A 57,128-nucleotide genomic window follows, 5' to 3' on the forward strand; every position below is an offset into this window, starting at 1 on the left:
GAAATACTATTTTTCATGGGCGGAGGAGCAAAAAGAAACAGGTGGCTTATGCACAAAATCAATATTGGTTTTCTTGTCTGGTTAATTGAAAAATTCCAATTCCAACATTCCGAAAAGCCCTAATCCATAAAAACTCCGCAATACTATTTTTCAAATCGATCCACACACCTACAATTCTGCATTTTTTTTACATCCAAACTGACCACAACTCAAAGTACCATTTTTCAAGTAGCGTGTTCCATTCCAATCGTTCCACACACCTACAATTCCGCATTTTTTCATCTTAACTGACACAACATAGTGTGGCGAGATCCACAGCTATTCGCGTTCGTTTTTTGGTCTTAGTATGCCCGGTGGAGACGATAAGAAAAAGGTATCTGCTTCCCCCTTGAGCAAAACCAAGTCCACGCTCTCGGCCGCTGGCAAACCAAAAGCTCCAAGAGCCCACCAAGCATCGTGGTGAAGCCATCTACGCCAAAAAACTCCAAGTTCATTAAATCCAAACGCCAAACCCGCTACTTCCAGTTCAAGGTGGTCTCGATCCGTACAAAAAATGACTTCAACTGCTTACGAGTTAGCGTTAAATAAGTTCATTGCGGTCTCAGATCGTCTAAGCGATCTCGAAAGCAGAACCAACACTCCTGGGAACGAAACTCCAAGCGTTTCCATGCTCCAAATCCGTCGGGAGCAAGTCCGAGTGTTATGGGACAAGGTGGAGAAAGAGTTCGACGTATGCTCAGAGTGCATTACGGCAGCAGGCGAGGATGCAGCGTCCACATTGCCCATTCTCAAGTCAAAGTATAACTACTGTTATACAGTGTATGAGAGATACGCCGCTCAGCTCACAGATATAATCCAACAGGGCACAGCTCCGCCAGCTCAAGCTCAAGCCCCTGCCCAGAACTATATCTCCTCTGGGTGTCGGCTGCCTCCCTGCGACACAGAGGTTTTCTCAGGCGATTACCTACGCTGGCCCACTTTCCGGGACCTTTTACAGCGATATATATAAATAATCCAAGGCTCACGCCTGTGGAAAAGCTGTTCCACTTAAACGCTAAAACGAGCGGTGACGCGCATGCCATAATCGCAAATTCCCCTCTCACCAACGATGGCTTTCGCTCAGCTTGGGATAACCTAACTGAGCGGTTCGACAAAGAAGCGATTGCTAGTAAATAGCCAGCTTAAAATCCTCTTTAACCTCCAGTCGATTTCGCAAGAATCTGGTGCAGCTCTAAACGGAACTGCAAACTACGATTAAAGGCTGTCTGAACGCCTTGGAACTGTCCGGAATCCTGATTACGTATGGGACTGCATTCTTGTCTATATGTGTTCGTCAAAGCTCCCCAAGCTTAGACTTCCTTATGGGAGCAATCCTTGCACGATAAAGCCGCAATTCCAAAATGGGTTGACCTGAACACCTTTCTCACTGAGCGCCATCGAACCCTCAGGGGCCTAGATGACGTGCGACTTCTGGGTCAAGTCATTCGCAGTCCAATGCAACGAACGCTAGCGGGTCTTTAAGCAGAATAATTCTTATGAGACTAAGATAGTTCCGAAACCGAGACGTTGCGATCTGTGCTCAAGGGAAAGCCACCCTATACGCACTTGTCCAAGTTTCCTCCAAATGACAGTAATGAGCGGGCCGCCTATATCCGAATCAAGCAATTGTGCTTGAACTGCTTTGCCCGAGGGCACCAGCTTCGGGACTGCACAAGCACCCACAGCTGATTCACCTTCCGCAGTCGCCACCATACGGTGCTGCACCGAAGCAACCCTTTTGCCAGCCCTCCAAGTCGGCCTGATGTTCCCAGGTCACTACCAGCAACTTCGACAGAAGGCTCAGCCGCTTCCGATGACCAGTCGGGAGTGCAAGTCTGTTTTGCGTCAGGTGCAAGATCGGTTCTGCTGGGGACAGCCATCATAAATATTTGCCATCTGGGTTCAAATTTCCAAGCTCGTGCCCTAATCGACTCAGGATCCGAAGCAACATTTGTGACAGAGCGTCTGTTCAATCTTTCAAATTACCCTTCCAAGTCGTCCAAGCCCAAGTCTCAGGCTTAAATCAGACAGTGTCCGCTCAGTCCAAGAAGCTCTGTCATTTTACAATCAGATCTTCAAGTAGGCCCGCGCTGCAGTTGGAGACGTCAGCCTATGTCCTTCCTCAACTGCCAGGGAATCTGCCTTCCTACCCAATTACGCAAGACTTTCTTCGAAATCTTCCCGATTTACCATTGGCGGATCCGAAGTTTTACGACAGCGCACAGATAGATGTTCTGATAGGAGCCGACATTCTGCCTTCGGTTCTCCTAAATGGGGCAAAAACAAACATCTGTGGCTCCCTCCTTGGACAAGAAACAATTTTCGGGTGGGTGCTCACTGGGCCAGTATCCGCTTCCACCCAGAGTCAGATTGCCACCTTCTCTACGCAAATTTCCCAAGCGTACGACAATGGCTTAGATAAAATCCTCACCAAATTCTGGGAGGTGGAGGATCTACCAATAAAGTTGGTAAAGGAATCCGATTCCGTCTGCGAAGAGAATTTTCTCCGAACGACCACGAGAGATGCGAACGGCAGATACGTCGTAACTCTACCTTTTCGCGACCCGGTAAATCCAGGGTCAGGGTTAGGGTACTCCACGTCTTTTGCGTTATCTCAATTTTTGAGAAACGAGCAACGCTTAAAAAGAGACATTCTACTAAAGATACGATACGACTCAGTGATTCAAGAATATCTGGATCTGAACCATATGAGAGAGGTCTTTCCTACCCACATCATGCCGTACTTAAGCCTGAGATCACTACTACAAAGCTGCGCGGATGGGGCCAGTTTAAATGATTTCCTTCATGCTGGCCCAGTCTTACAGTCCGACCATACCATTCAAATCCTAAAGTGGCGGTATTTTCAATACGTGTTAAGCGCCGATATTGAAAAGATGTATCGGCAGATCTGGGTAGATCCGAAGCACACGCCTTTCCAGCGGATATTGTTCCGTAATCCTGATGGGGACATCCGCGAGTTCGAGTTGAAAACGGTCACCTTTGGAGTCAATTGCGCTCGGTACCTGGCCATTCGCTTGCTTCAACAACTGGCAACTGACGTACAACACAGCCATCCTAAAGCGAGTGATGTCATTCGTCATTTTATGTATGTAGATGATGTCCTAGCTGGCGCCGACTCTAAAGAAGACGCTCGGCTCTCGATTCAAGAGCTACAAAATGCCCTCAACTCCGCTGGGTTTCCATTGAGAAAATGGACGTCCAATCATAAGGATATTTTGGCTCACATTCCGAGTGACCATCTCCTGCGCTCCGATTTTCTGGAAATCGATGCCGAAAGCACGGCAAAAAACGCTCGGTGTCCGTTGGAAAGCCACATCTGATGAATATTTCTTTGTTCCGCCCGAATTATCCGATGAATAGTCCCTTACAAAACGCCAGGTTCTGTCACAAGTTGCCAAATTGTTTGACCCTGCAGGGTGGCTCGCGCCCTTCGTAGTGCGTGCGAAAATCTTCATGCAGGAGATTTGGCTGCAGGACCTGGGGTGGGACGACGAACTTCCAAGTGATCTGTGTCTGAGATGGCAGAGCTTTCTACAAAGCTATTCTGCCTTAAATCAAATCCGCATTCCAAGGTGGGTCTCCTTCCGACCAGAATTCAGAGTCGAGCATCACGGTTTTTGTGACGCGTCTCAAACGGCATACGGTGCTGCGATCTATGTACGAGTGGAAGTGGGGTATACGACTATGGTGCACCTTCTCACTGCAAAGACGCGAGTTGCGCCGGTAAAAACGGTATCGCTTCCCCAGATTAGAGCTTTGCGGGGCCTTGTTACTTGCTGAAATGGCAGCAAGTGTTCTTCCGAGTATGCCAATACTCACATCCGAACTCTTCTGCTGGACAGACTCCACCATTGTGCTCGCATGGTTAAAAAAGCCAGCTTGCCAGTGGACTACTTTTGTTGCCAATAGGGTGACCAAGATTACCCAGTCTACAAAGGCCGAGAAGTGGTCGCATGTTCAATCCGAACACAATCCCGCAGACCTGGCCAGTAGAGGGGTAGCACTTCCGGAATTGGTCGACAATCCTCTTTGGTGGCATGGTCCCGCATGGTTGCAAAAGCCACGCAGCCAATGGCCAAGTCAGGGCGACAATTCCCCAGCGACCGAGCTAGAGAAACGTCCCCTTAAGTCCCACGTCGCAACTATTCCGTCTGAAGATTTCCTTGACCGTTTTTCCAAGTTCGACAAAGCACTGCGGGTTCTCGCTTATGTCAATCGTTTCATCTAGCGATGCAAAAAACAAGCAACACCCTCTGATAAGCACCTGCTAGCTGCGGAAATTTCCGCCGCCGAACGACTACTTATTCTGAATACTCAGCGCAGAGACTTCTCCCATGATTATCACAGCTTAAGTGAAAAGCGCTCTGTGCCCTCTTCAAGTTCTATCCTGAGCATGAACCCGTTCATAGATCAACATGGTCTGATAAGAGCGTGCGGTCGCGTGACGGCCTCCGACAGCCTTCAATATGATGAACGGCATCCAGTTATCCTTCCATATAGCTGCCCACTTTCTCGCCTACTTGTCCAGTTCACTCATCGCATAACCCTCCATGGCGGCAACCAGTTGATGGTACGCCTCATTCGGTCAAGATACTGGATACCAAAACTAATAAACTTAGTAAATGCAATAGTAAACTCCTGCAAGGTATGCGTGATCCACAAGAAAAGGCTACAAAAACAGCTGATGGGCACTTTGCCGAAAAACCGTGCGTCGTTCTCCCGACCATTTACGTACACGGGAATGGACTTCGCCGGCCCATTCGAAATTAAAAATTATACCGGAAGAGCGTGTCTCATAACAAAAGGATATGTGTTAGTGTTCGTTTGTTTTTCCACCAAGGCCATCCACTTAAAGCCTACCTCTGATCTCACGACCGAGAAGTTTCTCGCCGCTTTCGCACGCTTCGTTTCCCGGAGAGGGTGTCCTCGACAAGTCCAGTCTGACAACGGAAAAAACCTTCGTTGGCGCTGCCGCCTTGCTTTCTCGCGACTTCCTTAAGGCTGTAAAAGAGTCTGTGACAGATGCCTATGGTCATCAGCAGCTCACCTGGCAATTTATACCTCCGGGAGCCCCTCACATGGGAGGCCTATGCGAAGCTGGTGTTAAAAGCTTTAAAGCACTCTTCTATAAGTCCACAGCCACTCGAAAATATACTTTCGAAGAGCTTTCGAAGCTTCTGGCAAAAATTGAAGCTTGCCTAAATTCCAGACCACTCTCCCCTATGTCCAAAGACCATACCGAACTATTGGCCCAAAGTCAAAGGGGACAACAGGTTTATGATCAACCGCTGGCAGCATCTAAAGGCTCTCCATCAGCAGTTTCGTATGCGATGGAAGGAAGAATACCTTAAAGAACTCCACAAGCGCAATAAGTGGCAGGCCCCTGCGAAGAATCTTCACGTCGACGAGATGGTTGTCATAAAGGACGAGAATTTGCCTTCCAACGAGTGGCGGCTCTGCAGAATTGACTCTGTCTTCCCAGGAGCCGATGGCAATGTCCCTGTAGTAGACATCCGCACGGCACGCGGGGTTGCCAAACGTCCAATAACCAAAGTCGTACTTCTGCCTGTGGAGCCTTCAAAACTTCCACAATAAATTGGCCCACACTTTTTAGTCCTAAGTTGTTATCCACAATTATTAATATGATTTCCCTTTATTCACCTTCAATCATCCATGATCTATATCAGAAAGATGGCTCCTCGAACACGCACCGAAGAACCCCTGGACGGCAGACGTACTCGAGGTATTAAATCCTACCGTTGCCGAGTCTGCAAGGGAGTCCATTCTCTACGGAAGTGTAGCAGGTTTCTGAAGCTGAGTGCTGAGAAGCGGCTTCGTGCAGTCTTGGTAAACAAGTATTGCTCGAACTGTCTTGCCCACGACCACTCGAAAGCTGACTGTCGTAGTGGTGCCACACGCTGCTGCATATGCATGAGCGGTCTAATTCTGGGCAGCGTTCGCGCTACACCAGCTCCGTCGCTTTCATCGCTGCTACAACGTCACAGCGTCAACGTCCTTCCGACTGCTTCGGTGATGGTGAAGACCGGAAGCAAGACTTTCGAGACGGCAGCTTTAATCGACCCTTGCACACCAGTGAGCTGCATCGTCGCTTCTCGGGCCGCCGCATTTCGGTTGCCAACGACCAGTGTTGGTGACGACAAGGTGTGCAACGCGACGATACAGTCCAAATGCGGGACGACCAAGATGGAGGTTGTGTTCAAAGTCGAGCCCAAGGTGGGCATTCGCACACCGACTCGGAAACTCAAAGACGCCGTCCGTACCAAATTTAAGGGCATACAGCTCGCGGATGAGCGGTTCTATCTTCCCGCCACAATTTCTGTCATTCTTGGGGCGGTCGTGTACCCCAAGGTGATCCAGTCGGGGTTCCTGATAGTCGACGAAGGACTGCCGGTCGCCGGTTTTTGGGTGGATCATTTCCGGCGCCTGCCACCAACCTTAGAAGCCATCTTCTTTTGCAACGCTAGCGATTGCAAGGGGGTCGGAATGTTCAGGCCATGAAGGAGCACCCGGTATTCCCGGCTTTCCGCTCTCCCCATCTGCTCTCCGCTTTCACGCAGCTTCCCTTTTCCCCACCACGAAGTCTCCATGAAGTCTCCACTGCGCTCTGAAGAGCATTAGAATAAGTTAGAATAGTCAGTTCGATTTACATAGCGAATAAAAGTGGTTGCGCCCACACCCCTACCATCGAAACACCTACGACTCGTCATTTCAACTACAGGACCTGTGCACCTTTCAGGACCCTCCATAGGACTCGGCCACCCGTTCAACCACAAACAAGAAGTTATATAAATAAGAAAAGCAAATATAACAAAATAACAAAGTGTTCCTTGAGAGAGAGAGAATATCAAGTGACTGTCTATATCAAAACTTAAAAAATAATAACAAAATACAAAAATATTTTAGTTCTACTTACTTCCTCAACTATAACCTAAATAAAACTAGGGGAAACTACAAGTAATATTACACATCATAAATTTAAGATCACTTATAGAAAATTCAGGCGCTTTAGAACAAATTATTACCAAAAACTATCGACATAAGTCGAAAAATACTGCTAATCGCACTATCTAAAGATCCGATATAGCGCATGTGTTTGCAAGAGCAGACTATGAGGAACGCCGACGACAGCGGAAGCAAAATACTGCTAATCTCACTAGGAGAACATTTACGTTTTACACAACGTTTAGTACTAAAAAGGCAGGTACCTCACGAAGAGAAATATTTGCTTCTCCAACTAAATTTTGCAAATCTTGAAGAACTCTCTATAATTACATATCAACAAAAACATCATACTCCTCTATGTTGGCCTTAATTATTTCAAAGTTATTTCTGAAAGTTCTTTCAGTATCGTTTGAAATAAGGTCCCTTTCATTACTCTTCCAAGAGAAGAAATGCATTACATGCTTTCTAAAATAACAGATGGGGAACAGATTTAGTTAAAGCGAACCCTAATAAGAATTAAAGCATGCTTACGTCTTTTCACATTGCCAGTCCCACCTAGAAGTGGGTAACTTTATTCAGCAATGGTATAAAAGGTCGCAACTGTATCAGCATATAAGGGTTAATTAGATAAGGGTCGTTTATTGATATTACCTAAATATGCACAGGATCACGTATGCCTTTTTTGTCAATTTGTAAATGAATGTCATGTAAATGAATTATTAAATTTTTTTTGGTGGAACAACGAAAAGACGGTAAAAAATAAGAGTCCATTAAACACTGCCACCATCTACCAAAACGTCTCCCTCTTCCTAGTGCTCAAACTAATTAAATTCAACCAAAACTTATAAAAATAAATGGAAAATTGAGTGCATGTGTCTATTATTTTGGCCATGGCCGCCTTTTGCCTGTCCTCTCCGCTGGCCACTACAGTTGAGATTTCGGCTGGGCTCTTCCGTTGCACTTCCATTCGAAGCGAAGGCGGATGTACTGCGAAGACCTCTGGTGCTTTATGCTCGTTATTTTGTAGGAGAGCCGCGAGATGCAACCGTCCCACACCATCCGAATGGGCTTCACAAACAGTTTGGCGGCGGTTATAAAATCAAGATACTCCTGACACAAATCACTCAAAGTTTTCTTGAGTCGTATCTCACAAACAGACTTTTCACTGTAAGATGCAAACCCTTTACCACTGACGAACACAACACCTTAGCTGGAGTACCGATCTTGCACATCGGACATTCCTACAAGCCATTAAACGGTGATATCAATTGCCTGGCGCTGAAAATCTCCAAATATAGCAGCCGAACATATAAATACCTTAATAATACACCGATTCCACTAGGTGACGAAGTAATCTTTCTGATATACACCTAGAAAAGCGACTTACTTGGAAAAGCCGTATAGAAGCAAGGAAGACCTCCCTAAAACTGATGGCTAGCAGTTTTAATTGGCTTATTAACTATTATTTAAACAGTTTTAGAATGTTTAAGAATAACATTTAATTTAATATATAATTAATATATATATAATAATATATAATTAGGGTATTTCCATTTAAAGCGCATAGACTTGAAATTATTAATATACAAGTTATCAAAATAATTTGGGATCTAGTTGAACTAGTCAAATGTTTCTAAGAAAGACTTTCTTTCTCTCTTTCTCTTCCTCTCATCCGTCAGGATAGTTTCTTGTTAAAATTAGAAATTCCGTTATCCTATCTCTGCTTATACAGAGACTATTTTTTAGGTAAAGCAAAAGTACATGTGTTTTTGGTGGCCGAAATCTGGGATACAGAACCATACACACTGAACATTTCGGTTAAACCCATGGCATGACTGAATTTTTTTTCAACCCCATAAATTAGAGGCCGAATGCATTAGTTGTAGCTACTAATGACTATATAAATAAGCGCAATTGTCAGCGTCAGTTTGGTAATTCACCCGAATGTCTGTATTTGTTTTATGATATGTAGCATTTTTATGGTGAATCGTTTATCACAGAGTTGTTATCTTTTGTAATTCACTGGTATGTCTGTATTTGTTTTTATGATAAGTAGCATTTCTGTGGTGAATAGTTATCATAGTGTTGTTATCTTAACGACACTCGCCTCTTCGAAGTTCAGAGAGAGATTATTCTTGGCATAGTGCGACATGAGTGCTGTTTTTGATAAGAAAAAAATTGCGTTCGTAATTTTAATTGTTTGTTAAGAATATTAAAATCGTTGTTATACTTTTATAGTTGTCCGGAAGACGGCTTGCCAAAGAGCATCCGAAATATATCGACAGAATAACCGAAAATTAAAATTGTGTTATTTTTTCCACATCTTGAGCTCGAGCCGGCTATCAATCAACATAATTTGGAAAGGTCGCCAAAACTAACTACATTAAAGAACGGAAGGCACGCCGATAGCATTACACTCCAAAATGGGAAATGCTGAGCTTAAACGTAGCTATGTATGCAAAACCAACGATAAACAATTTTGATCTGACATTAACTAAATTAACTAAGCTAAAACCAAACATTAAATTTCTTATTAAATGTAGGAAGAGAAAAATTAATACTTAATTTCATAAAGACAGAACTAGGAGTAACAAATTAATTGCAGCGATAAAGACATACATTCTTATATAAACAAATTACTGGACAGACACACACATTACTACCATAAGAAAATATTAAGCTTGCTGATTCAAAATAAACACCATCAAAAAGAGAGAGGAGAGCGAGAAAAACATTGCCAAAAAACTAACAACAACAACCAAGATGAGACAAATAAAGAAACTGAGAGATTGCAGATGGAACGGAACAAAACTCTAACCGACAACAAAAATTACTGATTGGTTTGTGAACAAAACGGACACCGAGATCCCGCCAGCAATTCAATCACTTTTGGCGAAGAGTCCAAAGTTCGCTCTCCCAATAGAGAAGAAGAAATTCTCTCTCTTAAAATACATTACGGACGGAGAGGAAATTTTCAAAACTATTAAAGAGAAACCAGAAGAGGCGACAAACAAGGAGATTTATTAAAGAAAATGACGATATTTAAATGAAGGACATATTAAAGGATGTAAACACATACAGGACATTAAGGCAAGACCCACCTCTAGTCTACAAGCAATAAATTACGAAATAGTGGACAAACTGTCAAACATGGAACTTATCTCAAGGTTCGAATGAAATAAGTTGACAACCACCATAGCATTACCAAAGACAATATATGAACTACCCAAAATTCATAAAGAAGAAACCCCTCTACGACCAATCTGCTCCTCCATCAGATTACCATCCTATGCACTATGCAAATACATAATTGACATATTAAAAAACATAACAATAGACTCCAAATATAACATCAAAATTAAGAAGAACTCAAGGACAAAATCAACAACACATATTGGCAACAATGAAAGATTAATTTCATTTGACGTAATTTCATTATTTCTGAGTATACCGACAGATCTAGACCTGGATACATTTTAAAAAAAAATGGACAATAATACAAGAACACACTAAAATACCGCAAACAATATTTATGGACATAACAAAATTTTGTATTAAGAAAACAGATATTTCAAATTTAGAAACAATTTTTACATACAATTAAAAGGAATGTCTATGGGTTCGCCAGCCTCACCATTTATTGCAGATATTGTAATGGACAACACGTTGGAAAAACTAAGACGACCCCCAAGATTACTGACAAAATACGGAGATGACCTTGTCAGCAGCGTATATCGCGTGTCTTGGCAGCAGCTAAAACCGCTCCGTTCAACTAGCAACTTATACCGCTAACCGCCGAATCCCTGACTAAAACACAATAGTATTTCGTTTGGAACTGAATTTTATTTGGCGCTCATCGCGTCTTTTATACCATTTTCTATTTATGTACTAGTTACAGTGTTCTTATGTATAACCATTTCTAGGGGTTAATTCTAGGAGTTTATATGTATACTCTATTTCGGGGACAAGTGTATGTAAGTACGTCCAACATAAGTTATTATTGTTATAATTATAACTATTAGAGTCTAATGCCCACTAGCAGTATGGATATTAATTCCGCTTAACTTAATATTTTCTGCTTTTTGTTCTTCTAGTTGTTATTCAATGTTTATTCTATCATATTTATTATTTATAATGCCATTGGTTCTTAATATTAAAAGCTACTGCAATCAGTGGTGCTACCGGCTCCGTTATATTGTCTTCTATGATTATTTCGTGCGCAGCTGTTAAAAGGTGTTGTCCATTGCGGGCTGAACATCCGGGTCATTGAAAACCTTATACAGCCAAGAATTTGAAGTAGACAATTTTACCCATATGTTTTCGGCACGACTCTCCTGGAATTCACATGTTGGGTTCTGACTTTGCTTTAGGGCCGATAACTCACAGGAATTGTCAGTTTCTGATTTCCAGACCCAGTCTCCTCGGCAAAGAAAATGTTGATTACTTTAACGAGAGCAGGCGTTTAATTGTGTATTTGTTTTCAAAGCGTAAGAGTCTTTGTTAAAGTTGTATATCAATAGTCAGCCTTTAACTGAGGAACGATTGTTTTACCATAACTTCCGAATGGTATTGGTATCATTCTATACACCGTTGATGCTTCCTGATTGAACAACGGTATTTCTGCGTGTATGACGAGTTTCTCATCCATAATTATCGCTTGGGCTGTCATTAAATTGTATATTTCTCTTATTTCTGTTCCAGTTGCTGATCCAGGTAGCTGCAGGTTCGGTGCTAGTTTTTCCTTAATTAGTGCATTTTCCGTGATTGAGATCAATTAATAAATTTGTAATTGATCCTTGCGTTTTATCACAACTTTCCAGCAATTGTGTAATTTAAAACAGCATCGTTTGATATGCTAGTGCCATTCGATTGACATATTAGTTTTCGTGTACTTCCATGATCATTATTTCGTCTTCCATCGCTTTAAACTGTTCGTTCATTTCCTCTGATTTTTTTGTTATTATATTTAACATCGAATCTATTAAGAATGTTTGTTTCATACACATATGTTGCAGATTTTGTTGATTATCGAAAATGTTTTGTATATTTGCTTCAATTATATTTCTGTCTGTAGCATCCATGGTTCCAAATAATATATGGTGTGTAGTTCCAATAAACTCAACGGGTGCTCTTTTCTGCCTTTTTGCTTTAAATATCATAGCTTTGCTGAGTGCCATGACAAGAGCACTGCCTTGTAGATTGTTTTCAGCAAATATTAATGCAATATTAATATTAATACACCACGCACTTGCATCCGCGCTCGCACTATCAGGGTCGAATTTCGGCAATGATATGGAATTCGGCTTAACTTCCGTTGATGACACTCGCGGTGTGTTCATTGATTTCACAAGTTCCAACAAGGCACGATTTTGAGCTTCTAATGCAGCTATAACACTTTCATTGTCCTGTGGCAAGGCCGATACCATTTCTGATAACGGAGAAGTAGTATTTTCATGATCTGCCATTTCGATTGCGCAGTAAGTCCCGATCGCGCCAAGAGCCAAATTCAAACTGACTACCCTTCAAATACCAGAGCTCATCTTCTTGCAACTTCTTGCTCTCCGGTTCTCTCTCTTTCTTGGGCGACCGGGCCTCACTCGACGACTACGCCACTCTATAAGAGATCTGGCAATGCCGTCGCGCTACGAGTAGAGCAGGAATTCCTAGAATCCATGTTTTACCAGGAACCAATGTCTTTCCAGGAACCAGCTGCTTATACCAAATCTGAGCGCCAAATAACTTTAGCGTTCATCGAATTCAAATACTTCTGAGAACTGCGACAAATATAATAATAATAAATCAAGCATCAAAATAATAAACGGAACTTCCGGGCCCCCAAACTTGGGGGCTCAGCCGGAATATTTGGAACTGTTATAAACCTTAGTCACTAAACATAGTTGAGTGTTAAAAAAACCTAAGTCACTAAACTTAGTCGTGTGTTAAAAAAGTGGACAAAACTCTGTGAATTGTCGTGAATTTTGTGCTGCGCAAAAAAGAAAGACAACAAATTTGCAAAGCAGGGCAGCGTTTTCGCAACATTCGTGAAGTTGTGAAATTCGTTTTTGGCGCAACGAAGGAAGGAGGCAAGACACCGACATTGAAGGCGATTGAACAGCGAGTACCATTCTGGAGGCAGCGTAAAGACTTTGTGGTGAACGTCAACAAGCAAGAGGCAGGATCGTTGGCGGTTGTCATCTGGACAAAGTGGAAGGCGTGGAACAGATACGGAGGAGATGTGGTGACGGGAAGACCATTCTGGAGCAGTATTAATGACGCCGAGAATATTTTTGAAGCAGTATAAGTGATCCCGCCAACATTCTGGGCTAGTATCAGTGATGCAGCTAATATTCTGAAGCAGTATTGGTGACGACGAGAAAATTTGGATCAGTATTGGTGACACAGCGAAAAGACATTTCTGGAGAGGCAGCGGTACAAATTCAAAGCTGTATTGCTGGGCTGGCGAAAGAAAACGATTGAAGAAATATTGGTGAGTGACAGAAAAAACATCGATAGGCGAGACAAGTTTTTTTGCAACTTGAATGACAGAAGGCGCTATGCCAGAAAAGAGAAGTGGAGAACAGCACAGACCAATTTCGATTTGGAGACCTCTTGTTGGTCTTATTGGAGAGTAGGAAATAATTCGAAATTTAACAGATTGCGTGCCTGCAGTCGGACTGTTGTGTCAACAGCTAAAGAACATAGTGTTAAAGTAAAGTTAAGTAAAGTAAAGTTCACAGTTTGAAAGTCCAGTATATAACTTTATTTTGCCGTGTAGGCGGACTTTGATAAACATTTTTGTATTGTATAAGTACTATATTTTATATCCTTATATTTTATAATTATATTTAAGTAAAAATGAACAGGCAAGAGATTTTGGCACTGCTCGTGGCAGAATTGCGCGCTGCCACGTTGCTTTAAAACTGAGAGACAAGTTTGCGTAGAAACGGACGGACAGACGGACATGGCTAGAACGACTCTGCTAGTGATGATCAAGAATATATATACTTTATAGGGTCGGAAATGTCTCCTTCACTGCGTTGCAAATTTCCGACTGAAATTATAATACCTGCAAGGGTATAATGAGCGCAATCGTCAGCGTCAGTTTTGTAATTTATCCATATGTCTGTATTTGATTTTATGATATGTAGCATATTTCTGTGGTGAATCGTTTATCAGTGTTGTTATCTTATCAATACTCGCCTCTTCAAAGATCGGAGAGATTATCCTTGGTACAGTGGGACATGAGTGTTGTTTTTGCGTGTTCGTAAATTGTAATTGTTTGTTAAGAATATTAAAATCGTTGTTATACTATTATAGTTGACCGGAAGAGAGTTTTCCGAAGAGCATCCGAAATATATCGACAGAATAACCGAAAACTAAAATGGTGTTATTTTTTCAACATCTTGCCCCCGAGCCGGCTATCAATCAACATAATTTGAAAAAGGTCGCCAAACTAACTACATTAAACAACGGAAGACACGCCGGTAGCATTACACTCTAACATGGGGTATGCTGAACTTAAACGTAGCTACTATAATGCAAGACCAACGATTAACAATTTTAATCTGACATCAACTAAATTAATTAAGCTAAAACCAAACATTAAATTTCTTTTTTAAATTAAGGAAGAGAAAAATAAATATCCAATTTCATAAGAGACAGCACTAGGAGTAACAAATTAATTGCAGGCGATAAAGACATACATTCTTTCATAAACAAATTACTGGACAGACACTCACATTACTACCATTCGAAAATATTAAGCTTGCTGATCAAACATAAACACCATTAACAAAAAAGACTAATCAAAAGAGAGAGGAGAGCGAGAAAAACATTGCCAAAGAAATAACAACAACAACCAAGATGAGACAAATAAAGAAACTGAGAGATTGCAGATGGGACAGAACAAAACTCTAACCGACAACAAAAAACAGCTGATTGGTTTGTGAACAAAACGGACACCGAGCTCCCGCCAGCAATTCAATCACTTTTGGCGAAGGGTCCAAAGTTCGCTCTCCCAATAGAGAAGAAGAAATTCTCTCTCTTAAAATACATTACGGACGGAGAGGAAATTTTCAAAACAATTAAAGAGAAACCAGAAGAGGCGAAAACCAAATTTCTTTGCTCACCAAAGACTACAAAACATCAAATCAAGAAATTGCATTTGATCATGCAATACTAGACACAGAGTATTACAAACAAGGAGATTTATTAAAGAAAATTACGATATTTAATGAAGGACATATTAAAGGATATAAACACATACAGGACATTAAGGCAAGACCCACGTCTAGAGTACAAACAATAAATTACGAAATAGTGGACAAACTGTCAAATATGAAACTTATCTCAAGGATCGAAGAAAGAAATAAGTTGACAACCACCATAGCATTACCAACGACAATATATGAACTACCCAAAATTCATAAAGAAGAAACCCCTCTACGACCAATCTGCTCCTCCATCAGATTACCATCCTATGCACTATGCAAATACATAATTGACATATTAAAAAACATAACAATAGACTCCAGAAATAACATCAAAAATTCAGAAGAATTCAAGGACAAAATCAACAACACATATATTGGTAACGATGAATGATTAATTTCATTTGACGAAATTTCATTATTTCCGAGTATACCGACAGATCTAGCCCTGGATACATTTAAAAAAAAAGGACAATAATACAAGAACACACTAAAATACCGCAAACAATATTTATGGACATAACAAAATTTTGTATTTAAGAAAACAGATATTTCAAATTTAGAAACAATTTTTACATACAATTAAAAGGAATGTCTATGGGTTCGCCAGCCTCACCATTTATTGCAGATATTGTAATGGACAACACGTTGGAAAAACTAAGACGACCCCCAAGATTACTGACAAAATACGGAGATGACCTTGTCAGCAGCGTATATCGCGTGTCTTGGCAGCAGCTAAAACCGCTCCGTTCAACTAGCAACTTATACCGCTAACCGCCGAATCCCTGACTAAAACACAATAGTATTTCGTTTGGAACTGAATTTTATTTGGCGCTCATCGCGTCTTTTATACCCTTTTCTATTTATGTACTAGTTACAGTGTTCTTATGTATAACAATTTCTAGGGGTTAATTCTAGGAGTTTATATGTATACTCTATTTCGGGGACAAGTGTATGTAAGTACGTCCAACATAAGTTATTATTGTTATAATTATAACTATTAGAGTCTAATGCCCACTAGCAGTATGGATATTAATTCCGCTTAACTTAATATTTTCTGCTTTTGTTCTTCTAGTTGTTATTCAATGTTTATTCTATCATATTTATTATTTATAATGCCATTGGTTTCTTAATATTAAAAGCTACTGCAATCAGTGGTGCTACCGGCTCCGTGATATTGTCTTCTATGATTATTTCGTGCGCAGCTGTTAAAAGGTGTTGTCCATTGCGGGCTGAACATCCGGGTCATTGAAAACCTTATACAGCCAAGAATTTGAAGTAGACAATTTTACCCATATGTTTTCGGCACGACTCTCCTGGAATTCACATGTTGGGTTCTGACTTTGCTTTAGGGCCGATAACTCACAGGAATTGTCAGTTTCTGATTTCCAGACCCAGTCTCCTCGGCAAAGAAAATGTTGATTACTTTAACGAGAGCAGGCGTTTAATTGTGTATTTGTTTTCAAAGCGTAAGAGTCTTTGTTAAAGTTGTATATCAATAGTCAGCCTTTAACTGAGGAACGATTGTTTTACCATAACTTCCGAATGGTATTGGTATCATTCTATACACCGTTGATGCTTCCTGATTGAACAACGGTATTTCTGCGTGTATGACGAGTTTCTCATCCATAATTATCGCTTGGGCTGTCATTAAATTGTATATTTCTCTTATTTCTGTTCCAGTTGCTGATCCAGGTAGCTGCAGGTTCGGTGCTAGTTTTTCCTTAATTAGTGCATTTTCCGTGATTGAGATCAATTAATAAATTTGTAATTGATCCTTGCGTTTTATCACAACTTTCCAGCAATTGTGTAATTTAAAACAGCATCGTTTGATATGCTAGTGCCATTCGATTGACATATTAGTTTTCGTGTACTTCCATGATCATTATTTCGTCTTCCATCGCTTTAAACTGTTCGTTCATTTCCTCTGATTTTTTTGTTATTATATTTAACATCGAATCTATTAAGAATGTTTGTTTCATACACATATGTTGCAGATCTTGTTGATTATCGAAAATGTTTTGTATATTTGCTTCAATTATATTTCTGTCTGTAGCATCCATGGTTCCAAATAATATATGGTGTGTAGTTCCAATAACTCAACGGGTGCTCTTTTCTGCCTTTTTGCTTTAAATATCATAGCTTTGCTGAGTGCCATGACAAGAGCACTGCCTTGTAGATTGTTTTCAGCAAATATTAATGCAATATTAATATTAATACACCACGCACTTGCATCCGCGCTCGCACTATCAGGGTCGAATTTCGGCAATGATATGGAATTCGGCTTAACTTCCGTTGATGACACTCGCGGTGTGTTCATTGATTTCACAAGTTCCAACAAGGCACGATTTTGAGCTTCTAATGCAGCTATAACACTTTCATTGTCCTGTGGCAAGGCCGATACCATTTCTGATAACGGAGAAGTAGTATTTTCATGATCTGCCATTTCGATTGCGCAGTAAGTCCCGATCGCGCCAAGAGCCAAATTCAAACTGACTACCCTTCAAATACCAGAGCTCATCTTCTTGCAACTTCTTGCTCTCCGGTTCTCTCTCTTTCTTGGGCGACCGGGCCTCACTCGACGACTACGCCACTCTATAAGAGATCTGGCAATGCCGTCGCGCTACGAGTAGAGCAGGAATTCCTAGAATCCATGTTTTACCAGGAACCAATGTCTTTCCAGGAACCAGCTGCTTATACCAAATCTGAGCGCCAAATAACTTTAGCGTTCATCGAATTCAAATACTTCTGAGAACTGCGACAAATATAATAATAATAAATCAAGCATCAAAATAATAAACGGAACTTCCGGGCCCCAAACTTGGGGGCTCAGCCGGAATATTTGGAACTGTTATAAACCTTAGTCACTAAACATAGTTGAGTGTTAAAAAAACCTAAGTCACTAAACTTAGTCGTGTGTTAAAAAAGTGGACAAAACTCTGTGAATTGTCGTGAATTTTGTGCTGCGCAAAAAAGAAAGACAACAAATTTGCAAAGCAGGGCAGCGTTTTCGCAACATTCGTGAAGTTGTGAAATTCGTTTTTTGGCGCAACGAAGGAAGGAGGCAAGACACCGACATTGAAGGCGATTGAACAGCGAGTACCATTCTGGAGGCAGCGTAAAGACTTTGTGGTGAACGTCAACAAGCAAGAGGCAGGATCGTTGGCGGTTGTCATCTGGACAAAGTGGAAGGCGTGGAACAGATACGGAGGAGATGTGGTGACGGGAAGACCATTCTGGAGCAGTATTAATGACGCCGAGAATATTTTTGAAGCAGTATAAGTGATCCCGCCAACATTCTGGGCTAGTATCAGTGATGCAGCTAATATTCTGAAGCAGTATTGGTGACGACGAGAAAATTTGGATCAGTATTGGTGACACAGCGAAAAGACATTTCTGGAGAGGCAGCGGTACAAATTCAAAGCTGTATTGCTGGGCTGGCGAAAGAAAACGATTGAAGAAATATTGGTGAGTGACAGAAAAAACATCGATAGGCGAGACAAGTTTTTTTGCAACTTGAATGACAGAAGGCGCTATGCCAGAAAAGAGAAGTGGAGAACAGCACAGACCAATTTCGATTTGGAGACCTCTTGTTGGTCTTATTGGAGAGTAGGAAATAATTCGAAATTTAACAGATTGCGTGCCTGCAGTCGGACTGTTGTGTCAACAGCTAAAGAACATAGTGTTAAAGTAAAGTTATGTAAAGTAAAGTTCACAGTTTGAAAGTCCAGTATATAACTTTATTTTGCCGTGTAGGCGGACTTTGATAAACATTTTTGTATTGTATAAGTACTATATTTTATATCCTTATATTTTATAATTATATTTAAGTAAAAATGAACAGGCAAGAGATTTTGGCACTGCTCGTGGCAGAATTGCGCGCTGCCACGTTGCTTTAAAACTGAGAGACAAGTTTGCGTAGAAACGGACGGACAGACGGACATGGCTAGAACGACTCTGCTAGTGATGATCAAGAATATATATACTTTATAGGGTCGGAAATGTCTCCTTCACTGCGTTGCAAATTTCCGACTGAAATTATAATACCTGCAAGGGTATAATGAGCGCAATCGTCAGCGTCAGTTTTGTAATTTATCCATATGTCTGTATTTGATTTTATGATATGTAGCATATTTCTGTGGTGAATCGTTTATCAGTGTTGTTATCTTATCAATACTCGCCTCTTCAAAGATCGGAGAGATTATCCTTGGTACAGTGGGACATGAGTGTTGTTTTTGCGTGTTCGTAAATTGTAATTGTTTGTTAAGAATATTAAAATCGTTGTTATACTATTATAGTTGACCGGAAGAGAGTTTTCCGAAGAGCATCCGAAATATATCGACAGAATAACCGAAAACTAAAATGGTGTTATTTTTTCAACATCTTGCCCCCGAGCCGGCTATCAATCAACATAATTTGAAAAAGGTCGCCAAAACTAACTACATTAAACAACGGAAGACACGCCGGTAGCATTACACTCTAACATGGGGTATGCTGAACTTAAACGTAGCTACTATAATGCAAGACCAACGATTAACAATTTTAATCTGACATCAACTAAATTAATTAAGCTAAAACCAAACATTAAATTTCTTTTTTAAATTAAGGAAGAGAAAAATAAATATCCAATTTCATAAGAGACAGCACTAGGAGTAACAAATTAATTGCAGGCGATAAAGACATACATTCTTTCATAAACAAATTACTGGACAGACACTCACATTACTACCATTCGAAAATATTAAGCTTGCTGATCAAACATAAACACCATTAACAAAAAAGACTAATCAAAAAGAGAGAGGAGAGCGAGAAAAACATTGCCAAAGAAATAACAACAACAACCAAGATGAGACAAATAAAGAAACTGAGAGATTGCAGATGGGACAGAACAAAACTCTAACCGACAACAAAAAACAGCTGATTGGTTTGTGAACAAAACGGACACCGAGCTCCCGCCAGCAATTCAATCACTTTTGGCGAAGGGTCCAAAGTTCGCTCTCCCAATAGAGAAGAAGAAATTCTCTCTCTTAAAATACATTACGGACGGAGAGGAAATTTTCAAAACAATTAAAGAGAAACCAGAAGAGGCGAAAACCAAATTTTCTTTGCTCACCAAAGACTACAAAACATCAAATCAAGAAATTGCATTTGATCATGCAATACTAGACACAGAGTATTACAAACAAGGAGATTTATTAAAGAAAATGACGATATTTAAATGAAGGACATATTAAAGGATATAAACACATACAGGACATTAAGGCAAGACCCACGTCTAGAGTACAAACAATAAATTACGAAATAGTGGACAAACTGTCAAATATGAAACTTATCTCAAGGATCGAAGAAAGAAATAAGTTGACAACCACCATAGCATTACCAACGACAATATATGAACTACCCAAAATTCATAAAGAAGAAACCCCTCTACGACCAATCTGCTCCTCCATCAGATTACCATCCTATGCACTATGCAAATACATAATTGACATATTAAAAAACATAACAATAGACTCCAGAAATAACATCAAAAATTCAGAAGAATTCAAGGACAAAATCAACAACACATATATTGGTAACGATGAATGATTAATTTCATTTGACGAAATTTCATTATTTCCGAGTATACCGACAGATCTAGCCCTGGATACATTTAAAAAAAAAAGGACAATAATACAAGAACACACTAAATACCGCAAACAATATTTATGGAGAGAGGAGAGCTAGAAGAACATTGCCAAAAAAACTAACAACAACAACCAAGATGAGACAAATAAGGAAACTAGAGAGAAACTAGATTGAAACTAGAGAACGGAACAAAACTCTAACCGACAACAAAAAACAGCTGATTGGCTTGTGAACAAAACGGACACCGAGATCCCGCCAGCAATTCAATCACTTTTGGCGAAGGGTCCAAAGTTCGCTCTCACAATAGAGAAGAAAATCTCTCTCTTAAAATACATTGCGGAAAGAGAGGAAATTTTCAAAACTATTAAAGACAAAGAGAAACCAGAAGAGGCGAGAACCCAATTCTCTTTGCTCACCAAAGACTACAAAACATCAAACCAAGAAATTGCACTTGATCGTGCAATACTACACACAGAGTATTACAAACAAGGAGATTTCTTAAAGAAAATGACGATATTTTAATATTGACCTCAGACAAAGGAAACAAGACGGTAGCTATGAACAAAGATGACTACAACCAAAAAATGAAGGACATAAAAGATATGAACATGTTGGAGAATTAAAGTCATCCCCTTGTAAGTCGTCATTGCTGGTTACTTGATCGTTTGGTTGTTGATTGCCTGAACTTAATTCTGGCAAATGCAGCGAGTCTTCGATGCCTTTGTTGCTCATAACTCTCTCTTAAGGATCAATCATGTGTCTATCTCACGCCACGCTACAAACCAGAAGCATAAAAAAAGAGAGACCAGACCTAGCAACGCACACGAAGCCACACTCGGCCTCGACTCGCAAACTGAGTCCCCATTCTACCAAAACTAGTATCTAGTATATCTAGTATACCCAGCACAACCCATGGTCATACCTGTCGAGATGCTGCACTACATACTCTCCGACACGGCCATTCTGACAAAGACACGTCCTCGTGTTTACAATAAACCTCTTTCATTCCAACATTATAATACTATTGAATACTTCAGAAAAACTTAACCAAGTAATCTCAATTTCATAGAATATTTCAAATCATTACGTTTTCTTATAAACCATTTCTTTCATTTAGATTTCCAGTCAAAAGATCATTTAAACATTATCAAATTATAAATTAATCATTACAAATCATTAAGTCATAATCCATGAAACATAACTTGTCTTATACTAGCCAACTTTTGAATATTCATCAATCGCAAAACACATTGGCTTCACGCATTTTTTATGCTCTCAGCTCGTCCATCGCCCAACACTAAGTTTCACAAATTCTTCAACCACATCGCTCGTCCATCGCCCAATACTTGGCTTCACGAATTCATCAACCACATCGCTCGTCCATCGCCCAATACTTCGCTTCACGACAAAGTCTTTCAAAAGACTTTTCTAACAGACTTTGTTCTTTAAAATTTGCATCAAGCTCTCTGAAATTTACACATCCGGTAACTTTCTCAAACTTTCCTTTTTTTTTTCTTTTGCGTAAATTTTAAAACATGTTGTCTCCCTCCAATGCCTCCACGAAAGACCCTCTAAACTGTAGATCCAATTTCGTTTGCTGTTTCCCACTGTTTTTGAGCACAAAGTCACCCACACGGAATCTAATTACCTTAGCCTTGCTTTCGTCAAATTTTGTTTTCTTATGTCTTGTCAATTTCAGTTTCAGTATCGCTTATAGGATTAGCCCCAGAGGCCTAGCCATTTCACCAATCAAAAGTTCTAATGGACTACATTTAGTACTACGATTCACTTAAGGGTCATCTGTACCTCCACTAATGCTTCTTGCCACGACATAGAACTTGTCTCAACAGCCGTCAACAGATTCTTAAGGGTTCTCATAACCCTTTCAACTTGACCGTTGACTCGACTTACACCTGTGGCAATTAAATGTAGATCTATCTATTTATAAAAACAAAATTCCTTAAACTTTAAACTAGTCAAGCTTCGCCGCTGATCGGTAATTAGACGGGTTGTCACACCTGAAATGACTATCGTAGATTTCAGTGGGTTAATACAAGTATAGGCATCAATAAAGAAGGTGCAAAACAAATAAACAAACTTAGTAAAAGCATCAATTGGAAACCAAGAATCAAAAATAATCAACACGGGCTTCTTCGTTAATACAGTGATTATTTTTTTGCTCATTTCTTCGTGCTCTACACTCCAAAACAAGCTATTATTTTCAGATGTGAGATACAAAGGGTTAAAAAATTGTGCAAAAACCTCGGAACAAATTTGCGAAAATACGACATCAAACCGATGAACTGTCGTAATGAAGCGATTGATTTCGATGTTGCTTCAATTTGAACGTGTCTCAGCCGCGTTTACCTCATAACCAATGTACCGAACTATAGTTTTCAGAAAGAAACATTTTGAAATGTAAAATAAAAATCCATCTTTCAGTAAAATTTCTGTAACAATTTCCAACCGTTCTTTGAAACACAGGGGAAGCGTTTTTTAATCCAAATTGCATCGAAAGAAATTCGTTCTTCCGAGTGATGATCTGATGATATAGATGGATATAGATAGACATGACAAGAGAAGTGAAATAATTTGCTCCCCAAAGTCTAGCTACTTTATCTGATATCAGAGGTAATGGAATTTTATCAGCTGTATTTTTATTTAATTCCCGATAATCAACTCAAAGTTTTGCTGAACAATTCTTTTTATATTTACAAGTAACAAATGGAGATTTACTAGGTCTGATAACTTTAAACACAATTAATTCTCTATTTTTGCCACGTACTAGCGCCCTTTCACTTGGACCAAATCTATATGGTCGCTTTTGAACAGTCTTAGTTGATTCAACCAGCCAAATACAAAAAAAAATAAAAACTATTCCAAAAACATTGAACCAATATTTGTCTGCCAATGACAATATTATTTTTTATTCCACAATCTGGCACTATGTGAAACGAAACTACCAAAGAATTACCATCAACAATGATATTAATCTTGATTTCCGAAGTACTGTAGTACTGTACTTTCTTTAATTAATGCTTCCGGATGAAATGTTATTGGAAATCTCTCACCATTAACGAGCATACTCAATTTAGGCTCCACCACAGTGCACAGCACCACTCTCTTCCAATCTTACTCCCAATCCGGTATTCTTTTTTGTGACAATTTGTGGCAATGTTCCCCGGCTCCTGGCATTTGTAACAAGTTACATTTGCCCTTCCATTATGAGGCCGCCCAGAACGACGCTCTTTTTCAGTTGATGAAAACTGAAATCCTAGTCCAGATCTACAGTCTTGCTTTTTATGTCCTGGTTTCCCACACTGATAACATTTTAGTTCCGCAGTTTTAGCCCGCTTGGTCTCCGGTTCCCAGTTTGATACAATAGGACGCTCCTGCAGCGCAGAGAAAACTTGCAGCTCCGCTCCAACAACGCAAAGACATCCCTTTAGGTTAGGGCCGAATCCCACTTCTGATGTCGAAGAATTAAAGTCATCCCCTTGTAAGTCGTCATTGCTGGTTACTTGATCGTTTGGTTGTTGATTGCTTGAACTTAATTCTGGCAAATGCAGCGAGTCTTCGATGCCTTTGTTGCTCATAATTCTCTCTTAAGGATCAATCATGTGTCTATCTCACGCCACGCTACAAACCAGAAGCATAAAAAAAAGAGAGACCAGACCTAGCAACGCATACGAAGCCACACTCGGCCTCAGCTCGCAAACTGAGTACCCATTCTACCAAAACTAGTATCTAGTATATCTAGTATACCCAGCACAACCCATGGTCATACCTGTCGAGATGCTGCACTACATACTCTCCGACAAACACATACAGGACACTAAGGAAGGACCCCACCCCTAGACTGCAAACAAAAAATAACGAAATAGTTGACATACTATAAAAAATGGAACTGATCTCAAGGATCGAAAGAAATAAGTTGATCTTAAGGATCAATCATGTGTCTATCTCACGCCACGCTACAAACCAGAAGCATAAAAAAGAAGAGACCAGACCTAGCAACGCATACGAAGCCACACTCGGCCTCAGCTCGCAAACTGAGTCCCCATTCTACCAAAACTAGTATCTGGTATATCTAGTATACCCAGCACAACCCATGGTCATACCTGTCGAGATGCTGCACTACATACTCTCCGACAAACACATACAGGACACTAGACCACCCCTAGACTGCAAACAAAAAATAACGAAATAGTTGACATACTATAAAAAATGGAACTGATCTCAAGGATCGAAAGAAATAAGTTGACAACCACCAAGAATATATGGACTACCGAAAATCCATAAAGAAGGAACCCCTCTACGACCAATCTGCTCCTCCATTGGATCACCATCCTATGCATTATGCAAATACATAATTGACGTATTAAATAAGAAAGGAAGCAAACATCGGCAAGCCGAAGTTCATATACCCTTGCAGCTAATGCAAAAATGAAATGAAATGAAAACATTAAAATTATAATTGACTTGCGTGTATGCTTACATTGAAGCTGTGATGATTTGCAGCTCAATTATATGATAGTTCCTATGACAGATATATGATATCGTTTTCCGATTTTAATAAAATTAAAAGCGTAAAAAAAAATTCTAAAAAAAATTACAAAATAAATAGGTTAAATTGAAAAAAAAAAATGTTATAAATATTTTATTGATCCCATAGGAGCTTTATGATAGAGAAAAAAAATTAAAAATCACCAAAGTTATAATTTTTTTTTATTTTTTTTTCCGATTGTTCCTATGGGAGCTATATCCTTAGTCGTCCGATCCGGATCGTTCCGACGTATATAATACCTGCAATAGAAAGACAACAGGAATATATATAGTTTATAGGGTCGAAAATGTATTCAATGCGTTGCAAACTTCTGACTGAAATTAAAATATCCTCAGCAATGGTATAAAAACAAACCAATAGACTCCAGCTACAATATCAAACATTCAGAAGAATTCAAAGAAAAAATCAACAACACATATATTGGCGACGACGAAAGATTAATTTAATTTGACTTAATTTCATTATTTCCGAGTATACCTACAGATCTAGCAATGGATACATTTAAAAACAAATGGACAATAAAACAAGAACACACTAAAATACCGCAAACAATATTTATGGACATAATAAAATATTTTATTTAAGAAACAGATTTTTCAAATTTAGAAAAAAAATTTTACATACAATTAAAAGGAATGCCTATGGGATCGCCAGCCTCACTAGTTATTGCATATATTGTATTGGAAACTCTCCTGAACAACACGTTGGAAAAACTAAGACGACCCCCAATATTTCTGACAAAATACTTAGATGACCTGTTCGCAAGTGTTCAAGAAAATAACATTAAAACTACACTGACCATGCTCAACTTTTTCGATAATAATATAAATTTACAATGGAACTAGAAGAAAACGATCACTTAGCTTATTTGGACTCAGTAGTAATTAGACGTGGAAACCCATTAAAATTAAAATGGCACAAGAAACCTATTGCGCCCGGGCGAAAGATCAGTTTCAAATCCAGACACCCAAAACAAATTATAATAAATACAGCTAGAAGCTATATACAGAGAATGCCCAAAATTTCAGACACGGATTACCACGAAGAGAAGACTCAGGATACAAAATCAATGTTGACAGACAACGACATTCCAAAACACATATTAAAACATTATTTCGGAACACAAAACAACAAAACAAAATAGAGGTAAAAATAAAAAAAAAAAACAAAAAAAAAACAAAAAATATATGTCAATTATATACGTCCCGGCATTAGCCGAACGTGTAACGAAATCGGATTGCTAAGACAATGAAAACATAAGCATCGCACATAAACCGGACTACACACTAAATCTACATACAACAGAACAAAATTTAAGATAAATGAAATTGACAAAAAAGATGTGATATATAAAATACCGTGCAACGGCAACCACAACGAAATATGCAACAAGACTAGCACAGCATAAATCGAACTTCAAAGCTAGACATCATACGAACGCGTCAAAAACGGCACTCATGTCCCACTGTGCGAAGAATAATCACTCTCCAAACTTGGAAGAGCCAAGTATCATAACACAAGAACAACAGTTTGTCAAACTGCTACATATCATAAAACACTTACAGACATACGGATAAACTACAAAACGGACACTGCCAATTGCGCTTCTTTTCATAGACATTTGCAAGGGAAAAAAAGAAAAATTAGTTAACAACTCCACGTAACCGGACGCAGACGTGTAAATTAAATGTATGATAAATGTAAATGGTTCTTGTTTGATAAGAATATTAAAATCGTTGTTATAGTTTTATAGTATTTCTGAAGACGGTTTGCCGAAGAGCATCCGAAATATATCGACAGAATAACCAAAAATTAAAATTGTGTTATTTTTTCAAAATCCTGACCTCGAGCTCAATATAATTTGGAAAGGTCGCAAAAGCTAAATATATAAAAGTTTATAACTTAATTAAGTCTGCTGTCGCTTATAACTAGGAGTGTAAAGGCAGTCGGAGGCAAAATCATCTACAGAAGGTTCTGGAAAAAAGTTTTAACAAATAAGATGAGGGTATACAGGCTGTTATTAATTAAATTATTATAATTTTTGAAAGCCAACTCTAGGAAGTCATTAAATAAGGCATTATATTTAACTTTTTTGTTATAAACCTTTTAAAATTGTATAAAATTAAAAAAAGTTTTGCATTTGAAAAAATATTATTTTCAAAAATTGTTTAATGGTCTGGGCTATTTAAATTTTCCCTATAGTATTTAACATCTCTTAACTTAATAACTTCCTCAATTGCCTCAGTTTTGTCCACTTTATTCTCATAGTAGTTTTGCATGCTCTGCATGTCATTTATGTATTGGTTCTGCTTGTTTAGGCTATCCTCAAGATAATCAGAAAATTATCAGTTTCTCAGCCTCGTTTGCTCTTTGTTCCAATACAAAAACCATATTACCAAGTACTTCCAAATCTTGACATTTTTTACGCCCATCAAAAACAGCTACCAGATCAGCTACGAATCGCGATTTCTTTTCCTCGTTCTCCAACAACGGTCGTTCGTAGTAGAAGGGTACGTCTTTAAATTCACGCATTTTTTTGGGGCATTCGTTAATGTCGTTCATATAAGGTACGCGAATAAATTCTTTTTTGTGTTAAAAATGCCATAAATAAGAGTTGTACGGCATCAAGCTGAATTCATACAGATTTTTTGAAAAATATTGTGTTAAAGGTTGATAGATGTAAACGATGTTTAATTTTTTTTAGCACCTGCCTTTAAAAACAATGTAGTGCTCTAGAAGACGAACTACGGATTATAAGTAAATTTTCAAAGCACCGATGAGCACCGGAGAGCGTGCGCAAAGAGACTACTATATATAATATGTTTGTCGGCGCACACTAAGAGTGTGTGGATGTTGTTATGAGTGTATGGGTATACAGTCTCTAGAAAATTCCAGAAGACTAATTTCATTTTCAGTAATATTGCATCAGCCTCTAACGGTGCTTTGTTTGGTTGTATGCGTGTTGTCGCTTAAGAAGCATCGTTTTAGCGGGGCGACAGCGTTGTGTCGCTGTCGCCGAGTGTGGTTCGGTGGTAAGCACAGAAAGAAGAAGGGATGACGCCAGTAGTTGCGTTCAGGATTTCGTGCGTGTGAAACCGAAACTCGCTGCGCTATTACAATGTCGGAAAATAACATCAATGCTGCAACATCAGAAGTGGGATCTGGCTCGCTGCTTAATGAATCAGATGGACCATGGCGAATTTTAATGGAAATGCAAATTAAAAATTTGATCGAGCTTATTAAAGCTGTAAATCATCGAAACCTGAAACAACAATAAAAAAACAATTGTGCTACCAAAATTCAACGCGGATCTTGATGGCGCTGACGCATCAACGTGGTGTTCTACAGTTAATATAATTTTGACAGAACATACCGTAAAAAGCAGCGCGTTGGTGATGGCCTTGAGTGCATGGTTGGAAGGTAGTGCGCCGCAGTGGCTTGCACAAACATGTTATCCTGACATAACATGGGACGAATTTAAAGAACTCTTCATGCAGCGTTTTGGCAGTGTAGAAACGCCAGCGGCTATGTTTCTGTCAATGTTAGCTAATTCTCCGACCGATGGCGAATGTCTCTCCAATTATGCTAGCCGTATGATGACGACACTTCTCACAAAATGGCGTGACATGAATGTGGAGGAAATTGCAGTTTCGGTGACGCTTGCCAAGATGGCTCATGTTGATAAAAGATTGCAGCGCCTAACCTTTACTTCAAATATGCGCACCAGAAGTGAGTTGCAAACCGAGCTTAAAGCATTCACGTTCAACAAAAGAAAGAAAACTTTGAAAGAGGAAATATCTTTAACTGACGTAAAGCGTCCGAGACTTTCAACAATCAAGTGCCATTTTTGTGGAAAATTAGCAAAACAGCAGCAAAATCATCCTTCGTCTCACGGACAGGAGCGCACTTGCTCACCATAAAAAGTGAACGTAACCTGCTTTAAGTGTAGTGAACTTGGCCATATTTCAACACATTGCAATAAGTTCAAGATGGATAAACACAAGGATACACACCAGATGATAAGAGTGGAGTTATGCGAAGAATTAACAATGTAGTGATGTTGAAGGGTATTGGTAGTGGTGGCATATGTAGCACATTACAAATACTTAGCAACGTAAAAATTAACCAACTCTGTATTGAAGTTTTGTATCATGTTTTGGACAATGAGTATTTGAAGAAAGATATTATTATTGGTCGTGAAGTACTGTATCCTGGATTTAATGCTATAATATCACCAGGAAAATTTGAAATTGTTAGATCAAAAACTGTAAATTATTGTTCAAATGATGAGAAATTTTGTGAATTAAATACCGATCTTGTGGGAGAAGATAGAGATAAATTACAAGATATATTGGAAAAATATTCAAAAGCTTTTATTAATGGAATTCCGTCGTCTACAGTTAGTTCGGGTGAAATGAAAATTAAATTAGTAGACCCAAGAAAAATTGTTCAAAGAAGACCATATAGGCTTAGCCCAAATTAAAGAGAATTGGTACGAGACAAGATTAAGGAATAATTACAACGAAAAATCATACAGACAAGTTGCTCACCTTACGCCAGTCCCATAATGTTCGTTAACAAAAAAGACGGCACTCATCGTTTATGTGTTGATTACCGTGAATCAAATTCTAATACGGTCGCAGATAGATATCCCTTGCCTTATATATATATATATATATATATATATATATATATCAGATCAGATAGCCATGTTTAGACATGGTATTATCAAATTCCCATGCACAAAGAATCGGTAGAGTGTACAGCATTTGTCACACCAGACGGGCAAATGAATTTTTGGCAATGCCTTTTGGGATCAGAAACGCACCTTCAGTATTTCAACGCACAGTCATGCAAGCTCTTGGAGACCTTGCAAATACGTTTGTTGTCGTCTATATGGATGACGTAATGGTGGCTGCTGCAACAAAAAGTGAGGCTTTGGAAAGGTTGCAAATTACTCTTATTGTCTCACGGAGGCTGGATTCTCATTCCATGTAAAAAAATGTTCTTTTCTCAAGTCAACAGTTCAATATCTGGGGTGTAACGTACACACCTAGTTGTACGATACAATTTTTGGTAGTATGTAAGGTTATAGGTGCAAGCGACTCATTATGAATAATAAATATTATGTTAGTAGTATGTAAGGTTATAGGTGTAAGCGACGCATAGTGGATAATAAATATTAAGTTGAAACCGAATATTAAGCCGTAGTTAAGTTCCAAACCAGAGTACGATACAATTTTTGGTAGTATGTAAGGTTATAGGTGCAAGCGACTCATTATGAATAATAAATATTATGTTAGTAGTATGTAAGGTTATAGGTGTAAGCGACGCATAGTGGATAATAAATATTAAGTTGAAACCGAATATTAAGCCGTAGTTAAGTTCCAAACCAGAGTGGCAACGCCAACCAATATTTAGTGAGTAATAGAAAATACTAGAAATTAAGGAATATACTAGAAATCCCGAAAGCGAGAAAAAGGGAGCGTGGGGAAGGTGGTCATACACCGATCGAGCGAGCGGTCTCTTGTGTCGGAATGGTAAGACGGGGCGGACGTGTCTCCCGCAGTAATTTTCCATGTAATCCGAGTGACGCCCCGACCGCGCGACGGCACGCGACCAGTGAATAAGTGGGCTGATAAGTGTTTTGAGAAGAAGTAAAAGTGAAATCCCTCGTTTGTGATTCTTTTATTCGTAGTCGATCAGTAGCTTCTCTCCTCGTAGTGCATGTGACCTGTACGCGGACATCCGGCCCGTCTGGTCTAGTATCTCAGCCTCCCTCATCGTAGTATTTGAGACCTGTACGTGGACACCCGGCCCGTCTGGTCTAGTATCCTAGCTTCCCTCCCCGTAGTATTTGAGACCTGTACGTGGACACCCGGCCCGTCTGGTCTAGTATCCTAGCTTCCCTCCCCTGTAGTATTTGAGATCAGTACGTGGACCCCCGGCCCGTCTGGTCTAGTATCCTAGCTTCCCTCCCCGTAGTATTCGAGACCTGTACGTGGACACCCGGCCCGTCTGGTCTAGTATCCTAGCTTCCATCCCCGTAGTATTTGAGACCTGTACGTGGAAACCCGGCCCGTCTGGTCTAGTATCTTAGATTTCCCCCCCCCCCCTCGTAGCGCATGCGACCGGCACGCGGACACCCGGCCCGTCTGGTCTAGTAACCTAGCTTACCTCCTCGTAGCGCATGCGAGCGGCACGCGGACACCCGGCCCGTCTGGTCTAGTAACCTAGCTTTCCTCCTCGTAGTGTAAGTGACCTGAGCGCGGACATCATTCCCGACTGGTCGACCATACCGCCATCCTTTTCCCTTCAACCCCCCCCACGTCCCACAAATTCTACCCGGCTTGGCCTCGCCCGAAGGTCCAGCCCGGTGGATTTTTCACCTCCGATACGTGGAAAACGACTTGCGCGTGACGTCCCCTGTCGGCCCCACTCTCGCGAAATAGTGTCCTGGCTTGGCCTCGCCCGAAGGTCCAGCCCGGTAGATTTTTGGCCTCCGGCACACGGAAAACGACATACGTGTCCCAATCGCGGAAGTGACCAGTGGGATCACCCGGCGTCCCCACCCTCGTGAAATCGTTCGCCTGGCTTGGCCTCGCCCCAAGGTCCAGCCCGTGGGATTTTTAACTCTGGAGCAACATACGGCGCGATCAACTCGGACATTACTCTCTCTCTCTCGACGACCACGAGAACCTTCGGCGTGACCCCCCAAACGACTCATTCACTCGTTGAATGAAACTCTCTAGTCCGGTGTTTCGGTGATTTACAAATTTCTTGTAAACGACTCCTGGATCTGACTGAGATCTGTACCCCGGCCAGAGAGCATCCTTACAAGTGGCGCCCGAGCAGGGACACCGAGACTAGCTAGAGAATCATCCAAGTGGCTTAAAGAACCACTGAAGAAAAAGAAAGAAAGATTCACCCGAACCGATCACATCCTATCTCCGGAAGGACCTAGAAGACTTGAGAAGGAAGTCAACACTAAACTAAATCGAAGAGGACAACAAACAATGAGTAACCCCAAGGAATCCGACGGTGAGTACGAAGAAGCCGATTTATTAAGAATCCAGGTATAGGAGTCCGATGGATATACGCTCGCCGAAAAGACGAACTCAGCTCTCTCGCCCTGGAGTTTGGTTTTAATGCCGACGGTACCGTCGAGGAGACCAGGAAGGCATTCGCCAGCCTCGTCAACACAGGGTCGTTCCCACAGAGTGTGCGGGACCGACTGGCTCAGTTGCAGGAGCAATATAGCAGCCGGGTACAATGCCACCTCGATATTTCGAGCGTTTGGAAGATGAGATACGGACCCACGTGCAGCGGAGAGGAGAGCCTTTCAAGACCTACTTGATCGAGCTCTGAACCAAGATGCAGCAAGTCGGTTATCGACAAGAGGAAGAATTGTACCGGGCATACGAAAACATGGCTCCAGAATAACGACTGTATATTAAACGCAGTGAATTCGTGACTTCGACACAATTGACCCATATGGCCACAGAATATGGGAGTATCAAACAACTCGAGACGACTCGACGCGAGCCAAGAGCAACCATGGACAGGAACCAAGAATATAGACTTTTGCCTTCGAAATGTGTCGGGAAACGGTGAACGCCTCCGCCGGAACCCGGGTGCGGCGGAGACGAACGAAGCAGCAACCCGACCCCAGTAAAGCCCCCGATAAGGTTACACGGCGGGCTCATCACGGCAGCGATAGAAGTCGGAGGACAACGGGTGGACGCCACCATTGATACACGGGCATCGAGGAGTTTCGTCAGCGAAAGTTTTACTCGCCTGGCCGCGAAAGCAGGCGAGTTACAGGATGTTGTCACTAGAATAGCGTTGACCGACCGGTCATTTCTGGATGTGACGAAGCTATGGCGAACCTCGGTTACGTTGGCCGGAACTACGGTGCTCTTACCTATGTTAGTAATGCCCACCATGTTAGATCGGGTAATACTTGGGATGGACTTCCTCAAAGTAGCGGGAACTCAGGTGCGATGTGGTCGAGCTACCCATGACTTGCAAAATGAAAAACGATCACGCGTCTGACCCAGAGGTATTTCTGGCCCGGTGTGTATCGCGACGCGAAACGCCATGTTCGCCATTGTGAATCTTGTCAAAAGTTTAAGACGGAACAAACCAAAACGGCAGGTAAGATGTTAACCCGGGTCGTCAGTGAACCTTTCGACATTCTCTGTGCGGACTTTGTAGGCCGACTACCCCGGTCGAAACAAGGAAATAAAATGCTTCTGGTGTTTCACAACGTATTCTCGAAATGGGTAGAACTGATCCCACTCCGGAAAGCCACCTCAGCTCAAGTGCAGAAAGCGTTTCGGGAACGCATACTTGCACGAGTGGGCATTCCCCGGAAGTTCGTATGTGACAATGGGACCCAATTCACAAGCCGGGTCCTAAAAGTCTATTTCACCCAGCTCGGTGTAGAAATCCAGTACACGGCTCCATATTGCCCACAGGAGAATCCCACAGAAAGGACCAACCGCACTGTGAAGACGCTGATATCCCAGCTGTCGGAAGGCGACCAGAGTTCATGGGATAATATGTTTCCAGAGATATCCCTCGCGATCAATAGCAGTATATCGGATTCGACGGGGTATAGCCCCGCGTTCCTAACTCAAGGACGGGAACCACGCTTGCCTGCGATGCTGTATGATGAGCGAATCTTCAGCGAGCGCCTCAAGACCAGGCGAGACTTTATAACCTACAAAGGCGAGACCCTCGCTCGGCGGTCAAGTCTGGCTGCGACAACATTCCTTATCGAAAGCAGCCGAGGGATTCGCCGCCAAACTTGCTGCTAAGTATGACGGCCCTTACACCGTTACGAAGTTCACATCTCCGAACTTGGTACGCCTCCAGCGCCCCGGAGATCGACGGCGGCGGATCGCCAACATATCCCAGCTTAAACCATACTACGCAGGAGCCACTCCAGATAGGATCGACGATAATATTACCGGACCGAGCAATCCGATACAGTAAGCGGCATACAGCCGCAGGATAGTCTAACAACTAGTCTAATAACCATTGTATAACCATTGTATAAGCCGCCAATAACCATTGCATAACCAATGTATAACCATTGTATAACCAGTCGAGTAACCATTGTATAACCATTGTAACAGGTTAAGACCGAGTCCTTTGTTAGCTTCACCGTCAGGTAGGGAGCTCGAAGAGGTGGGGCAATAACAATAAGTTTAGTTTACCGTTTCAGATGGATGAAGTAATTGTGTTGTCGGACGACTCCAACGACACGGAGGCCTTCCACATGGAGACGGATTACGTTGACAGAGGCGACGAAGCAATGGAGGAGGAGTTCCTCACGTCGGACGGCGAGGCAGACGGTAGCTCGGTGGAGACAGACGACGGTTTCCAGGCTCCTGAAGGATCCCGGTTCGCAGGACTCCGCGGAGGCTTGTGGAGCCCCCGACCTGACGGGTCGCGGCAATATTATCAGCCGACGTCGCCCCAGTCAGCTTCCTACCGCTTGGAAGACGACGAAAATGACGAAAGTGACCGGAGCTATTCAGCAGGTCCCCACGTTCCAGGGAAAGCTCACCGGGTCAAACAGGCGAAACTGTCTAGCCGGAGTACTCAGACCTCTCCGTCTAACCAAGGTCGTTTGCCTTATTCGAGAAGCTGCATGGGGTGTCTCACGTCGCCGAGCACACTATCGTCATGCGCGACGACAAGCCCGTAAAACAAAGGTATTATCCCAGGAACCCCGCAATGCAACATGTCATCGATGCCCAAGTAGACGAACTGCTCCGTGACGGTGCCATCGAACCTTCCAGAAGCCCGCACAGCGCTCCCATCGTATTGGTCAAGAAAAAGACTGGCGATTGGTGCATGTGTGTAGACTACCGTCAGTTAAACGCACACTCAGTGCCCGACGCCTACCCAGTCCCGAGAATCAATCACATTCTGGAGAAATTACGCCACGCCCGATATATCTCCACGTTGGACTTGAAGCACGGTTATTGGCAAATTCCCATGGCTAGGGATAGTCGCCAATATACAGCATTCACGGATCCTGGGAGAGGATTGTACCAATGGAAGGTCATGCCCTTCGGGCTGCATTTTGCCAGTGCCACGTTTCAACGCGCTCTGGATAGTGTAATCGGTGTGGAGATGGAACCTGTCGCCTTCGTTTACCTAGACGATATTATTATCATAAGCGCGACAGGGAACAGCACTTCGCTCATCTCTCGGAAGTTTTCCGCAGATTGCGGGCGGCGAACTTAAGGATAATCCAAAGAAGTGTTGCTTCTTCAAGCGGAAACTCGTTTACCTCGGCCACGTCATCAGCAGCGACGGAATTCAGACTGATCCCGAGAAGGTGTCTGCGATCATCGGGTTAAAGGCCCCCTCTAACTTAAAGGAACTCCGTCAATGGATCGGGATGGCTTCGTGGTATCGGCGACTTGTCCCTAGTTTCGCGACTATCGTGCAACCGATGACTGCGCTACTAAAGAAAGGACGGAAGTGGACCTGGGGACCAGAACAGCAAGCCGCCTTGGAAGAAATTAAAAGTTGCCTGACTTCTGCTCCCGTATTAGGCTGTCCGGATTTCGACCAGAAGTTCATTTTGCAAACAGACGCGAGTGACGTCGGCTTGGGCGTAGTTTTATCACAGGGCTCCGAAAGTCAAGAGAAGGTCATCGCCTACGCTAGTCGCCGACTAACCCCTGCGGAACAGAACTACACTACCACGGAGAAAGAGTGTCTGGCCATAATCTGGGCAATCAGGAAGATGCGGTGCTACCTGGAAGGGTACCGATTCGAGGTCGTTACCGACCATCTAGCTCTCAAGTGGCTAAATTCTATTGAGAGCCCTTCCGGCCGAATAGCGCGTTGGGCGCTAATATTGCAGGGAAATTGAACGTCGCGGCCGACACACTTTCTCGACAGCCTCGTGAGGTACTGCAAGGCGCTGTAGAGCTCGAGGACCACTGCGACTGGATCAAAAGGATGAAAGACCGAATACAGGAGGAACCCGAGAAGTTCGCCGACTACATGATCGAAAACGACCAGCTCTACAGGAACATGGGCTACCGAGCTGACGATGAGGACTACTTCCCGTGGAAGTTCTGTGTGCCCACTTCCCGTAGAGGCCGCGTCTTACGTGAGTGCCACGATTCTCCGACCGCAGGACACTTGGGAGTCCGAAAAAACGATCACGCGTCTGACCCAGAGGTATTTCTGGCCCGGTGTGTATCGCGACGCGAAACGCCATGTTTGCCATTGTGAATCTTGTCAAAAGTTTAAGACGGAACAAACCAAAGCGGCAGGTAAGATGTTAACCCGGGTCGTCAGTGAACCTTTCGACATTCTCTGTGCGGACTTTGTAGGCCGACTACCCCGGTCGAAACAAGGAAATAAAATGCTTCTGGTGTTTCACGACGTATTCTCGAAATGGGTAGAACTGATCCCACTCCGGAAAGCCACCTCAGCTCAAGTGCAGAAAGCGTTTCGGGAACGCATACTTGCACGAGTGGGCATTCCCCGGAAGTTCGTATGTGACAATGGGACCCAATTCACAAGCCGGGTCCTAAAAGTCTATTTCACCCAGCTCGGTGTAGAAATCCAGTACACGGCTCCATATTGCCCACAGGAGAATCCCACAGAAAGGACCAACCGCACTGTGAAGACGCTGATATCCCAGCTGTCGGAAGGCGACCAGAGTTCATGGGATAATATGTTGCCAGAGATATCCCTCGCGATCAATAGCAGTATATCGGATTCGACGGGGTATAGCCCCGCGTTCCTAACTCAAGGACGGGAACCACGCTTGCCTGCGATGCTGTATGATGAGCGAATCTTCAGCGAGCGCCTCAAGACCAGGCGAGACTTTATAACCTACAAAGGCGAGAATAGAGACCCTCGCTCGGCGGTCAAGTCTGGCTGCGACAACATTCCTTATCGAAAGCAGCCGAGGGATTCGCCGCCAAACTTGCTGCTAAGTATGACGGCCCTTACACCGTTACGAAGTTCACATCTCCGAACTTGGTACGCCTCCAGCGCCCCGGAGAATCGACGGCGGCGGATCGCCAACATATCCCAGCTTAAACCATACTACGCAGGAGCCACTCCAGATAGGATCGACGATAATATTACCGGACCGAGCAATCCGATACAGTAAGCGGCATACAGCCGCAGGATAGTCTAACAACTAGTCTAATAACCATTGTATAACCATTGTATAAGCCGCCAATAACCATTGCATAACCAATGTATAACCATTGTATAACCAGTCGAGTAACCATTGTATAACCATCGTAACAGGTTAAGACCGAGTCCTTTGTTAGCTACACCGTCAGGTAGGGAGCTCGAAGAGGTGGGGCAATACCAATAAGTTTAGTTTACCGTTTCAGATGGATGAAGTAATTGTGTTGTCGGACGACTCCAACGACACGGAGGCCTTCCACATGGAGACGGATTACGTTGACAGAGGCGACGAAGCAATGGAGGAGGAGTTCCTCACGTCGGACGGCGAGGCAGACGGTAGCTCGGTGGAGACAGACGACGGTTTCCAGGCTCCTGAAGGATCCCGGTTCGCAGGACTCCGCGGAGGCTTGTGGAGCCCCCGACCTGACGGGTCGCGGCAATATTATCAGCCGACGTCGCCCCAGTCAGCTTCTTACCGCTTGGAAGACGACGAAAATGACGAAAGTGACCGGAGCTATTCAGCAGGTCCCCACGTTCCAGGGAAAGCTCACCGGGTCAAACAGGCGAAACTGTCTAGCCGGAGTACTCAGACCTCTCCGTCTAACCAAGGTCGTTTGCGGGATGTAGAACCCGTACAGGAAGCAGGACTCCCCGAACCTAGGTGCGACCCCAGGGTCGGACTCCCCGGATGCCGTATACCTAGCGGGATTCGAGCTGATCTCCGACAGTGAAGACGATGAAGGAGAAAGGCCACTATTCCGCCGTTGCTTCCAAACATCGCCGCAGCAAGATCTGCAGGACGTGGACACCTCGGCAAGATCTCGCCCAGATTATCTCCACGGCACGCGACCAGTGAATAAGTGGGCTGATAAGTGTTTTGAGGTTAGTGTACATAATATTCCTCCCCGTTAAGTAAAGACGGTAAAGCGGACTTGTAGGAGGGTATTAGATAAATAAAATAATCTAGAAAAAAAATTAAAGAGAAGAAGTAAAAGTGAAATCCCTCGTTTGTGATTCTTTTATTCGTAGTCGATCAGTAGCTTCTCTCCTCGTAGAGCATGTGACCTGTACGCGGACATCCGGCCCGTTTGGTCTAGTATCTCAGCCTCCCTCATCGTAGTATTTGAGACCTGTACGTGGACACCCGTCCCGTCTGGTCTAGTATCCTAGCTTCCCTCCCCGTAGTATTTGAGACCTGTACGTGGACACCCGGCCCGTCTGGTCTAGTATCCTAGCTTCCATCCCCGTAGTATTTGAGACCTGTACTAGGACACCCGGCCCGTCTGGTCTAGTAACCTAGCTTTCCTCCTCGTAGTGTAAGTGACCTGTGCGCGGACATCATTCCCGACTGGTCGACCATAACGCCATCCTTTTCCCTTCAACCCCCCCCCACGTCCGACAAATTCTACCCGGCTTGGCCTCGCCCGAAGGTCCAGCACGGTGGATTTTTGACCTCCGATACGTGGAAAACGACTTGCGCGTGACGTCCCCTGTCGGCCCCACTCTCGCGAAATAGTGTCCTGGCTTGGCCTCGCCCGAAGGTCCAGCCCGGTGGATTTTTGGCTTCCGGCACGCGGAAAACGGATCACCCGGCGTCCCCACCCTCGTGAAATTGTTCGCCTGGTTTGGCCTCGCCCCAAGGTCCAGCCCGTGGGATTTTTAACTCTGGAGCAAGATACGGCGCAATCAACTCGGACATTACTCTCTCTCTCTCGACGTCCACGAGAACCTTCGGCGTGACCCCCCCCAAACGACTCATTCACTCGATAAATGAAACTCTCTAGTCCGGTGTTTCGGTGATTTACAAATTTCTTGTAAAGGACTCCTGGATCTGACTGAGATCTGTAACCCGGCCAGAGAGCATCCTTAGAGGGGTATGAAGTGAGTGCAGGTAAAATCCGCCCGAATTCGTTACAGCGTTAACTACCTTGCCACCTCCTAAGACAGTCTCTGCTTTAGGACAATTTATTGGATTTTCCTGTTTTATGAAACCGTTATATTTTTTGACTTCGGAGAAGAATGATTTTGTTTGGAGATCGGAACATGAAGAAATTAGAAAAAAGTAATTTCTATCCTTACACAAAAGCCAGCTTTAGTAATTCGATCCGATCGAGTTGCATACTGATGCAAGTTCTCGGGGATACGGTGCCATCTCATGTCATTGAATATTTTAGTAAGGCTGCTTCTCCGGCTGAATCACGGTATCATTCTTATGATATGATATGATATGATTCTTTTCGCCATTATCTATTGGGTAGACATTTTGTTGTCTTCACTGATTGTAACTTAAAGCATCAAGAACTAAAAAGGATCTATGTCCCAGGGTACAAAGATGGTGGGCGTATTTACAGTCCTTTACATTTGACATACAATATAAAGAAGGCAAACGAATGTCTCATGTTGACTTCTTTTCAAGAAATCCGCCTTCAGCAGAATTGACTTGCAAAACTCTAGAAAAACGAGTAAATTTGGCGGAAATATCTGACAATTGGCTTTTAGCCGAACAGCGTCAAGATTCTGAAATAGTTAATATTGTAAATAAATTGAAAGAAAATTCTCTTGCTGAGGACATTGCTAAAACTTACGAATTGAGAGCAGGAATACTTTATCTAAAAATTTAGCGAAATGGTAGAACTCGAACCTTATCAATTGTTCCTCGACCATTTAGATGGTCCGTAATAAATCAAATTCATGAGTCCATCATGCATTTGGGATGGGAGAAGACTTTAGATAAGGCCTATGACTATTACTGGTTCGATAATATGTCCAAGTATATTCGGAAGTTTGTTGATAACTGCATTACATGTAAAATGTCAAAGTCTTCTTCGGGTAAAGTTCAAGTAAGTCTTCATCCAATACCAAAAGTAAATACACCTTGGCACACAATTCACATTGACATAACTGGAAAGTTGAGTGGCAAGTCTGATCAGAAGGAATATATCATTGTTCAGTTGGACGCTTTCACTAAACTTCTTTATTTAACCCATACGCTTAAAATTGATGCTGAAAATTGCATAAATGCTGTCACGTCCGCTATTTCTTTGTTGGAGTACCAAATCGCATAATCGCGGATCAGGGCAGATGTTTCGCCAGTACTAGATTTAGTGAGTTTTGTTCACAACAAAAAATTAATTTATATGGTCAAGTTGAACGCACTATGAGCACCTTAAAGAATTTATTAACGGCCGTTGAAACTAGCAATCGATCTTGGCAAGATGCATAAGGAGAAGTTCAATTAGCCTTAAACTGTACGGTTAGTCGAGTGACAAAAGCAAGCCCCTTGGAATTATTTATCGGCAAAGTTGCTCGCCCGTTGGGGTTGCCTCCACCCTGCGATATGGTAGAAGAGGTCGACTTGGCAGAAGTAAGAACACGCGCAGGTCAAAATATTTCAGCTGCAGCAACATATAACAAGGAGCAATTTGATAAAAACAAGGCTAAAATTGTTGGATGCAAGGTTAAGTCCACAGTTTAGGGGGCCGTTTCAAATAACTGAACTATTAGAGGGGGATAGGTATATGCTCAGGTCTTTGACAAATAATAGAAAATATAAATATGCTCATGATGACATAAGAAAAATGCCAAATGCTTAAATACCAGTAGAATTTGAAAATTGTAATAAGGATTTAAATGTAATTGAAACAGAAACTGTTGAAAGAGACAGTAATAAAAAAATCAGAAACTGTTGAAAGAGACAGTAATGTAATAGTTGAAAAAGACACTGTTGAAAGAGACAGTAATGTAATAGTTGAAAAAGACACTGTTTGAAGAGACAGTAATGTAATAGTTGAAAAAGACACTGAATGGTTAATGATAATGTAAAAATGAGCTGTATCAATAGAAAGATGTTATTTGTAATGGAAATAATAGATTTAGATGAAAAATTTGAATAAACTTTTATAAGGTGTTGAATGGTAACAAAGCATTTTTGGTAATATTGCACGAGGTCGTGTAATGGTCAGGATGGCCGTGTCGGCGCACACTAAGAGTGTGTGGATGTTGGTATGAGTGTATGGGTATACAGTCTCTAGAAAATTCCAGAAGACCAATTTCATCAGTAAAGTAATATTGCATCAGCCTCTAACGGTGCTTTGTTTGGTTGTATGCGTGTTGTCGCTTAAGAAGTACCGTTTTAGCGGGGCGACAGCGTTGTGTCGCTGTCGCCGAGTGTGGTTCGGTGGTAAGCACAGAAAGAAGAAGGGATGACGCCAGTAGTTGCGTTCAGGATTTCGTAATATATATATATATAATATATATATATATATATATAATATATATATATATATATATATATATATATATATATATATATATTATATATATATATATATATATTCGAGTCCTCATAACTTTTGAGATGAGCAGAAATCTATGCAAGTCCAATGCGATTATGAACAATTCTTATTGCAATCATTTTATTATGAATATAAAAGGGTAATTTTAGACAAATATAATAATTTTGTGATCAGAGTACACAACTGTGCTCTTCGGGTTTTTAATATTTAAGTCATTTGGGAACAACTCCTGGTCATACAGATTACTTTTAGAAAAAATTTTCACCAGATAGATTTAAACTGAGCGACTAGTGTGAGTAGAAACGGCAAGGCGGCTAGATAGACTTTCCTAGTGATGCTTATCAGAATATACATATAAGTGACGTAATACCAAATAGTCTAAACATCAAGCCTAACACCCAGCCTGTATATCCCGAGATACCCATTACTTCATTTGTCAAACATAACATTCCAGAGCCTCCTATAGGCGTTGACATAACATTAGACATAAACATTTTCCACGCCTGTTATCAACAGTCCGTTTACTATAAACATTTCACACGTTTCTACCGACGTCAGCAGTCATAATCAAATTATAAACTTTTAAACAAAAGGTCCAGCATGAGAACCCATTCATCAGCATAAAAGCTTTGACCAATCCACATTTAATAAAGAAATGTGCAGCCTGAGAACCCATTCATCAGGCCACTAATTCAACCAATCGAAATCTTCTGATCGAACTCCATTACGCTGCTAGCGTCGCTGTCACCGATAAAAGCCACAGTTATAGGAATAATGCAATTGTTAAATCAGTTCAAAATTGGGAATGTAACTATAAAGACTTTATTAATAAAACTCCACAGTATGTTAAAAGAAAAATCGCTTTTTTTAATATATTTCAAAGTGAAAAATACAATTGTCACGGTAGGATACAAGTAGTAACCTCGCGAGTGGCTACCTCAAAAGGACTTCAAAAATCACTATGATAAAAAAAATAATTTTATTTGTATCCGCAAAACGGACTTACTTTAAATGTGAAAAAAAACCTTAGCCAAATCACGAATGAGGATTTCTAGTTTAAGCTCGTTTAACATTAAATTAAATAAAAAAAAAATCTTGTAAAAATGGAACTGTCATCAACATCAACGGATGTGTCCATAAACCATTTCTTCTGCAACTAAAATATAGAAAAAAAATTTAATGGAGACTTACTCTAATTTTCTCTCTTCATAAAGGAAGTCCACGAACTAGTTTACCATTATCCGACAACATCAGAAGCCCAAAATCAAATTATAAAAGCAGCCATCCGAAACCTTCTAATATGACGAGCCCGAACATTGTTGATGAGAAATGTACCACAGGACTAGAAGGAATGAAGGACACCTCCACATCGAATGTTTACGGAAAAACGTGAGACTAAATATTAAAATAATTTTCGTAGATTTGTTGAAGAACTAGAAAAACAAACAAGTAAAATATGTTGTAAACTCAGCTTAGAAAAAAGTCCATTAAAACCGATTTTAGTTTTAAAAACTTTGAATGATAAATTAGCTGAAGTGATTCGCGAAAAAATGCCAGTACAAACATATATTACGTTGAGCCCATTTGATTTGATAACAAGCCATGCCTCTGTCTTATTTATACAGGCTCAAGCATAAATTTACTAAACAAAAAAAAATTCTAAAAGAAACCTTAGTAAAAATGGATTTTATGAAAAACACTATTAATTTAGTAACTACGTAATGGTAAATAAAACAGAGGACGTAACCAAATTTTTTCAAGTATAAAAAATTATGACGAATATATTTATGCCATGCAAACTGACTTAACAAATAATTATTTAAGAGACGATCACTTAAATAATGAAGAAAAAACTTTACTTCATTATTTAATGTCCAAAGATTTTATATTCAGAATCGCGAAGGTGACAATTTGACTTTCACAAACGAAATCAAACACGTAATAAAAACAAAAAAGAAGAACCAAATTAAATGTTCTACGCTGAATGATAATGATAAATATCCTATTCCGAACATTCAATGAAATATTAGATAAATTAGGTAAATGTCAATAGTCTACAGCATTATGCTTGCTTAATGAATCCATCAAATTAAAATGAACCCAGGCTCTATAAAAAAAAACTGAATTTTCCACTAAGATAAAACACTAAGAATATAACAGGGTGCCATTTGCTCTGAAATTCCCCCGCAACATTTAGCGCTGCATGAATAACATGTTATACGACATAATAGGAACCCATTGTCTTGTGTATTTGGACGATATTGTCATATTTTCAATCTCTTTGCAAGAGCATATTCAATATTTTAGAAAAGTATTCGAACGTCTTCGCAGATCAAATTTTAAACACAGTTAGATAAATGTGAGATTATGATCCAATTCTTACAGATCCGGATTTTGATATAATTTACAATTTTTATATCTAAATTAATTAACTACATTAATATTTACATTTTCGACTGCTTTTATCAATGTGTCCCTAACACTTTTTCTTAATATAAAATTATCAATTGCAAGACCTAAAAATATCAGTTCCAACTGTTTAATGTTGCCTATAAATTGGACTGACAGTTTCATGAGCCCTCCGTCAGACACTTCATCCACCCATTGTCGGCCAACTCATTTGAGATGTGCAATTTTGTATTACATAACAAAAAGTCAATTTGTATAAAGGTTAATGTTTTAAAAAATTGGTCCGCACACAACATTTTCCGTCAACAAGCAAACGCGCACTGAAGCAAAAACCCGACCCTTTCGAAAGCCGACGAGACTATCTTTAGTTATTGTATGATGGTATGGGCTATACATATTATTCCTGTACTATGTAAAAGCACTTACCTTTAGAACATCCTTAACTGCCTCAGCTTTGTCCACTTCATTCTCATAGTAGTTCTGCATGCTCTGCATCTCCAGATGCATGTCATTTATGTATTGGCTCTACTGGCTGGCCTCTATATTACCAAAAAGCTGCCCAGGCTCGTTAGCTGTTTCTTCCAGTACGCAAACCTTATCACCAAGTACTTCAACTTCTTGACATTTTTTACGCAAAGCATAGCACTCTGCCAGAATTCTCTGTGTCTTTGAAATATTTGTTCCAGCATTTCCTAGGCTTGCCGAAGAAGCGATACTTCTATATTCATATCGCTGATCTTGCTTTGAAGATAATGGATGTCAGTGCTGTTCTCACGATCGATTTGTAGGCTATCAAGCCAGCCACGAATAGATTGTTTCCCGTTAATCCGTTTCAGGTAGGAATTTTCCGCTTGAAGAATTTCCTGGGCTTTGACCATATTGTCGATGCATTTCTGTATTTCATTTAAATCCTTTTCGTTTTGTTGTTTGTGGTTGGAGATTGCCAAATCCTTGATCCTTATTTTAAGTGCCTTGACCATCTCTGGATTGTGACGTTGAACCTAAATCCTCTTAATCCTCATATGAATTGGGTAAATTATTGGGCAAGATGTTGTTTCTTATCATTAGAACACTCATGCGATTTGGTGTGTCATCTACGGCTTTAATCAGACTGTCCCCTAATAACAGATTACTGCAATAAACATTGAAAGTGTTATATATACATATATGTTCTTGGAAATTTCAGTTTTTAAGTAACTGTCTCGCCCATCAAAACAGGTTTGTTACACGCTACCATCGCGATTTCTTCTTCTCGTTCTTCGACCAACAACGGTCGTTCGTAGTAGAAGGTACGTCTTTAGATTCACGCATTTTTCGGGACATTCGTTAATGTCGATCATAAAAGGTACGTGAAAGAATTCTTTTGTGTTGAGAATGCCATAATTGAGAGTTGTCCGGCATCAAACTGAATTCATAAAAATTTTTAGAAGACTTTTGTGATGTAAAAAGTTTATATATCATAAAATAAAGCTTCCCTAAAGGATGTTTCGTTTTTTTTTTGACACCTGCCTTTAAATCAATGTAGTGCTCTAGAAGACGAACTACGGATTCTAAGTAAATGTTAAATCTTCAAAGCATATATTTCTCAAGTTAATCTCAAGTTGATTTCATAAAATTTAGATTTAAAATACACTGCATATTTGAAAACTGGTTTTGTTCATGAAAAGCAGCGGAGAGGAACGGTAAGCACACATACCATGACATTTGACGCATTTTATTTGGTAGGGGTGCTGCTCGCTTTTAGCTTATTGCATGTTTTTTGGGGCAGACGGTATTATAATTTCAGTCAGAAGTTGCAACGCAGTAAAGACATTTTCGACCATAAAAGAATATATATTCTTGTTGTCTTTGTATTGCAGGTAGTCAATAAGTCGGAACGAGACTGTCCCCTAATTACAGAGTTCTGCATAAACATCAAGTGTTTTAGAACCTTAGAGCGTTGCTGAGAGGGGAGTGCATTCTGGCCCTCATTAAGTCAGTCGTTTACAAACACTTGTAAAGTGCGGATCGCACCGAAAAAATAATAAATATCGTTTAGATATCTGAGTAAATGCGTGCAGTTGGCTTGCAGTTATTGGGCAATTGCAGGCCATCACATTACAAAAAAAAAATTGAAAAAGACCGATGAAGAATAAAATTTATTTCGGCTGTATGTATGTTAGTTTGTTACATACATATGTATAAAAAAAAGGAGAAAAAAGGTGTGGCCACTTAAATGTAGCCTAAGAAAAGCTATAAAAAAAGTGTTGCTACTTAAAAGCGGTCTTAATACAGCCTACGAAAATAAGAAGATAAAATAAAAAGAATATATAAAAAGAAAAATAACAAGGAAACGGATGTGGAAGAAAGCCAAGTTCTTATTCCATTTCGCCAGCGGTCGAATTAACTTTTATACCCTTGCAGAGAGTATTATAGTGAAGGAGACATTTCCGACCTTATAAAGTATATGTATTCTTGATCAGCATCAATTGGAGAGTCGATCTAGCCATGTCCGTCTGACCGTCTGTCCGTCTCTCAGTTTTAAAGCTATCTGCATCCTTTTCAATAGTTGCGTTATTTAACTCATGTTTAAAAAATGTGTAAAAAAAGGTCACTTTCTTATGATAAAACCTCACCTAATGCATAGTTTGTTGCATCTGTATATAAAAATGAAACTGCTTTTCGAAATCCGGATATGTTAGAATTGGGTCGTTAATGGTTAAAGTTTTTAATTTTGTAAACGCTTCGTTATAACTTGAAGCTTTTAGTCTATTATAAGTTAGCGATTAAACCCGCAAAAAGCCAAAAAATGGTTAAACTTTTTTCGGATAGTTTGGAATTTTCAAATCTTGAATAGCTTGAATCTTACTTGGAGAGGGCTTGATACCTTCAGTTATAATTATATTGATCTAAAAATTCAGTTTCTCGTTTCATAAACTCCCATTTATCTAATTACATTTCAAGATTTGATCTGCAAAGATTAAAAATATGACAATATCGTCCAAATACACAAGTCAATGGGTATCTATTATGTCGGGTAATATGGTATTCATGCAAGGCTGAAATGTAGCTGGGCCATTTTTTAGATCAAATGGCTTCGTATTATATTCATAGTTTCCTTTCTTGGTGAACAATGCAGTTTTTTGTATAGAGCCTGGGTCCATTAAAATTTGATGGAATTTAAAAAAAAACATAAGTCACATTCTATTTTTACTTTTTATCTAACTACAGAATTAAAACCAATTTTTTTTTTGTGTTCACATTTTAGCGACTTTTTTAAAAACGCCACAATAAATTTCTTTTTATTTTCGAGTCCTCATAACTTTTGAGATGAGCAGAAATCTATGCAAGTCCAATGCGATTATGAACAATTCTAATTGCAATCATTTTATTATGAATATATAAGGGTAATTTTAGACAAATATAATACTTTTGTGATCAGAGTACACCAGATAGATTTAAACTGAGCGACTAGTGTGAGTAGAAACGGCAAGGCGGCTAGATAGACTTTCCTAGTGATGCTTATCAGAATATACATATAAGTGACGTAATACCAAATACTCTAGAAATCAAACCTAACACCCAGCCTGTATATCCCGAGATAACCATTACTTCATTTGTCAAACATATCATTCCAGAGCATACTATAGACGTTATTCAAATCAATAAGACATAACATTAGACTTAAACATTTCCCACGCCTTTTATCAACAGTCCCCATATTAAAAACATTTCACACGCCTTTACCTTAAAGTTAAATTATAAACTTTTAAACAAAGGGTCCACCATTAGAACCCATTCATCAGCATAAACGATTTGACCAATCCAAATTTTATAAGATGCAGCCTGAGAGCCCATTCATCAGGCCATCATTTCAACCAATCGAAATCTTCTGATCGAAGTCCACTTTCGCTGCTAGCGTCGCTGTCACCGATAAAAGCCGTAGTTATAAGAATAATACAATTGTAAGATCAGTTAAATATTGGGAATCTAAATAGAATATAAAATAAAAATAGTTTTTTTAATATATTTCAAAGTGAAAAATCTAAAATCTAATAAAAAAATACATTTATTTTTATCCGCAAAACGAACTTACTTAAAATTATTGTGAAAAAAACATTAGTCAAATCACAAATGAGGATTTCTGGTTTAGGCTCGTTTAAAAAAATTTTTAAATTTTTTAAATAAAAAATTAATGTGTAAAGATGGAACTGCCATCAACATCAGCCGCAGCCGCATAAGCAACACAAACTCTTACAGATATGTCCATGAACCATGCGAAACCTTCAAATAGGCAAGTAATATCCTCGCAAGTGACTACCTAAACAGGACATCAAAAATCAGTTTGATAAAAAAATACATTTATTTCTATCCGCAAAACGAACTTACTTAAAATTATTGTGAAAAAAAAATTTGTCAAATCACCAATGAGGATTTCTAGTTTAACCTCAATTAAAAATATTTAAATTTTTTAAATAAAAAATTAATGTGTAAAGATGGAACTGCCATCAACATCAGCCGCAGCCGCATAAGCAACACAAACTCTTACAGATATGTCCATGAACCATGCGAAACCTTCTAATAGGACGAGCCCGAACATTGTTGATGAGAAATGAACCACAGGACTGGAAGGATTTAAGGACTTTACTAATCAGCGAATACAACAGCGAAAAACCTACACATCGAATGATTTCGGAATAACGTGAGACTTAATATTAAAACAAGAAAGGAAGCCAACTTCGGCACTTCATTTACCCTTGCAGCTATTGAAAAATTAAAAATTCTTGAAAACATTAAAATTATGATTGACTTGCGTGTATGTTCAGCTACTTGAAGCTTATTTGATAGTTCCAATTTACCCTTGCAGCTATTGAAAAATTAAAAATTCTTGAAAACATTAAAATTATGATTGACTTGCGTGTATGTTCAGCTACTTGAAGCTTATTTGATAGTTCCAATAGCAGCTATATGATATCGTTTTCCGATTTTAATAAAATTAAAAGCTTAATTCTGAACTGTCAAACTATTAATTAATCATAAAGAATTTCTAAAACAAATTACAAAATATAAAAGTTAAATTTAAAATTGTTTTCTTTTATTTTTATTGTTTTTATGGAAGTTTTAAGTTATATTCATCCGATTTTGATGAAACTTAAACCGTAATTCTGAAATATTTAACCATTACTATGTCTCGAAGACTAAAAAAAAAAACACAAAAGTTATAATTTTTTCGTTTACTTTTTTGATTGTTCCTATGGGAGCTATATGCTATATTCCGAATTATTTAACCATTACTATATCTCGAAAAACAACAAAAAAATTAAAAAAACACCGAATATATAATTTTTTTTTATTTATTTTTCCGATTGTTTTTTTGGTAGCTATATGCTATAGTCGTCCGATCCGGCTCGATCCGACTAAGATACCACCTGCAATAAAAAGACAACTTTTGGGAAAGTTTCATTCAGATAGCTTTGAAACTGAGAGACTAGTTTGCGTAGAAACGGTCGGACAGACGGACAGACGGAAGGACAGACGGACGGACAGACGGCCAGACGGACGGACAGACGGACGGACGGACAGACGGACGGACAGACGGACGGACACTGCATTGCAAACTTCTCACTGAAATTAAAATACCCTTTGCAAGGGTATAAAAAGAGGGGCCACTTAAATGTAGCCTAATGTAAGCAGTTTCGATATAGCCTAGGAAAACACTAAAAAAAAAGCGCGTTATTACGGCATTTGTAATAGTTTGTCATTTTTTTTTTAAAGTAGCGTGTATAGTCTTTATAAGATTCTTAGATAAAGTCAGGTCTTATGTCATATGTCAAAAAAAATTAGGTCATGTTTTTGATTTTAATTGGATTTGTCAAAACTATGTCCTATTTAATGGGTTTTGTTTATTAAATTTAAATTGGTTAAAGTATTTATACTCATAAATGGGTTAACAAAATGGACCTTCTGTTAAAAAATGTTTATAATTTTATTAGGTATGCTGTAGTTTTTAACTAGGGGCGTATGGAGGCAAAATCTGGTTGATTTGAATAACTTCTCCAGAAGGTTCTGGAACAAAGCTTTAGCAAATAAATAAGAGGGTATCTCCGGGTACACAGGCTGTCTTTAATTAAATTATCAGAATTTTTGTAAACCAACTTTAGGATGTTTATTTAATTTTTTTGTTATAAACTTCTTTATAATTATATAAATGTAAAATATTTGCATTTGAAATATATTATTTTAAAAGATTTTTATATGGTACGGGCTATCCATATTTTCCCTATAGTATGTAACATCACTTACTTTAAGAACTTCCTCAACTGCCTTAGCTTTGTCCACTTCATTCTCATAGTAGTTCTGCATGTACTGCATCTCCTGCTGCATGTCATTTATGTATTGGGTCTGCTGGTTTATGCTGTCCTCAAGACTAGCAGAAAGTTGCTCAGCTTTGTTAGCTTTTTGTTCCAGTACATAAACCTTATCACCAAGTACCTCCAAATCTTGACATTTTTTACGCAAGGCATCGCGCTCTGTCAGAATTCTTTGTGCATTTAAAATATCTTGTTCAAAGGAGAAATCATTCTTAAAAAAACCGGCATCACCGCTAGCGGAAGCTTCACCCCGACACATCTTGACGCACTTCTTTATAAGCATTTCCTCGGCTTGCCGAAGAAGCGATACTTCTTTATTCATATCGTTGATCTTGCTTTGAAGATAATGGATGTCAGTGCTTTTCTCACGATCGATTTGTAGGTTATCAAGCCTGCCTCGAACCGATTGTTTCTCGATAATCCGTTTCAGGTAGGAATTTTCCGCTTCAAGAATTTCCTGGGCTTTGACCATATCGTCGATGCATTTCTGTATTTCATTTAAATTCTTTTCGTTTTGTTTGTGCTTGGAGATTGTCAAATCCTTGATCCTTATTTTAAGTGCCTTGACCATCTCTGAATTGTGACATTGAATCATAATCCTCTTTATATCTGCGCATTCCTCCTCAACCGTTATAGGCTTGTCATCTGAATTGGGTAATTTGTTACACGCTACCAGATCGGCTACGAATCGCGATTTCTTCTCCTCGTTCCCCGACCAACAACGGTAGTTTGTAGTAGAAGGGTACGTCTTTAGATTTAAGCATTTTTCGGGGCATTCGTTAATGTCGTTCATAAAATGTACGTGAAAGAATTCCTTTTGTGTTGAGAATGCCATTATTAAGAGTTCGGCATCAAACTGAATTCATAGAAATTTTTTCAAGACTTTTGTGATGTTATCATAAAATACTAACAACGTGTTTTTTGACAAAAGCTTCCCTAAACGATGTTTAATTATTTTTAACACTGCCTTTAAATTGATGTTGTGCTTTAGACGACGAACTACGGTCAGTCAGAAGTTTGCAACGCAGTAAAGAAGACATTTCCGACCCTATAAAGTATATATATTCTTGATCAGCATTACTGGGAGAGTCGATCTAGCCATGTCCGTCTCTCTGTCCGTCGGGCTCTCTGTCTGTCCGTCCGTTTCTACGCAAACTAGTCTCTCAGTTTCAAAGCTATCTGCATGAAACTTTCCCAAAAGTTGTCGTATTGTAGTACTGGTTAAATATTTTAGAATTAGGGCTTAAATTTCATCAAAATGAGATTACTATATCATATGGCTCTAATAGAAACAATAAAATTATAAAAAAAACAATTTTTTTCAATGTATATTTTCTGTTTTGTATTCTTTTTCTTTTTGACTGTTTAATAATTTGACAGTTCAGAATTACGCTTTCAATTCTATTAAAATCGCAAAACGATATCGTATAGAACTAACGAATAATTGAGCTGCAAATCATCATAGCTTCAATGCATTTAGACATATACGCAAGTAAATCATAATTTAAAAGTTTTCAAGAATATTTAATTTTTGAAATAGCTGGGAATATGAACTTCGGCTTGTCGAAGTTTGCTTCCTTTTTTGTTATTTTTTATTATCAAACAAAAATGTAGCACCCAAATATATTACTCAAAAAGTCTAGTTTAAAAAGCTAATTATATTTATTTAAGATTTAATTACATGCTAGTTTGAATTAATGGTCTTGTATATATTCAGAAAAGTAAAACGCTCCACTAAATTAAGTACTGCAACTCAGTTTAGTTTTTTTATTTATTTATTTATTTATGTGGGATAGGGATATTTAGTAGATTTACACTGTTTTGAATTTCACAATAAATGTAATTGATGTCATCAGCCAGATTCGCAAGCCGCATTCCATCCCTTTTTATCAGGTTGATCTATCGCCATCACTCTCTTACCTGAACAGCCCATACCAAGAAATTGCGCCATAGCTCAGTCGGTTCCGAAAATTTGTCGAAGGAAGGTTATGGTCTCCATAGAGTGCGAAAGTCGTGAAACTTAATTTGTTCAGTTTTAATTAAATAAACTCTTGTAAACTATACCCGAAATAAATAAACCAAATAACCAATTTGTAATACCCTACAGAAATTTTGGCGATAAAAAATTCAAGGTGGCAAATTCTTTTCATAAAACGCAATTAAAAGCTGGAGTGTGTACGAACAGTGTGAATACACGGATTCATGGAGTGCAAAGCAAATGCAAAAACTTGAATGTATGCGTGTGCGGAAGTAAACAGTTAGAATACGCAGCAACCAAAAGATGATGAAATCGATGCAAAACTTCGAAGACGATTTGCTGAGCTTGTAAAATCTTTTGATGAGGCGATCGCAGGAGACGACGAAGTAAATCCAACTGGGTGCGGTGAGCGAGAGTTCAACAGGTAATAAACAGCAGTCCACCTCGAACTATCAAGTATAGTCCTTTTAAAATTTTGACTGGTCTCGATATGCGACAGAAAACTATTTGATGACTTAGGTATAGAAGAGTTAAATGAAGAGCGAAAAGAGATACGTGAAAAAGCTCAGAAAAACAAAGACAAAGTGCAGCAAAAGAACAGAAGAACTTTAATGAGAAAAGAAATGTTGAAACTGATTATGCTATAGGGGAATTAGTAGCAATTAAGAGGACATAGTACGGCACTGGTATTAAACTTCGCCCTAACTTTTTTGACCCGTACAAAATTACTCAAAAACTTAATCACGGACGTTATGAGGTACAGAAAGAAGGCAACCAGGAGAGGCCAAAACATACAGCAACAGCCGCAGAATATATGAAAAAATGGAGTTCATTCAGGGGCGAATGAAGATGCAGGATGGCCGATTGTGTGATAGGGATACTTAGTAGATTTAGTTGCCCTCTATTCGAAGTTGATATGGGGATAGACTGTTTTGAATTTCACAATAAATGCAATTGATGTCATCAGCCAGATTCGCAAGCCGCATTCCATCCCTTTTTATCAGGTTGATCTATCGCCATCTCTCTCTTCCCTGAAAGGCCCATACCAAGAAATTGCGCCATAAGTCAGTCCGTTGCGAAAATTTGTCGAAGGAAGGTCATTGTCTCCATAGAGTGCGAAAGTCGTAAAACTTAATTTGTTCAGTTTTAATTAAATAAACTCTTGTAAACTTTACCCGAAATAAATAATTAATAACTAATTTGTAATACACTACATTTATTTATGTATATATTTATTTATTTATTTATAGATCTATCTATTTACTTTTTTACTATCCTAGTGCGACGATGTTAAGCTTATTTTTACTACACCAGTCAAAATGGGTTGAAAATATTTAAATATTGTTTAATGACTTAATTTCTATCTTATTCTAACAAAATTGATATTATATTATGTATGTTTATTTTTTATTTTTAATATTAATGATGCATTAACGATTGCCAAGAAGTTACAGTATTATGGAAATAAATAAAAGTCCTATAATCTATCCATGTGGTCAAGTTTAGTTTAATAGTAAAGTCGTTTCAGGTTATACACATATATATAATTAAATATTCGTACTATAAGTTTTACATAAAAAAAAAACTTTATTTAATTTTATTTATCAACTAGTACAATTATTATTATTTGGAAGAACACGTCCTAATTGTTTTAGGTCTCAAACTGAACTCGCTTCTTATCTTAAACTTTTTTGACGATTTAGATTTAGAGCTTTCTAAGAGTGGAGCTGACGTTAATTGAGTGAGTTTTCTAATTGCCCTTTGGATTGTTGATTGATAGTGCACCAGCCACTCAATCCAATTGTTTAGTCTAGAATCTTAGGGTTTTGCTCGCATGGTAATTTTCCATGGGGATCCGAAAGTGTGGGAACGAACTGATAAAGTAATTTGATTCGTTCTGGATGTTTAGTCTAAGGCTTGGGTACATTTGCAATTAGATATCGGCTGATTCGTTTTGGATGTTTTGTCTAAGGCTTGGGTACATTTGCAATTAGATATCGGCTGATTTGGGTACTAGGGTGTAAGTGTGTGTAGGTGTGTGGACATGTGCATAAGAGTTATATGGGATTATGGATATGTCACTCCCCCATTCTTTGAATTTGGCCTGTCCTTAGGTGGAAAGGGGTTGGATATAACATTATATTTTCTTCTATCTTAACTGAGTTTGGTAGATCGTTTACAATTTCTGTACTTTTGGTGTTTCTTCCTTTGGTTTTACATATATTATATTTTACAATTAATTTTCTTGGTTTGTTCTTAAACTTTAGAATAGATACAATAATATGCTTATGATTGTAATTACAAAGTAGTTGCTGTTATTTTTGAAATACATTATTATATTTTGTATGTGCTTTATAATTTCTTTTGTTTGCATATATGACAACGGTTCTAATTTTGTTACATTATTGTTTATATAAATGCTTTGTGTATATTGTAAATTGGTACTTGAAAGTATGAATTCATCGAGCTGTACTGAACAATTAAGAATTTTAATAAAATTATTACCAAATATAGAAATTTCTTTATTAATGCAATTTTGATTTAAAAATGTTTTAGGGATATTCCATGTCAATAAAATATTTGGTTCAACATAATTAATTTGGAAATTTTTGGTATATTTACAGCTTGTGGATTCTTGTTTGATTGTTCCATTTATACATTCATCGAATACTACTTTTCCTGTTTCTTTATTAAATACTTTTTCTTCGTGAAGGTAATACTTATCAAATTTTTTTTCTGTTAGAATGGTATTATTATCATCTGGATACGGAATTATTTCAAAAATTGGTGCTTTTATAATTTCTGTAGGAATGTGCGAAATTATCAAAATTTCATTTGTGTCTGTTTTTAGCCAAGTGGAAGTTTTAATTTTCAACAATTTCTCAGAACTTATTCTTGTTAAATCATTTTGGATTAAATATACCAAGTCTCGTCAACTGCATTCCCAACTCAATATCCTCTATGTATTCCGTAAAATGTTGTTAGTTAAATATTAAAACACTAGCTTGTTGCTCCCTTTCATCATCTTCTTTTAACTTATTATTACATCAATAATCATATTTAAATCCGTGTTTTGTATGCTATTTTCTGATAAGTTACTTATTTTCTGCTCTAACTCTTCCTTATCATCTTGATCTAATGTTCCGAATAAATATTTGTAAGTTGTGCCAATAATATTAAATAATCCTCGTTTGTTACGTTTGGCTAGTTTAATTCCATTTATTTCTCTTTTGAGTTTTGCTGCTAAATAACGAATTTGTAAAATGTCAATAAATTCATTTGCTTCTTTTTAAAAGACTTTCAAATATTTGCTCAGTTTTGGTTATGTTTATGCTTAGATAATGATATTCAAAATTGGTTGGAATATCTATTGACCCGGTTTTGAATACAAGGTATCCATTTTGGGCTTTTATCGGATTATCTCAATGTTTTGTCCCATTGCCGTTTTAGTTATAGTCAATAAAATTATCGAGAGAGTGATAATCTTAAACAGATTGTTGTGCACTTTGGTTTCCTTCTGCTTCCCTGGAATTATCGTATTTACTTTTATTAATTTTCTTTTTCTTTTAAACTTTGATTTATAATGAGTTATCTTTCTACCTCTATTAGTTTCTTCAAAATGTTTATCGCCTATTTTCCTCAAACTTCCTGTTTTTTTAAATGGGTTTGTAGTTTTCGACTTTACTAATGGTGATTGTCTAAATCTTGTATCTATTTCAAAATCATGTCGTTTCTCATTTAGCCTGTCAATCTTTTTCGTTTTTCTTCTTGTGTATTATATGTCTATTTCGTTTCCTATTATCCTTAATTTTTCGTTTACTGTTTAATGGAACCTTTCTATATCAGATATACCGTTTTTGCTCGTAGTTACTTGAATTTGTACTCCTTCTGAATTTAACCAATTGTGTAAGGCTACACACATAAATGCTGAATCTTTATCTGCCTTAATTTCTTGTGGTTTTCTTATTTCATTAAATACCCTTATTATAGCTCTTTTAGCTGCTAACCAATCCTTACTTGTGACTTCTATGAGAGTGGCGAACTTGGAGTAAATATCGATACAGGACAAGAATTGTTGGTTTCCTACTATATAAAAATCTATGACAAATTTTTCTCTTATATTTTGTATTTCTGGTGTAGTTTCGAAAGATAAATTCGTGTTCCTATGTTCTGTTTTTGCGATGTTACAGATTTCACATTCATTAATTATGTTTTGTATTAATTTTTGAAAGTCAGGGAAATAATATTCGCCTCTAAACCAATTAGCTGTTTTTTCAATTCCCGGATGTAATAAGTCTTTATGTCTTTTTAATATTTTTTCTTTGAACTCTGCATAAGTGAGGATATCTTCTAACTTTTTGGTGCATCTTACTACTTTTGTTAAATGATTTGGATTGATTATTTCTAGATATGCTTGTTGGAATATAAGAAATCTGAATCATCATGAAAGTATAATGCACTCTTTTTTGTACACAAATATTC

General features: G+C 39.4%; 2 protein-coding genes across 2 annotated transcripts; one reads left to right on the plus strand and one right to left on the minus strand.

The window, feature by feature from the left end:
- Positions 1-33,023: 33,023 nt before the first annotated feature.
- Positions 33,024-34,450, plus strand: LOC128266035 (uncharacterized). The gene is made up of 3 exons (XM_053002310.1): positions 33,024-33,116; positions 33,909-34,180; positions 34,309-34,450. Exons 1-3 carry the CDS (start codon positions 33,024-33,026, stop codon positions 34,448-34,450), a joined length of 507 nt encoding a protein of 168 aa, XP_052858270.1.
- Positions 34,451-45,010: 10,560 nt separating this feature from the next.
- Positions 45,011-51,565, minus strand: LOC128266036 (uncharacterized). Its single transcript, XM_053002311.1, has 2 exons — positions 50,601-51,565; positions 45,011-45,298 (listed from the first exon to the last, which is right to left on the minus strand). Exons 1-2 carry the CDS (start codon positions 51,501-51,503, stop codon positions 45,011-45,013), a joined length of 1,191 nt encoding a protein of 396 aa, XP_052858271.1. The 5' UTR covers positions 51,504-51,565.
- Positions 51,566-57,128: the final 5,563 nt, after the last annotated feature.

This window comes from Drosophila gunungcola, unplaced genomic scaffold, assembly GCF_025200985.1.
Source record: "Drosophila gunungcola strain Sukarami unplaced genomic scaffold, Dgunungcola_SK_2 000239F, whole genome shotgun sequence".
In the NCBI taxonomy this organism is placed as follows: domain Eukaryota; kingdom Metazoa; phylum Arthropoda; class Insecta; order Diptera; family Drosophilidae; genus Drosophila; species Drosophila gunungcola.

What these genes read in the sequence shown, in the direction of transcription:
- LOC128266035 (XM_053002310.1), top strand. Translation starts at nt 33,024, where the DNA reads ATGTGTCGGGAAACGGTGAACGCCTCCGCCGGAACCCGGGTGCGGCGG. An exon ending in CCAGTAAAGCCCCCGATAAG is followed by an intron (nt 33,117 to 33,908) that starts GTTACACGGCGG and finishes TATTGCCCACAG; the next exon opens with GAGAATCCCACAGAAAGGAC. An exon ending in GGCGAGACCCTCGCTCGGCG is followed by an intron (nt 34,181 to 34,308) that starts GTCAAGTCTGGC and finishes GTACGCCTCCAG; the next exon opens with CGCCCCGGAGATCGACGGCG.
- LOC128266036 (XM_053002311.1), bottom strand. Translation starts at nt 51,503, where the DNA reads ATGGCATTCTCAACACAAAAGGAATTCTTTCACGTACATTTTATGAAC. An exon ending in CAGTTGAGGAAGTTCTTAAA is followed by an intron (nt 45,299 to 50,600) that starts GTAAGTGATGTT and finishes CACAATCCAGAG; the next exon opens with ATGGTCAAGGCACTTAAAAT.